This window comes from Manis javanica, chromosome 2 (assembly GCF_040802235.1).
Source record: "Manis javanica isolate MJ-LG chromosome 2, MJ_LKY, whole genome shotgun sequence".
Taxonomy (NCBI): domain Eukaryota; kingdom Metazoa; phylum Chordata; class Mammalia; order Pholidota; family Manidae; genus Manis; species Manis javanica.
In genome coordinates this window covers 185,452,374-185,524,462 of record NC_133157.1, presented here as the reverse complement: position 1 = coordinate 185,524,462, position 72,089 = coordinate 185,452,374, and the positions used below count along the sequence as shown (strand labels likewise).

Sequence of the window (72,089 nt, the reverse complement as noted above, 5' to 3'; positions counted from 1 at the left end):
GGCACTATCAGACATTTTACTCTCATCCTTAGACTTATTACCATATCCCTCCCTCAGCTTTTCAGTTTTACTCCTTTATTCTCCTACTGGTATCTTCCTATAGGCAAAAACTAGACCATTTATTCTTCTTCCATGCAAACTAGACCATTTATTTGAGCAAGCTTGAATTTTTTCCCAATTCTTTGTCTTTGATCTATTCTTTTTTCTACCTGGCATTCCCACCTGTCTGGGATGAAATCCTGCACATCTTTTAAGGTCCATCAGTGGTTGCTGGTAAATATTTAACAACCAGTTCTGCAGATGAAAAGAGACCTGATTTGTAGCGTTTGCTAAATTTTCAGAGTATAATTAATTACTCCCACCCTGGTCAATTTCAAGCTACCAACCTGACATCAACTGGCTCAAAAATTTCTGAAAACTTAGTTGTCGGTTTCAGAGGTCAGACTGAGCTGGCTCTGTAGCACACCACAGAGCCTACAGTGGCATCTTTCTTGATACCCCCAATCTGTAGTAGGCTTTCCTTCCAGTGAACTTTGTTAGTAATTTGTACTCTTTCACAAAAAAGTGTTCTCCCTTATATTATGATCATAATGAATCTCTGTTATTGTTCATTAACTTTGCAAGGACATGAACTGTGTCTTACTTGTCTGTGTATTCATAGTGGTTGCCTTGAACAATAATGGTATTCAATCTGCTGTATTAGACCAATGACGAAGATCGTCACTAGAGCTGACACACAGTTGTGGGAAGGACACAATGATATCATGTACGTAAAACATTTACCAGAGTGCCTACCCCAGGGAGTACTCACTTAGTAACAACTAATTTTACTATCAACTGTGGCTTGTGGAATTAAGGTAACTCCTATTTTAAATTCTAACACTGGTTCCCAACAACTACCCCCACCCCAAAATACCCACACTTTATAATTACCTGGGGAACTGTAAAAATTCCAATGCCCAAGGCAATGAACTGGACACAGTATTTTTAAATTTCCCCATATGATGCTGTTGTGCACCAAGTTTGAGAACCACTGTCCTATATGCGTCCAGTCCTCTCCCTGGCTGATGAATCAATAATAGCAAAAAGGAAATGGGACCAACTATTCCTTTAAAAAAATCCTCCTGTTCCCTAAACAGTTCCAGTAAATAGGAGGAAAACTCACTTGCAGGATTGCCTTATATGGTGATCGTGTTGGGTGGAGTCACCTGGGAAGGGAAAAGCTGAGAATGAGTAATGCAGCAGCAGCCTTCTGTAGTGGCAGGAGAGAAATACCTCTTCGTCAGCAAAACCCCTGTAAGAGAAATTTTCCCACTGGTTGATTTTAGAGGCATCTCATTTAAACTAGATGTGGTCCTTGTGATGACTGAGTGCACATTAAAGACAGTACATTTTATTTCAGTGAGCATCAGTGTATTTGTCCTAACTCTTTTGTACCATTAGAGTTTTGTTATATTAAAATAATTGAGTCTTAAGTCTCAAAATTATTCTTATTCTCACATTTGTGGAAATGAGGATGGACTTCCTTTAAGGCAAGACAATGATGCATTTCTGTCTTCATGAAGCAGTATTGCCTTCTCCCTTAGAGTTGGTGAAACTGAAACAGTGTGAAATCTGATTGGCCCAGAGTGACACAGCAGGATGCCAAATAGGAAGTAAAAGATTCCTGGCCTAACCATTTGACATTCATCTTTTATAGACATGTAGTATTTGTGGTTTTGTCATCTATGTCTCATCTTAAAGGTATTCACCAAAAAAATCCTTCAAAAAGATTTTATCTGAAAATCTCCATTTGTTTTTTGTACTAGGATGATAGCATGGCAGTTCATTTTAAAGGAGGGGGTAGGAGAAGAGAGAAAGGTTATGCGTGTGTATGTGTTATTACAAAGTCATATTTTGGAGGTCTGTTATTTCCTTGTGCCTCACTCTGAATGAGTCCTTATTAATGTATTTTTAAGGAACTAAAGAAAATGTATCCAGTTCTCTGAGTGCCTAAGTCAGGACCTTTGGAAGTTTTATTTTCTGTGACTACTAAGAAGGAAGCATTTAATATACCAAAAGAGCAATTTGCATGCAAATATGCCCCATTTTTACACCTGGGGAATAGCTAATTAGAAACTAGCCCAACATTTATGGGTGGTCATCTTTTATGAAAGATGTGAGGATGCAGAAATTCTAATTCAGAAGATCTGGCATCCTGTCAGGGTTACAGCAGATAAGGGTGGGACCTCCAACATCCATGGGTAAAAGAAAGATGCTGCTTATCAATTAAAATTGGCTTCAGCTCCGTAACAACAAAATAACATTGGCTTATCTAAGATGAAGTTTCTTTACTTCCTCATCTTATAAAAGAGCCACTCCAGGGCTCGTTGTAATGGCGTGGAAGCCGGGACCTGGGCTCTGCCATCCTCGGCGCATGGTTTCCACCACACGGTTCAGGGTGGCTGCTTGAGATCCACCCAGTAGGAAGGAGGAAGGGAAGAAGGAGGAGGTAGGGGAACTAAGGCATGTAGCTGTCAATTTGGCAAATTTCCCAGAAACTGCCTTCCATTCATATTACTTGAACATAACTGAGTCTGATTGACCATATATGACTGCAAAGGAGCCTGGGAAATAGGGTGTTTACAGCCGGTGACCATGGCCAGGTAAAAACTGAAAGTTCTGGTAGAAGCAAGAAGAATACAGGTACTGAGGTAGGACCCCAGCAGAGCCTGCTGCTACCCAAGCAATGTCGGTGTGGATATTCAGGGTTGAGCGGCTGCCATAGCTAAGTGGAAATGCTGGAGTTCAGGAGGCCTGGATCCTGTTCTCACTTCTAGCCAAGTATCCCAGTGACCTTAATAATCTCATCTGTAAAACAGGTATGTCATGGCTAAAAATTAAATGTGACACATGGTATTATAAACATATAAGATAACCAGTGTTTAAAGCATCTGCTGAATTAATTACCTGATCTGAAGCATGTAACTAGTGAAATTCAAATCCATGGGAGAAAATAGTATGATCAAGTCTTTGAGTGGACAAGGACATTCAAGGGTATCTAATTTGACTTCTCTCCCAATATAGGAATCTCTGCTACAGTAACCCTGACAGAGGGTCCCGTCTTACACTTAAGCACTCCTGGAGTGTGTTATTTTGAAGTTCCATTGATGGACAGCCCTCATTGTCAAATAGTTTATCTGGATAGTGATCTAAAAGCTCCCCCCATGAACCCCAGTCTCCTGAAACACAGAGAACAAAGTTATTCTCTCCTTTTCATGACCACCCTTCAACTATTGGAAGACAGCTCTGTCATCCCTTAGTTTTCTCCCCTTCAAGCTAAACATTCCCAATTGTTGCAATTGTTTCTCACCATGCCCATCTTTCTCACCATCTGGGTATCTTTTTCTAAATTGGTGTTCCTTGAATTTTTGAGCATGACCCACAGAAAAAGATCTATTTTACGTGTCATCAATATGCATATGCATGTAGCTGAAATGGAGGTTTCACAAAACAATACATACCCTAATCAGCTGCCACCATCTCATACATTTTCCAATCCAACTATTCTACTTGACTCAACTGTGTTCTATTCTATTTTTTAAAGGCTGGTTACTCTCCATTAAATGGGTTTCATACTCATGGTTGGCAACCATAGTTTGAAAATCACTACTTCCTGAGTCCAGAACTTGAAGTCTTTGTTTTAAGGTAATATAAACACACTGAATTTTAAAGTAAAATTGGTTGAAACTCTGAATCAGTTATAACTGACTTTCTCCATATGAGCACATCCAAGCCTGCTTTCCCCCAACCCGCTGCTTGTGCAACTGATTCTTTTTAACCTAAATGCAGTTAATCCTGTTGTACTTCCATTTTTTTTAGTTTCAACTTTTTTCAATGTTTCAAAAAATTTGGGGATGATTTTGTCATCAGTCTTTCCAACGTATGCATTTTTAATAAGTGCACTTTCCATAGAATAATAAGGTTTTATGGTTTAGCTCTCGAGCGATGACTTTACGTAAAATCTCTGCCTCTGTTACAGTTATTCATAAGCAGTTGAAAAAGAAGCACGAAGAGAAAGATCTATTGTACTGGATAAGAAAATAAAAGTTCTGCTAGACTGAATTTGAGATTATTATTTTTCATATGGGCTTTCTATTTAAAGTCAATTTAGATAGCATTTGCCCATAGTGGAAAAAGAAAATGCCAGCATCCTTCAACTTCATGGGCATTCAGTTTATGAAGATCAAATATATATGGACTATTCTACCAAGGCCCTGGGAAGCTCCCCCAGAAACCCAGAGAAACAGAGATCCTCTGATGGAGTACCATCTCTTGGCTAGGAGGTAAAATAAGGCAAGTATACGAGATTTTCATTCATTTATTTATTCACCTATATTCATTCTACAGATATTTGTTGTACTAGACTGTGGAACTAAAACAGGGAATCCTAAATTAGACTGTGGGGGTTTGCGGGGTAGAAGAAATGCAAAGCAGGTGGGTCAAAGACCACTCCTTAGAGAAGCAGCCACTAAGTCCCATTGAGCTCAAGAAATAAGGCCTTCAGCGTTGTTGGTAAGAGTTAGCTAGAGAAAGGGAGAGCCACAGGCTGGAAGGCTCAGAGGGGAGAAAAACTATTAAAGAATAGTAAAAGACAAGAACAGTTGCAGAGTAATTCAAGCAGGTATGGTTTTGAGCACATTGATTAAAATATATTTACTTGCCACATGTCCATGCTAAGGCTATAATAAGGAATCCAGAGGAAGTGGCCTCCATCTGTGTTCTGCAAAGGACACCCATCTGTTTACTGGGGATCCTGTGTAGTTTAGGAGCAGCTTGAGGATATTTAATGCATTTTCTACTTGTGGGTTTTAAGTTCTTATCAGATGAATAGAAGCTGAAAGCTGTTGGCCAGAGTGGAAAAAGGAATGGAGGAAGAGAGATGGAGTTAACAAGAGATTGGAGTTAACACTCCAAATGCCAGTCTCAAACCAACAGAGTATATTTTTCCCCTTTTTCCTTGATTTATCTCTTCTTTTCTTTTTTTAAACTGGCAGGTTTGTTTTTTGCTGTTTTAAATTAGTTCATTGTATTCTTCATGGTCCAAAAACTCCAAAGGTTCAAAAAAAGGTGGGTAGTCAAGTCTCCTTCCCTCCTTATCCCCTGCCACTCAATTTCTTCTCCCAGAGACAACCAGTGTTACCAGGTCTTTTTTATATTTCCAGAAAGAGTGTTTATACATAAAAGCAATATGTATACATAGATATACCCACACTTTTTTCTAATCAAATGGCAACATAATATACAAACAGAAAAAAGATAGTATTTTGATTTTCCTTTACAGGATTGACCAGATCAAAAGGGGGAAACATTTTTAAGTGGAAGAGAGATTCGTCCTCAAGGAATAAGAAAACTAATGAGTATCAAGAAAACAAACGAATTTAAAAATGCACAATGTGTCTATTTTTTCACCCACTTTCACCCATTTATATATCTCAACCTCTTAGGAAGAAACAGGAATTTGTAGGGAAAAAAGTACAAAGAGAAATATTGTTGGCTCTCCTTCAAGATGTTTACTAAAATCCTTGAATTATAAAATAAAGCTTGCAATCTTTTGCTGTCAAATAAAAGAAACAAGATACATAAAAAAAAAACAAGATAAAAGAACACTGAGTTATGATAAATGCTTAAGATGTTATACAAGCTTAAGAATTCAGAAAGTTATACATGACTCTGTATGCAACCTGCAGAAATATTAACAATCTGCACAGACAAACGGCCATCTAATTTCCTCTTTTGTGCTACCAGATTGATGTGGAAACAAGGGAAAGAACATTCAGGCTGAAATGAAGAGAAAGGACATTATAAGTGAGTAACAGGAGAATTAAAACATGAAACTTTCTGCATCTCAAGATAATAGTAATGGTAAGTGCAGTTTTAGCTAAGGAATTGGCTAAGAACAATTTGCCTCAGTGACTATCTTACATTTGAATATGTAATACTTTTTGTTTGCTAGAATTGGAGAATGGAATTATCATGAAACTTGTCAAACAAATAGCTTTTGGCCTCCAAAAGTGTAATTACATATCAGAAAACCCAGGGACAATTTTCCCCTCCACGCTGTAGAATTCGTTGAGATTCATAGAGAAAAGGTAAATCTCCCTTCCACTAAAACATTTCCTCTTCAAACCTTTTTACCTCATGAGAAAGTAAATTTCATTACATTTTGGACTCTGTTCTCAACTGAAAACAATATTCCTCATCTTGAGGGATCACACACCTTATTTATTGGGCCTGACCCCTGATAACTTGTGGCCGTTTCCAAGTATCAAACCCACCCTCAAAATGGGAGAAGTTGTCAATGTGGTAATGTTCAAAAGAAAGTGCCACAGACTCAGAAACCAATTCCACAGGAGGGATTCCAGAAATGTTGTCAGCAGCATGAAAATGATGTGTGCTGGTATTATGTCACTGTCTCCCAAGATAGCTTGAAGAGGACTTGCTTATTAGGTGGTTAGTTTCTGAGAGATAGGCTGTAAATCGGCATCACTGCCTCACAGTCAAACCTTACAGGCTTTTTTCAGAGGAAATCCTATCTTCCAGGCTTAGAGAAAGACAAGAAGCAAGTCCAGGAAATATCTTGTAACTTGAAATTGATCTTCAAATTAGTTAATTTTCTAATCAAGTCATAATTATGTATACAAATAATGCATAAGGACAAAAATGGAAGAAATATACCAGAACCTTAAAATGGATTAGATTATAGGGGATTTTATCCTCTATTCCTTTGAAGTATATTTCCTGCATTTTTCATAATGATTATGTACGCTTTGGTAATCAAGATCAAAGACAAAAGTTTAAAACTGAAAAAGAAATTTTTCTGTCTCTTCATATGTATTCCTCTTCCCCTATGTGGCGGGATGTCATCCTAAACATTTTGGGCTTGTCCAAGTTCCACTCTATTTTTCTCAATAACAATTTCCTAGGTAGACTAGGAACCAAAATGAGAAATAAAAGCTAACATAGAAACCACCTTTTTATAATATAGACTTCCCTCCGCCTCTACTGCCAAACAATCTAAATATATCTTTATGCTCAACCTTCCTAAGGGCAAAGACCCCAAGGGTCCTATTTAGTGTTTTCCCTTAGGGAAAATGTTGCGTGGCCCCATTGTCCCTTCAGTAAGCTCCTCTCTCCCTGCCTGTCTTCCCCAAAGAAGTTTGGCTTCCTTCTATCATATACTGGGTATTTGGAGCTCTTAATTGTGTCCCCTGTCTTCTACCTGGGGAAATAGCTGCATTTTTCTAACCAGTTCTGCCATCTAGTCAGGATAAACAATCTTGTTAGAGGTCTTCCCTCTGTCTCTTTGGCCCTCCCTCTGGGAGTCTTCTAGACTGCAGAGGGATGGGGCAACTTGGAAGAGCTGCAGCTCCAGCCAGCCTTGCCGTGTGTAGACACTGGAAGAGGAGGCAAAGGATGCCTCGGGAGAAGGATGCCAGTAGAAGGGCATCAGTGTTTGCATTAGGACACATCCTGACCTTCTCCCGAGGTTCTGTGGAAGAAAAGTGGTTCCCTGGATTCCTTTCTTGTTCTCCTCCAAATCCAGAAGACCTAGGGCTACGATATGATCCTGAGTAGCCTCTGTTCCTGTTCTTTGGAAAAAAGCTGAACTGGATGAACCCAATGCCTCAAGAAGACTGTGATTGCAATTCCAGTTTATCCTAATATACGTCAGGGTCTCATTTGTAAGAACACTTGTGCTTTTGCAGGCTGGTTTGCTTTTTATCTGGGAATTCTGAGTCTTGTAACAGTTCCCACCTCTTGCTAGGAGGCTTAGCAGCACATTTGTAGCCTCCTTGTAGCAAATACCTACAAGGGCTTTATGGCATATATTTTGTACACTCGTCTCACTCAAGTTCCCAACTTACTTTACTGCCTCTATTTTCCTTTTTCTCATGTTTCTTACTTGTTTTTACAACATCGTTCTTACTTGTTTTATCTTGTTATGTTGAATGTCCCTTTTAAACATTCTTGGCACCTTTTTGGAGTAAGTAGAATATAAGTAAAGTCAGATCAATTTTTAAAATATACATGTTATATATATTAATATATATATTAAGATGAGCTATTCATAGAATTTTCAGGTATATCTTCAAAACAAACAATTTTAAATTTGATTACAAGGTCCTTATAGTGAATAATATCCTATACCCATCAGTTTATTCCTTTCCACGTGTACTTGATCTAGAACTTCCACGGCTGCCCCTTTTTTTGTTCTTAAAGCATCATTGCGAGGAGCATCTAACCTTTAGTCTCAAGAAATCAAATATTTGAAGCTATTGAAGAGACATCCCTGGCTTATTGCTGATCATTTTTCTGCTTATTTCTGTCTTTTTATCACAGTTTCCCCCCTAAATCCAAAAGTGGATTCCAATTCCATCATTATGATTCTGCAAAAACCCTTAAACTACAAAAGTTGGTATAATTAAATTATAAATATTTAGTGAGCAAGTCTGATAAGGCAGAATACACCTGCAGAAGGAAAAAAGAACCCCGCCTGGGGGTTTCGTTTCCAGCTCCACCATGTACAAGATACTTGACCTGGGGCAGAGCCCTTCTTTCTGAATCTCAGTTTCCTTGTGGCTAAAATGAAGGTGTTGAATCTGGTCATCTTTAAAATCCCTTCCAGCTCTGAAATTCATTGACTTTCTGACCATTGTGGGCACTTAGTAAATAACAAGCACACTTCCAGAGAACCTCAAGGTTCTCTTGTGTTTGGACACGTTGGTCAACAAATATTAACTTGGCATTCACCGGGAGGAAATGTGGCTGTGATGAGCTCAGCGACAAATCACAGATGGTCCCCTGCGCATCCTGCGGAGGCCCAGGCCTAAAGGCTAGACTGAGACACTTGTTTGTCCCCACTGGTCTCCTGTGCATCCTGCAGAGGCCCAGGCCTAAACGCTAGACTTAAGACATTTGTTTGTCGCTACTCCCTGAGGGTTCCAAGTTTTTTACAAAATCACTAGAAGCTGAGATTCCTTGCCAACATAAAGAACCAAGGACACAGTGGGAAAAGTGGCACTCATGGGAAAGGGAGTTCATCTACTTTTAGAGAAATAAAATTATGTAGTCCTTTAGAATGAAGGGGGATAGAGAAGTTTTTTTAACTTAAAAAGGTCATTGTTTAATTTTAATAACTCTGTAAGTCAGAAGTAACCTATATAAGAATATGAAAGATATTATGTATAATTTAGTTTTGCCACAAAATTATCAGGCTTGGTATATTTTCCCTTTAAAATTAATCCTCCTTCATCATAAATGTGCTGGTTGATTTTTGTTCTAAATTGCCTGCACCTTTTAACACTGAGTTCTAAGCTGATAGCATCTTTTAGGGTTTGCCGGTCTATGAGGAATGGAGTCAAGTTGAGAATAAAACATCAACAGTACAAAAAGGCTGGTGTGTCCATTAAATGTCCTGTAATTACAGGAAGTAGTGACCTATTTTCAGAAGGAGGCTGAGAAAAAAGAAAAGGGAGAAAGCCTCATCAAATACAAATTTTGCTACATACAAGAAACTTTTTCCTATCTCTCATCTTTTTAAACTATTCCAGGAAGAGGCCTTAGACCTATTGTTTTTGATCATCTCAGAGGATTCAAAACAGTGAAGATGTCTCTTGGGATGCATGTCTTTACCTTAATAAAGGCCAAATTGTTGTGTCCTTCCTCACAGGTAAATCAACAGACAGAGGCAGATTCTTGCTCGTGTTTTTAGGGGGTAGATGTCTGAGGCATCAGAGGCAGAGCTGGGCCAACGACCTGCCATCCTTAGGTGGGAGGGATGTGGTTCACAGAATCTCAGACCAAATCCCAGAATCCCACACCATCTGGACAGAATACCTGAAAGTCTTTTCTTGTCTTGTAAAATGTAAAACTATATCCCTAACAGCCATGGCCAAGTGTGCTTTGTAATTCCAACAAATTCAGGAGCATCTTAACTTATGGTCATGCTTTCTAATCAAGAACTTTGCAGCACTCTATTCCTGCTCCCTAACAAGCATTTCTATTTGCTTCCTTCCATCCTTCTAAGTGGAAATGATCTTGAAGTCTTTTTTAAAAAATTATGTTTACCAAGGTCATTGCCTGAAAGATAGCTGGCAAAGGGGCACTTGGCTCAAGACAAGGCCTCCAAGAGATTTAAAAAGGCAGAACCACTTCCATTCTTTGAAGCTCCAGAAAAAAAGAAAAAAAAAATCTTTATTTTAATGGAGACAATTTGGATGCTTATTTTTAACAAGCTGAAACTCTTAATGTGCACATACACAAATATAACGCAATAAGTAATGATAATATAAGATGCAATAACAATAAAAAATGCAATAAAATGAGACTATATAATTGCAGGATTTGTTGAAATATTAATTCATAATACACAACTATTGGTGTGGCTTGCTGTGGGACTCAAGTCAAAAAATCATTTTTATTTAATCCCATCAGGCTTTTCTGTGACTGTATGTTTAACTTCATCTGAAAATAAAGGTGAAGCTCTTAAACATAACTTGAGGCCCCGGCCCAGTGCTTCCCCCTCCCAACCACTGGGTGTGGCATGAATTCTTGGGTTGTGGCTATGTTCAGGGCCACCTGCAGACAACGTCCTCTTGAAGCACAGTGATCCCTTAGATCCTGAGAAGCTAAAAAGTGGTCACTCATTTGTATTTTCTCAAATAGCTTCTGATCTTTTAGAAAACCCTAAGGTTAGGACTATACATTTTCCATCAGTTTTCTAGGGTTTTAAATGGCCTAGTTTTAGTCTCTGCATTATTTTCTTTTGAAGACAGCAGCTTCCCTCTGAATAGCTTTTTATATTCCTTATCCCTTTCTTGGATCTCCTGTAACTCTGGAGAGCACCCGGCGTGATGATGTCATGAGGAGGCAAGTCGAGGCCATGAAAAGAGCACCCTATTGTGGTGATCTGCACCGCCTTCTCCTCTCTGCTCTCCCCTGCTGTGCCCCTGTTTCCTGCCGAGTCAGCAAGCCAGAGTCACATCTCCCTGTCTTCTGTGGGGCCTCCACGTTGGTAACTGATATCTGCAATCTTCGCCTTGTCTTCCACGCTTCGTGAAACAAGCTAACCAAAAACACATTGCAGTATTGGTATCACATAAGCTGTGACTCCTCTATGCATTAATGTGTAAATATTTTTAAAGCTAATGCTCCACTGATTGCTATTAAGCAGATTCTCTTCCCAATCGCACTCTGACTCTGTAAGAGACTCTTCTCAGAGCCTATGTGCAGAGCAAACACTATGCTGGTCTTAATAATTAAAGCACTTCCTGCCAGGATGCATTTTCTGTAGTACACTGTAAGTGACCTAGAACATATAGATTGGTGTAGTCATTACCCCTCCCCCATCGCCTGGATCAGCAATAAGCCAGGGATGTCTCTTCAATAGCTTCAAATATTTGATTTCTTGAGACTAAAGGTTAGATGCTCCTCGCAATGATGCTTTAAGAACAAAAAAAGGGGCAGCCGTGGAAGTTCTAGATCAAGTACACGTGGAAAGGAATAAACTGATGGGTATAGGATATTATTCACTATAAGGACCTTGTAATCAAATTTAAAATTGTTTGTTTTGAAGATATACCTGAAAATTCTATGAATAGCTCATCTTAAATTGTATTTATTATTTTTTAAATATGCCAACACAAAACATTTTCCCTTTTTTATTTAGGAGGAGATCTTAAGAAAAATAATGGAACAAATAATCCTAAATGCCTCCCATTATATCCTCAGGTCTTCATCCTCTCAGTACTCTGCCATCCTGCGCACACACCCAGCAGCCAGGTGTAATGTGAAAGCACACAACAAAAAGTCAGAGCTAGGTTCAAATTGTTAGCAGTGAGACCAGAGTACGTTATGTAATCACTTTGTGCCTCCATTTACTCCTAGAACTACTGTGAGAATGAAAAGAAAGAAAACACATGTTTTTTCTGAAATAAGTTTATAGTAGACAGTGCTAATTCCTGTCCCTCTGCAGTGGTGAAGCTTCTAGAGAATGTGAGGAGCTTCTTTAAGGGCCCAGGTTGATGTGCTGTTTGAAGGAGAGGATGTAAGCACCATCCTGTGGAGGCCCATGTGGATTTTGCAGTGGGCAACGTGGAGCACGTCCTAGTGCTCAGCTGTACTCCCTTGCAGATTCCTCCACCCGGCTGCCAGCTGCCACTTACCTGCAGCCACCTGAGTTATAGTCGCTAGACATCTGCTTGCCTCTCCCTCTCTGCAGGATAATGAGAGGTCAGAAAGCCGGTGTGCATGGTGCCACCATGTAGAAATAGACAAGAACCCTCAACCTGAAAGACAGACATTAAATGCATTCAAATTATCATGAAGTAGTGTTCACAGAGACCTCTCACCCCCACATTTGGCTGTTTTTGAGAAGTATTTCTATGTGGAAGAAGCAAAGCTTTCCCTGTAGACCTAGTAAGATTTTACATTTGCCTACTTATGTTTTCCACTGCTAACGTTCACGAGGGAAGATTTATTTTAACCCTCTTCAAAACCCACTGTACCAAGCCCATGTTCACTGCACTTCCCGCTCCTTCTGTCTCATAAAAGGTTTGCCTGTGTGGTGTTCCTTTCTCAAGTCCATCCTGCTGATATGAAGGGCAGTGAAGATTAATTAGGATAGTTGTACTAGGAAAAGAGATATTAAGCTCTTCTAGACTTTCAAGGATAGTTACAGTCAGTCAAAAATAGAAATAATCGGGCTTCTCTGCCTTGGCTTGGCTACTGGATGCTTCCCGCCTGCCGGCTCCACAGTCCTTCCGGTTCTCTGAGCCACAGGAGAGTTAGGAGTTGTGGGTTTCTCCTCCCATGGTTCCGGCTTTTTCTACCAATTCATTCTCTTTTACATTTTTCTCTCATTGTTTCTTCCTTGTTCGATCTCATTGCTTTTTCTTGCCTCCTTTTCTGACACTGGGATTATTTCTTGCCTTCAAATTTCTCATCTTTCCGTAAAAGGAATAAGCTTCGTTGTTGCTGACCAAGCCTGTCTATTTTTTGTTCTCTGAGGGCTTATGCTGAAGCTCTGTTCAAAACTGCCAGTGTACACTTGGCCCTGATAAAACCATAGAAAGCAGAGAACCCACCCCAAAAATAAACAGTCACTTCCTTCTTGGAAGGGCCATTAGTCGTGCAACCACTCCTTTCATCAAAAGCTGTGAAAGGCACTCTGCTTCCGTACCAAATGAGCACCACGAAACCGGCCTCTTGTAATTCAATCAACAAATATTTTTTGAGCTTCACAGAGCCCAGCAGGTTGAAAGGTAATGAGTTCAAGACACCACGACTGGCTTGGTATCTGTCCTTGAAAAGGCACATGAGTAAACAAGTCATAAAGAGACCCATCAATGACACCCCTTCTCCCACCTCTCCTACCCTCCTCCTTGCATTATTATCTCCATATCCTTTTGGCGCCAACTAAAATGCCCTATATTTTTTCCATTTTATCATCAGTTTTCCCCCAATTAGAATGAGAATGGAGGCTCCATAAAGGAGGGAGTTTTGAGTGTTAATTCATGGCTGAATCCCTAGTACCTGAACATTGCCTGGCATATAAAGGCTCTAACATATGTGCTGAATGAATGAAATGAAGAAATGTGGATGAAGGGCTATGGAATTACAAGAATCCACATGAAACTAAGGGTCATTGTGTGTGTGTAAAAGATTCATAAAGAAATTTGATGCTTTTGCAGTGATGTAGGGGAAATATCAAGTTGTTCAGAGGAGGCTTTGGTAATCTGGTGCTGAGGTAGGGATCTGCAAGGGGGAAATGTGACATTTTCCACCTTTAAAGCTTACTAAAGGTCTTGTTCCTTCATTGAGATGTATTAGAAATGCTTATATTTCATTTGCAAGGAGAGGAAATGGGGAGTACTCCCAGTGCTTCCTCAGAACACAAAAGGAGACCCAGGTCAGAGTGGTCAGAGGGGCATAAGAACTCAGTTGTGTGGACTGTGGGTTTCTTTCTTATCTCTGTTGTTTGTCCTTGAGCACATTACCTTACCTCTCTGAGCTATACTTCCTCAGAATATAATAATACAAGACCTGGAAGAGACTTCCTAAATGAGAAAATGAATGTAGAGTGTTTAACCTACCTTTAACAGAATAATAAAACTGGCTATTCTAATAAGATCCCAATAGCAAAAAACAGCTCATAGCCTGGTACATCCACATTGCTACGGTTATATATGTAGTTTCAGGAAAAGTTAAAAACAATTTTCCCCCAGCTCTTTGTTCCTATACAAAGTGGCACTGAATACATCATAAATCAAGTGCCAATAATTATTAATATCCCCTTCCATTCCCAACCTTCCCCAGTAGGAAACTAAGAAGAGAGGGAAATCACATTCCTCTCCTTTTTCTTCTGCTGCTGAAGAGCCTAGATGATTTTCATCCACTCTGGATATGGTACCTGGGTGACAAAGCCATTGTCCTGTTTCTCCCTGCCACGCTTACACATTTCCCACCCCCCATTACTTCTGCTGAAAAAGTTTTTAGCAGAAAAACTTAACCCTCAATTTTATAAGCTGCTATTGCTATTTATTTAAAACATTTCTCTTTCCTGAATACATCAAACATATTTTTTTAATGAATTGAAGAACCTGTCTCTTCTGTAGGGCAGAGGAAGGGAATGAAAAGACACACAGTGAAAGAGAAAGGAGGGCACCAGGAAGCTGGAAAGCCAGCAGGAGGTACGTGACCCGGCTGGACTTCCTGGGGCTTGAGTTGCTGGGGGCTGAGCAGCTTTGTGTGTGGATAAATCCCCGGAATATATGGGGTCCCAAAACCCATCTTGGCCTCTGGGTCCTTAGTTTACGTGCTTGGCCAACTTGGTCCCTAGATGAAATTTTGGACCCCTAAGATAAACCTGAGTACTCTAACTAGGTTCTTAATGCCTGTTTCATTTGTCCCCTGAACCCAGTTGTTGCTGCGTTCAATAAGAATTAGGTATGTGCTTTGGGTTTGGGAACGTTTACGCATGGGCACAGCTCTACGCAACCAAGATCAAGGTAAAAAACATTGTCAATTCTTCAGAAAGTGTCCCCTTGGCCTTTGCAAATCAAAACACCCCACCCTACTCCAGGAAAGCATGGTTCTGAGTTCACCATCAGTTCGTTCTGCCTATCCTTTAACTTCTTGCAAATGGAATCTCACAGTAGGGACTCCTTTTGTCTGTCTTTTTTCATTCAACATTAATTATGTGAGATTCCTGTAAGCTGGTGCATATAGCAGTAGTTTGTTCTATTTGATTGGTGTGTGTGAATTCCATTGTGTGAATATGTCACAACTTATCTATACTCAGTCGTCAGCATTTGTCTTGTTTCCGGTTTGGGGGTATTATGAATAAAGCTGCTTTGAACATTCGTCTACATTTCTTTGGATGGACTTAGGCACTCATTTCTCTTGGGTGTTAGGAGTGGAATTCCTGGGTGATAAAGGAGACACACAAGCTTTTAGTAAACACTCCTAAACAAGTTTTCCAAGTTTTTGTCTCATTTTACACCCACATCACCACTCTATCCTACTTCTTGCCTTAAGTGGATAGAGATAACTTTTAGTTATGAAAAAAAAATTCTTTCTTTCAATTACTCTACATTCCCAGCCCTCATGCTCAAATCAAGGTTCTATCAGTTACTATTCATCTTGGCTTGTACCTGTTGTTCCCTGTACCTGGAACACTCTGCCATCATGGATTCCTGTGGCCAGTTTTTTCTTGTCATTCAGGTCCCAGCACAAAAGACACATCCCTGGCGGGCTTTTCCCTTACCACCCCACCTAAATGAGTGCTTCTGCCCCCTACCTAGTCACTCACTGCTGCATCACGCTGCTTTATTTCCTTTCTGATCCAGTCTTCAGATGACATCATTATAGCTGACGTCTGGACCTCAACCTCATGAGAGACCTTGAGCCAGAGCCACACACAAAATGGGACAGAAACTTTGAAAACAGTGGAATTAAACCACTTCCACATTCCTGACTCACAGAAACTGTGAAAACATTCACGTTTATTGTCATTTTACACTGCTAAGTCTCGGAATAATTTGTACGCAGGAATATTTAACCAGTACTAGCTCTTAGTAAATATTTGTTGAACAAATGAATCAACAAATGAATGAGTGAATTTGATTAAGAGCAGCTTAAGACATGGCTTCACACTGTCTGCTCTAACCTGATCGGTATGCCTGGGCCATGGACCCCTCCTCAGTTCTATAAGTTTTAGTTTAAGCTTATGATCCTAGAGCACCTCAGCACTATTAACAACATGTAACTTGCTTCCCCCCCAAAAATATAAGCAAATAATACATACTTAAGCAAAGTACACCTATACATAAAACAATCCTTTTAAGTAAATAGCCCAAGTAATATATATTGTTGTTAGATGTGGAAAAAAAAGATAACACCATGACCAATTAAAATTCAACCTCTGAATTTAAATAAAATATTGAGGTGATTACTCCCATGAGCCTCCCTTTGGAAGAGGAACAGAAATTACTCTTAACAGTAGAGCAGTCCAAGAAAAAGTCTTCCTAAAATACACCTTTGCATTTCCTGTTCCCTCTAGCCGGTAAGCTTTCTCGAGAGTCATTCGGCTTGCTTGCTTACCTAGTTCAGGTATCTCCTTAAATATCTCCTCATCAGAAAGGCCTTGTAAGACCAACCTTTAAAAATAGCACCTTCCGCAATCTGGCATTCCTTATCCTGGTTAGCATTTATCATGGTCACATGCACTGTGTATTTCATTTTTCCTTCTTGTCTGCATCTGCACAACTCAAATGTCAGTTCCAAAAGGGCAGGGATTTGGGTTTATTCGTTGCTGCATCCTTGGCCCTGTGCCTGCTGCCTACCACTAGATAGGTACTCAATAGTATGTGTGGAATTAGCAAATGAATGGAAGTGGTGGGTGATGGGCAGGAAGGTGTCAAATGCCAAGGAGGGCTCAGCATGTTCCCCGGGGACAGGTGGGGGAGAGAGACCTTTCACTGCAATTATATTGTACCTTTTGCATTTTGAATCCTGTGAAAGTAATAGTTGCTTAAAACAATTAAAATTTAAAAGAAAAACATAGTCAGTTCCCCTTGTTGACCAAATGGGACAAATAATGCCTGCTCTACTATCTCAGCATTATTTCACATGAGTGCCACACTCAGGTTTTTTCACCATGTCTCATTTACCCTTCGTGTAAAACTGGCTTGGGTTGTTGTTGTTTGCACAACATAAAATAACAGGTTGTTTGGGATCCTCATTCCTCATTTTGAGAGCCTCTGGGTCTCTCTTTGAATCATGTGTCAGTGTTTTTTCAAGTATTTTATATCATATAAAAGAAAAAAGACTAGCAAAACTATCACTGCGTCTTATCTGCAGTTATGAAAAATAATTATTTTAAGTATTTTATATCTATTAACTTGATAGCTACTTTCTGAGAAAAGTGAAGTGTAAATTCAAATTTTGTAAATCAAAGAGTTTAAAGGTATCATGGAGACATTCTAAGATGATTCTGTGGAGAATGTTTTTATTTGAAAAAAATGAAAAAGGATCCTTCTACAAAGCAAGTAGTATCCTTATGGTATTATTATTTATAATAAGAAACATGAATTTGGTCTTCTTTCTAGCACCCTGGTCCTAAAATCGTTGGAATTGCCTAAGTGGTGAGAGTGATAAAGGTGTCTTTTGTTGTGTTAGCTGACACCTTTGTCACTAACGAGTGAATTCTGGCCCTCACTTAAGGAACGGGGCTGGTCGTCAGGAGAACCAGCCCTGTGATTACAGGCTTGGGACTATAGGTTCCACTCCGCTCAAGAAAGAAGAGTGGCTGGAGGTTGAATATGTTGCCAGTGGCCAATGGTTTAATCAGTCATGCCTGTGCAGTAAAGCCTCCATAAAAACCTAAAGGATGGTTTTTGCACCTTTGCCCATACCTTAACCTATATGTCTCTTCCATCTGGCAGTTCTTGACTTAAATCCTTTTATAATAAACTGGTGATCTAGTAAATAAAATGTTTCTCTGAGTTCTGTGAGCCACTCTAGCAAATTAATTCAACCCAAAGAGTGGGTCTCTGATCTGTAGCGCATCATTCAGAAGCACAGATGACAACCTGGGCTTGAGACTATATAGAGTCTGAAATGGGAGAAGGGGGGCAGCTTTGTGGGACTGAGCCCTTAATCTATGAAAGCTGATGCTATCTCAGGTAGACAGTGTAAGAATTGAGTTGAATTGTAGAATATCCAGCTGGTACCCAAGAATTGCTTGGTGTAGCAGAAAAACCCAAACACACATTGGAATTGGGTGCACAATTATAATTCTTATTCTGTCTTGGCCTATCCTTATCCTATCCAAGCTACACACAAGCATCACAAATCTGGCTTCTTGAATGACATGATTAAAAGTACAAAGGGCAGAGTGGAATCAAAAAGTTCCTCAAATACATCTGTCCACTCACTGCATTTGAACTCTGGTGGGCAGAATACATGCAATGGGGAGTAAAAATGGGTAAACACATAAGTGAATGAGTGAAAGAACAGAGAGTAGGACTGCCTTATGGCAAAGCAAATGTAGAAGTTGACTGTACAACATCACATCTTTTTGGACCTTAGTGCAAAGGAGCAAAATGGTACAGAAAAATATTATGCAGAAAATAATCACTTTAGGTGACTTTGGGGTAGCTTGATAATTTTTTGGGATGCCATAAACATGCAGCAAAACAAATCAGCCTGACATTCAAAATTTAAAGATGTGACAGCTCCTCTTGTGAGAAAAATAACTATGGTTATAAGAGGAGGCAAACTGGATATGTTCAAGGTTTACAAAGGTTGCCCAAACCAAGAAGTAAGGGAGAGTTCAAGGACAATCCTCATCTTTTCATCTACTTCTACAAAGAAGAAATAACCAACAGAACTGTCATCTTGAAATTCAAAGGACATACTCTAAAGGAAGCCATATGCTTGGACCACCTGTGGTGATTGAGTAGCAAAGGACATCACACATCAGGGGACAAAGGGGCGTCTAGGTCCCATTGCTCCTTGGACAGTCCAGTGCAGCAGGGGAGAGCAACAGCTGTGTCCTTTAGCAGGTAGCCTGAGCACCTGCTTCAACCTCTCCATGCGCACTTAATGTTCGAGTCTTCCAAGACAAAAGTACTGAGTTGGTTTGTCCCCATTCAAAATGGGACAGTTTCACATTAAGCCACCTCCAGCCTGTGTAGGGCTGCCTTGTGTCGTGGGTCAATCCCCTGGCCAGTCTTATCAGTTGCAACTAAGGAGCATGGTTGGTCACTCAACATAGACGGCACAAGCCATGGCAACTTATACAGAAAATAATGAGGCTACTTTCAGCAAAAGGCAGCTGTGGGTAAGGTTATATTCCAACCAAACTGTGTCTATTGATGGCAGTGCTATGCTAGTTATCACGGTATCTTTAACCTCTCTTCTGTATATCTGACTAATCACCAACACTTGTCGAGACTTCTCTAAAATGTCTGTCAGATTCTTCCATTCCCCTCCTCTTACCCAGATAGGCCTGTGTTGCTCAGAGCCCTCTTCAAGGTACGACTTGCTGCCCCACTGCAGAGTGTGATTGTCCAGCCTCCAGCTGTCTGCTCCTTCAAAGTCAGCTTTCCAAGTCAAGGTCACAGGCTAAGGTGGTTCCCTAGCCAATGACTGAACGAATGGTGGTGGAAAGGCTTAGCCACTTTCCACCCACCCAAGGCTCCTCTACGGGCAATCCGGCAGAGCTCCTCATGGGCCTAGCAGACTGGCAGGTCAGATCACCTTCTGACTGCTCTGCCTGCCCAGTTCTGCTTCTTCCCCTTTTCTTTTATAGATCTTAACCACCCAATAAACGTTTTGTGCTCCCAGCTCCTTCACGGCATCTACTTCCTGGGGAACCTAACTGCAAACATTGCTCCATCCTCCTAACCCTGAGGGAACATTGGACTCCACTGCAAGATGTTTGTGTAGTTTGAAAACGTCTCCCAAGATCCTGTTCCCATCTCAGTGATCCTGACATTTCCCGTGGGGATCAGTGTAAAGTACCACGGCTTTTTCCTAAAGAGGAGAGGCGTGAAGGAAACACCAGTGGTGTGCTCAAAACATGAACAACTACCATGTGGAAAAAATGAAAAAAATGAAAACAAATCAACAGGTTTGCTTCAGTGTTGGAATTTTTTTTCTTTTCCCTTTTTTTTTTTTTAAACAATTAGTAGCATTGAGCAATAGAATTAGTTGCTGCCTAAGTTAGGAAACTCCTGTCATGGAGCTATTCAAAATGCTAGATTCACTGAATGAGTGATTGGGCCAAATGAGTTCTAAAGACCGGGTTCTATGATTCTAACACAAATTCAACATTCTTTGCAGCAGTGGCACGAAGAACTGTCTTTGACTGTAATAGTTGACTATCTACTTAGCAGGACACTGTCTTAAGCAGATGTTACTTAAAGTTATTCCAATATATCTGTTTACAATACTATCCATTCTATACCAAATCTGTGTACTCTCCCAATAGGTGAAGTCTTAAAAGCATACATAAAAGGATTGACCTACAAGCACACACACACACACACACACACACAACTTAGAAGCAGGGAGCTCTTGTTCCTGTAATTTCCTCTCCCTATCACAGGTTTGGAATTCTTTGATCTTCAGGTCATGGAAAATGAATTATCTATTTCCTTGAGCTTTTGCCCAGGTAGAAGCCAGACTAAAATGGAAAAAGGAAACCATTAAGAGGTTGTGTTGCAAGGAATTTTAATTTTGGAAACAGTAATCAGAATTATAGTTTGAAAATTAAAATTTTAAAGAGCTCGAAGGTGAGAAAAACTTATAAGGATAATACTCAAATTTGTTCATTACTTCTCAGTATGATAATAAAAATCAGAGTTACATTAACAAATAAACCAATATTAGTTTTCTGTACTAATCCTTGGGAACCTTTTGCTATTTTTTAATACAATGGAATAACTATTTGGAGTAAGTCAGCTTCTAGATCTTAGATCCTGTAGGGGAGAAAACCCCAATATGCTCAACAAGTCACATCGTGCTCAAGTGTGACATTCCAATAATTTAAATGAATAATATCTGCAATGATATCTGCAAACAAAACTGAAGGTAGGTTTAAGGCAAGGTGAGTTTTAGATAAGGTAAATCTCAGAACACAAAAAATATATAGCTGGGAGGCAGGAGACAATAGCAGTCAGACACCAGTATCAGACTCTGACTTTGGTTTGAGTTCAATCTCTGCCTCTTCCTAACTGAAGAATCTTCAGCAAGTTACTTCACCCTTGTATGTCTGTTTTCTGTAAAATAAGAATAAGGAAATCTACTGCATATTAATTTTGTGAGAATTCATATGTAAAGCACTTAGCACACAGCTTGGCATACAGTGTCTAATTAATGAAAACAATCTATAACAAAGTCCTTAAAATAAAAACCTGATCACAATTATCACTTCTAATTTTTTTTTGGTATCATTAATGTACAATTACATGAGCAACATTATGGTTACTAGATTCCCCCCATCACCAAGTCCCCACCACATACCCCATTATAGTCACTGTCCATCAGTATAGTAAGATGCTATAAAATCACTACTTGTCTTCCCTGTGTTGTACTGCCTTCCCTGTGCCACCCCCCCCACATTATGTCTGCTAATCGTAATTCCCCTTTTTCCCCCTTCTCCCTCCCTTCCCACCCATCCTCCCCAGTCCTTTTCCCTTTGGTAACTGTTAGTCCATTCTTGGGTTCTGTGAGTCTGCTGCTGTTTTGTTTCTTCAGTTTTTTCTTTGTTCTTATTCTCCACAGATGAGTGAAATCATTTGATACTTGTCTTTTTCTCCCTGGCTTATTTCACTGAGCATAATACCCTCTAGCTCCATCCATGTTGTTGCAAATGGTAGGATTTGTTTTCTTCTATGGCTGAATAATATTCCATTGTGTATATGTACCACATCTTCTTTATCCATTCATCTACTGATGGACACTTAGGTTGCTTCTATTTCTTGGCTATTGTAAATATATCACTTCTAATTTTTAAGTAACTAGCTTAAGTTGTAGACTAGAACAGGCTGAAATATGAGAATAATAGTTATTTTGATAACTATTATAAAATAGCCGTATGAATTATATAAATTATAAATTAATTATATATTAATAGATAATATTTATTGAATTTTTAAATTGTAATGAATGGATTATATTAATATAAATATTATTTATTGAACTCTTCTATAAGACAAACATAGTGGCAGATACTTCATTTACATATCACTAATATTCACATTATATCTGGTATTTTTATCTCTATTTTACAGATGAAGAAACTAAAGATCAGAGGGTCAGAGAGGTTGCAAGTGACTCTATAACTCAGTCTCTTCACTATACCATACTGCCTCTAAGAGTTGTGATGCAATCAAATTAATCTGTAAATTAAATATATTTTAAACAATGTAGTCAATTGTTGATTTCATAACATTCCTGTCAGATGTCATGCAACTTTTGTTGGAATATTTCCAGTGATGGGAAGTGTATTCTCTTTGAAGCAACACATTTCACTGCCAAAGAGCTTGATGGCTACAGAATTCTCCTTTCTTTTAGTAAAATGTGCTTTAATGGTTGATTTACAGCAGTGAAAGTAGAGGAATTGCCCTCTATTTCAGTATGTATTAGAGTCTTCCCTGGACCCTGGTCGCAAATCTGCTACTCGTCTTCAATCTTCATGAATAAAAGGAAAAGTGAGGTAGAAGAGTCCACAGCCCTCCAGGACCCTCTCTAGAACTGCTACCCTCCTGGATTTGTGGCACTTACTACCACAAACATAGCAGTCAAGTATAACGACCAAAATATCATGTTCACTTTAATTCACTGAAGTATGAGCAGTAAGCACTATGTTTCTTAGTTATTCCTTTGTATACCCTCCTTTAAACAATGTAGTGCTACACATGGAAATCCAAATATATACACCAGATACATTAGAAAAGTTGTTCTCATTTTTTTGTTTGCTTAAACTACTTTTGTTTCTTAAAGACCTAAGATCCTTTGAAGCTGGGAAGAACCACTTCAGGATCCCAGGGGGGGAAAGCTCCCCCAAAATACTTATTTGGTGTTTCTGAAACTCACAACCAAGAAAAAAAAAAACAAAAAAACTCCAACAATTAAAAATGAGGAAGAGATACAAAAATATACAAATGGCAAATAATCACATGAAAAAATGCTCAACATCATTAGTCATTAGGGAAATGCATTTTAAAACCACAATGAGATAGCACCACATACCCACTAGTGTTGCTATAATCAAAGACACTAACAATACTAAGTGTTGCAAAGGATGTAGAACAACTGGGAGAGAAAGCTTTGGCAGTTTCTTATAAGATTAAATATACACTTACCATGCAAAATCTCAGTCTCACTCTTAGATACTTAGCCAAGAGAAACACAAGTGTATGTCCACACAAAAGCTGGTATTTAAGTGTTCACAGCAGCTTTCTTCATTATAGCCACAAGTAAAAAATCCCACCAAATATCTGATGACAGGTGAATGGATAAAGATACAGTGGTATATCCATACAATGGAATGTTATTCAGTAATAGAAAGGAATGAAATAAATAGACCCACACAAATACACCCAACTGATTTTTTGGTAAAGGTGCAAAAGCAGTTCAATGGAGAAATGATGGCCTTTCCAAAAAATGGTGCTAGAGCAATTGGACATCTATAGGCAAAAAAAAAATGAACCTCAACCTAGAATCATAGGATCCATGACAGGTATACAGAATATATAACAATTTTAGGGCTATTTATACCAAAAAGAACTAAATGACAAAACCCCAAATTAGCAGGGCCTTCATTATATACATTTCTCCTTACGGACAACCACCACCATGCAAGTTAGGGTTAAGCACATCAGTTCCCAGAAGTTACAAGAGCCCCAAGCTCCTTCTGCATTGCTGCTCCACTTTCTTTGGTGTTCTAACTTGGTCCACATTGGCTGTCCACATTCTCACTATGCCTATATTTTGGCCAGTAGGAAGGGGAAGGGGCAAAAAAGCAGTGGGCATTCTTTCTTTCCCTTTGTGGACACTTCTCAGAAGTCTTACATGAACACCTCATATCCCTTGGCCATTACTTATTTATAAGTCCCACCCAGCTGGGTGGGCAATGAGAAATGTGGTCTTCATTCCAGGTAACATTATGTTTAATTGAATATCAAAAATTCTATTAATATTACTAAGAAGAAAGGAGAAGGTATATTGGAGAAGACTGCAGACTCTTCCACAGGCCACATGTATGTTTTCTTCTTCAGAGATTCTCAAGCCTCTATCTTTCTGAAAAGTCTGAGCAAGAAATATGACTTTTCTGTAAAAATCTAAAACACCCAACACTCGTTAACTGATTTATCATTCATTCAATAAACATAAATACTTTCAAGAGCTGTGCTAGGTTCTAAACTGTTAAGATAAAAATACACTGTTAAGGGGAAAAAAATCCCTCATTATTAGTAGCAATTAAAAAACATTATTATTAATCTGTAGTTTTTAAAGTATATCTGCTTTTTTAAAAAGATCTATAAAACTGATCTAAGCAACAGGGATTAAATATTGACATTTAAAAATATTAGATTTTGTTATTTGTTTTTTTATTTGGATATATTTTTAGAAATACACTTGAAGTTGATACTTTGATTTTAATAGCCCTTTTATCATTTGTGTATTAAGTTTGTCCCCTGAATCAAGTAAATATTTCAAAAATGATAATATCCCATTTATTTTCAGTAGTTATTCATAACTGGATTATCCAGGTCTGTTTTTCTTCTCCTGTTACTCCCTATCTCGTTTCATCACTAACTAAATCTATATCAGGGTCCTTTGCAGAGAAATGAACATAAAGAAAACTTACTCAGTTTTTCTAAATAAATACTGAGGATGTGTTTATCAGTGAATTTCATTTACTTATGTTATTTATTATTCATATTTAGCAGTAGTCAACGTAGGGTGAGGGCCTCCGGGAAAAACTAGGCAGGATATTTACAGTCAGAGCAATGTAACAATGTGCTAAGAAGTCTCTATCAAAACTCTGTGTTAGCATTATGCAAAGTCAAGGTCACACTAATTCTCTAGGGTAAAGATACCAGACTAGGAATATAGACATCTTCATTGAGATCAGTTAAAGCTCAAAAGGCCAGGAGCAACTTGGCCTGGAATGTTTGAGTCTTCTGCAAATAAAGAAGGGTATCTGGCATAACCCGGGACTTCACCGTAAACAGCCCTAGCAAACAGACAACAACTCAGCCCACCTTGGGGGCAGGGCAGGTGGTACAACTTTGCACCCCTAGCCCTTAGCCACATTCCTGAAAATCCTTAGTGGACTATAAATCCCCTAGACAACACACCATCACGGGCTCTCTTGTTGCCTCCTGGCATGAACCAGGAGCTCCGTCCTCTCACTGTCCTCTCACTGTATTTCTCAATAAAAGCCTCTCCCTCGCTCTTCTACCTTGGGTATTTGCTAAGTTCATTCTTTGACTCGTAAACAAGAACCCCGGCATCATTAGTTATCTCCAATAGTTCTCTTTTTTAAAAAAATCAATTTATTTGTTATTTTTCCATTCAACCAAACTTTACCAGTTACCTACAAAGAAGTGGGTAACATATTTCTTTCCCACCAAATGTGATTCTACTGTGGTCCAGAAGTGTTTGTTTCCATTTTTCCTCTCAGCACCTGTTACATCTGGTATTTAAATAGCTATTCAAAAAACATCTGTTCAAGAATAAATAAAGAATAAATGTGGTCTTTCCAGAACTCAGATCCACTGGTATTGTTCTGCTTTCCTAAAGATAATGAAAACCATCCATAGTGATGTTGAATGTTTCACTGACATTCCAGAATTCCCTGGTCCTGATAATATTTATTTGCCTTTCTAGAAAGGCCGAGATGTCTCAGCAAAGGAGAATAGTGGGATATGATATTCAAAGCCTCATCATAGAATGTGCTCTCCATTCTGTGATTTCATGCAGAAGACATTATGGTGTTTTCTCTGAATTTAGTGTTCCCTTTATTCTCAGTCAAGTCCAAAACCCATTTCTACCTGACTTCTCTCAACTTACTCTGATAAAATAATCAAACCTTTCTTTGTCAGCAGCTCAAGGTTAATTGTTCTTTCTAAAGCTTGACTTCTGTACTCTTTCTAATCCCTTCCCTCTCATATCTACAGATGCTGCCTAGCTGACATATTTTAACTTATTTATGCTTTTTGCATGCATAAACTATTGCTAGCTTTCACTGCTGTTCTAGGAAAGTCACAAAAGGAAGGTGACCTCATCTTATAAACTGCTTAAATACATCTTTTTACAAATGGTGGGTTAGAGAAAGAATTCGACACATGTATCCTTTCTTTCTACTGGTCACTTACTGATTAAATGGTATCTACAGTGTTACTTATTCATTTTTTAGTTGTTCAAGCCTGAAGCCTTCTATTATTAGCCCCACTGAAAAATCAATGTTTAACAAATAAGTGAGGCATTAACTATGAAAGCTAATCATGTCAAAAACACACATCTGACTTAGCCAGAATAACCACGTCATATCCTATTGTGTGGGTTTGGTTTGAATATCCTATTAAGTTGCTGAAATATTGAAATATTTCAGGGATTCCTGAGGATTTCATGGCTAAGAAAGTGTGTGAATGCCTCCTAAAAACAACTTAAGGTTGAGAGCAATTGCCCCAGAGGAAGGACCAGGGAAACTAGAATACAGAAATTCTGTCTGTAGGTCCAGGAAAAATTTTATATCAAGTCCCGGGAAAACTGCCAGAAATCCACATTGCCCTTGATTCCTTTTCCAGATGCCTATTTTGCTAGAGGGGGGACATTTTTCTTTTAATGTCTTCTTATATATATATACATTCTTACTGTATTTTAAACCTTTAATGAATTCCAAATGTTCCCTTTTGCTTATTCTTGGGTATTCAGAACTGAAATACAAGCCAGAAAGGAACAAATTCTTCTTCTGACCTTTCCACTCCCTGATTGCTGCTGATCACTTTCAAATTGTAATTAGACACTTCTGAAACTGTGAGCTCCAGGCTGCCTTTACCTTCCTCAAGCCATTGTCATGTGGTGGCTCGCTACACTGGATGATAGGACAAGATATTACCTGCACTTTTCTCATTTTTCTTTGTACATATGAGTATCTGTCATATGAAATGATTGCCTGATTCTGGTGTTGTAAAACTGTGCCTTCAATTCTGCACCACTAATCTCAATAACTTCCAAAAGTTCTTCTAATGCTTACCACCAAAATAAAGTCTTTACCTTTACTTACTAAATATAAAAATATAATACATTTAAAAATACCAAGAGAATGAGAAGACAAGGCAGACTCAGAGAAAATATTTGCAAAAGATACATCTGATAAAGGACTGTTATCCAAAACTACACAAACAACTCTTAAAACTCAAAAATGAGAAACAAATAACTGAATTAAAAAGTAGACCAAAGATTTTAACAGATACCTTACCAAGAAAGTTATGCAGATGGCAACTAAGCATATAAAAAGATGTCCACATCATATGTCATCAGGGAAATGCAAAAATCAAACAAAGAGATACCACTATACACCTATTACAATGACCAAAATCCAGAGCGCTGACAATACCAAATGTTGGTGAGGATGTAGAGAAACAGGAACTCTCTTTTTTTGTTGGTGGGAATGCAAAATGGTACAGACACTGTGGAAGACAGTTTGGCAATTTCTTACAAAACAAACATAGTTTTACCACACAACAATGGCATTCCCTACTATTTTCCCCAAGGAGATGAAAATTTATGTCCACACAAAAATCTAAACATGGATGTGTATAGCGGCATTATTCATAACTGCCAAAGCCTGGAAGCAACCAAGATGTTCTTCTGTAGGTAAATAGATAAATAAACTGAGGTACATTCAGACAATGGAATATTATTCAACACTAAAAAGAAATGAAAGCCATGGAGAAAAGCCATGAAAAACTGTCGCGACCCTTCAAGGACCGAAGCAACACGCCCAAGGTCTTGATTCTTCTCTAGGCTTTATTGTCTAATCTCTCACTGTGGTTACAGCAGTTGTCGGGAAGCTCTCCTCCCTCCCGGCGGGCTCCCTTATATTCAGTCACCCAACCAATCTGGGACAGTATCATGCGTGACCTTTAAGCGGATAGGTGTCACGCGCCACTCTAAGGGGCAGCACGAGCTGTGCACGGGTACGGAAGTCTGCTGGGCCAATCCCCAACAGGGAAGAGGGGAAAGGGTGGTGAGCAGGAAATGGGCGCCATCTTCTCCAGCTGGTGACGAGGCTAAAATACCAGGTCTTAGAACTACCACTGGGCAAGGGAGCTGCGGTGGATCAGCCCCGGAACCGAGCCCTGGCCAGGGGCCCGGCCCTCACATCACCCCCTTCTTTGTTTGATATAATGCGTGGCCTTTGGATCATGCCTGTCTTAGGTTGCCCAGAGTCTGCAGCATTCTTACCCGTCCTCAGGCGGCAGACAGCTCTGGTCTGTGCCCTGTCTTAGGTTGATATGCGCAGCTCCAGATCTTACCCGTCTCTGGCTACTGATCCATCATCTGAAGCCATATATTTGGGGAGACGCCTTCTTCCAGGGCAGCCATCGCTTGCAACAGCACTCGTCTATCCTGTAATTGCTGCCGCCACACAGAGCAAATTGCCCTGCCAAGAAGCAGCAGTCCAGCGATCACAATCACACCCATAACAAACTATGGAGGAAACTTTTTTTTAAAATTTTTTATAAAGGTATGATTGATATACACTCTTATGAAGGTTTCACATGAAAAAACAATGTGGTTACTACATTTACCCATATCATCAAGTCCCCATCCATACCCCAATGCAGTCACTGTCCATCAGTGCAGCAAGTTGCCAGAGATCCACTATGTCCCTTCTCTGTGATAACTGTTCTCCCTGTGATCCCCCACACCATGTGTACTAAACATAATACCCCTCAGTCCCCTTCTCCCTCCCTCCACACCCACCCTCCCACACCCCTCCCCTTTGGTAACCACTGGTTCATTCTTAAAGTCTCTTAGTCTGCTGCCATTTTGTTCCTTCAGTTTTGCTTCATTGTTATACTCCACAAATGAGGGAGATCATTTGGCATTTGTCTTTCTCCGCCTGGCTTATTGCATTGAGCATAATGTCCTCCAGCTCCATCTATGTTGTTGCAAATAGTAGGATTTGTTTCTTTCTTATGGCTGAATAGTATTCCATTATATATATGTACCACATCTTCTTTATCCATTCATCTACAGATGGACACTTAGGTTGTTTCCATATCTTGGCTATTATAAAAAGTGCTGTGATAAACATAGGGGTGCATATGTCTTTTTGAATCTGAGAAGTTGTATTCTTTGGATATATTCCAAGGAGTGGGATTCCAGGGTCAAATGGTAATTTTATTTTTAGTTTTTTGAGGAACCTCCTATGGAGGAAACTTAAATGCATATTACTAAGTGAAAGAAGCCAATGTGAAATGTGAAAGGCTACATACTGTATGATTCCAACTATATGTCATTCTGGAAAAGGCAAAACTATGGAGACAGTAGACAGATCAGTGGTCACCACAGGTTAAAGAGCACCAATGAGTAAGTAGAGCAGAGGTTTTTAGGGCAATAAAACTACTCAATATGATACTGTAATAGTGGATATGTGTCATTATATATTTGTCCAAACCATAGAATGTACAACTCCAAGAGTGAGCCCTAATGTAAACTTTGAGCTTTGGGTAATAATGATTTGTGAATGTATTTTAACAAAATATATCATTCAATTTTAACAAATCAATTTTAACAAGTATACCACTATGGTGGGAGATGTTACTAATAGGGAAGGTTATACATGAGTAGAGAGGCAGGGATTTTATGGAAATCTCTGTACCTCTCAATTTTTCTGTAAACCTAAAACTGCTGTAAAAACAATTCCTAATATATATATATTTATATATTATATACACATTATATTTATACACATTAAAAAACAAAATTCAACTGAGTTATTTTAAAGATTTTATTGGCTTTATTCAACAATTCATGAATCAGGCAGCATCCCACTTAGCAGATGGAAAGAAGCTCCAAAGAGCTGTGCAAAGTGAAAGACTTTTTTATAGGCAGAAGAGGGTGGGACAAGGAAGTTACTAGCAAAGGGTAGATTGTTTCAGGCAAGGTCCTCTTCTTCTGGGGGATGGCAGTAGTCTATCAGGCAGCTACCTCACTGGTTCTGACAAGGAAATTCCAGATTCCAGACTAACTGGTAAAGATTCTATTCCTGTGAGAGGCTGAAACTGAGATTAGGTTAAACATTAAGTCTTAATTTGATGATGTGAGCTTAGCACAAGTGATTCCATTTTGAGCCTGTTGTCTCTTTTTTAAATATATCTATGTTAATTATATATGTTTATATACATCATGACTGGAGACAAACACAATATGTATAAAATATAACACTACATATATATATATATAGTTAAATATGTGTGTCTGTATATATATACATATATAGTATATAAAATAAAATTGTCTGTAGATTTAAGGGTTAAGATGTTAAAATGGTGCCAAGCTAAAATTCTTGCTACAACCTTCTTCCCATTAAAATATCATGAAAGAGTTTTTGAAAAATAAGAGTTAACCATTTGCAGGAGGAATTTCCACTGGCTACAGTGCAGAAGAGGCTAAACCAAGAAACTTTATCATATGTAGTTTTTCCTCTGTAAAAGAAGAGCAAAGTTGGTAGGAAGAAGTTAAGCCTTCAAATTGTTATTCAATCCAAATCTGCAAATCCCAGGAGAAGGCACATCAGAATACAGAGCCAGGGCAGTGGGGGTGGCTGGTAACAAAATGTGACAGACCCCTGGAATAAGCAGCTGCAGATTAAGCAACATGTGGAAGCACACTGACAATTCTTGGTATTCAAGTTCGTAGTTTTCCCATTTATCACAGCTGATTAAAGAAGACCACAGGTAGCCTCTGTTTCTTGACAACATAAATTCTCTTTAATGGTTGACAATGGACAATAGGTCAGGGGAAGATCTTGTCATGGCAAATGCTCAACAGGTGATAAATGTGAATGTCTGCTGGATTCCAGAATTTAGCCAAGGAAGCATTTAGCCCAGTTTTGCATACAACTTTAGACTTAACCAGTTTTTCTCACGATGGTAGAGAAGCAGAGGAAATACATCTGTTGGCTGCCCAAGTCTGGGACTGGAAGGAACATCACTCATTGACGTGTAATAGGAAAACAATCACCGCCACAACATAAGATCTATCGAAAATTCTATAGTACAGGAAATAGAGCCCTATCTGAAGACTCCAAGGAAGAGCATATATCAAAAGATGATTTACTATTGGAAAAGAAAACTTTAAAAAATGGCCAGTTTTGTCCTTAATTGGATGTGAGGAGATACCATGTCTATTAAACAGTGACCTGTAAGTTAAGAATGCAGGGAAACTAAAACTTTCACTGTGGAATTAAAAATGCCATTGGAGGCAAAAAAAGCAATATTGATTCTACTTATCAGCAGTAATTTATAGGATGAACACAAATTTTTTCAGGCAAATCTCCTCATCTCTCCATGAATGGTGCTCACAGCTCAGGTTTTCCAAAATACAACTTGCTCACCTTTATTAGCGCTCATCTCACAGTGCTTCACTGTTATTACATTTGGTGTCTGTCTCTATCCCTAGACTGTGAGCTCCTTTGGAGAGGGACCATGATCTATACTCATGTTTATTCCTAGCAGCATAGTCTCTGACCAGTGGGCCCTCATTACTGGATGAGTGTATGAAATGAGAGCTCACAGTTAGCTTGGCTTTCTTGTTGGTTTATTTTTATTTTTTAAACTAGCATGCAAAAAACCCAGTCTGTGACCAAGTATCATAGAACATAGGATTAGAATCTGGAAGGTACGGATAGATGTATGGGCTGATCTTTTTTTTTTTTTTTAGGAAAGCAAGACTAAAGTAGTAAAGGAATGAGAAGGGCATCAAGTAAATAGTAAATTTAAAAAGGTAAGTAGTGAGACTGTCATATTGATTTAGAATTAAGTGAAGAAATGTAACTTTTCAAAGTCATTCTAGAAGTCAACAGAGTAGTTGAGAATACTAAAGCTGCTTTTATCACAAGATCAGGTTCCCTTTTCTTTTTCTCTCACTTCTTTTTCCTTCCCTTATTTTCTTTCCCATTTTCTTCTTGAAAAAAAAAATGCTTACTACTTTGGACTTGCCAATTACATCTATATACATTACAATGCTATCATAAGAGATAACCCCTAAATGTCAGTGGCTTAAAAATTGAAGTTATCCTTCAATAAAGTCCAAAATGATCGGGGACAGTGTTTATAGGCCTCAGGGCCGACTCCTTTCATTTCATGGTCCCACTCTCCTATAAAGCCTTGGAATCCTCTCCATTCAGCTGTAAGAGAGAGGTCCATTCAGCGACCAAACAGAGGTTCAAACAAGGAGGTGTTTATGAACTAGGGCCACAAGTCCAGCACATTACTTTGAGCTAGTTAGTACTCAGTCACATGGCTGCACCTAATTACAAGGGCCACTATGGCCATCTATCCAGCTGTGGCTCTGAAAGATAAAAATGGGTCTGGTATAAAAATGGAGAGGTTATTCCAACAATGGATAAGCATGATCTAAAGCATTATGTGTAGCTCCATTTTATCTTTATAACCCTTTGAACAGTAGATACAGTAGATATATAAACTTACAAATGAATAATAATAGCTAATATTACTTTTGCACAAAGGATGGTGCTAAGCATTTTATATATAATTATGTATTATTTGTATCTTAAAATTATATCTTTTAATATCTATGTATCTTATAATTATTTCTATCTTATATATCTTAACTTCATTTAATCCTCAACACCACTTGAGCTATTTTTATTACCAGTATTTTACTGATGTGGAAATCAAGGCACAGATTAGGCAACTAGACTGAGGCAACAAAGTCAAGCAATAAAGAAAATAAAACAAACAGTTCAGGCTATGAGTGAAAGTCTACCAGTAATTTTCCCAGAGTTCAAGTTCATATGTCCTATTTATTCTTTGTTTTGCTATTATCCTTGCTATATATTATTCCTATTCCTCAACATACTTATCATTTGGGGCTTTCATGACATTCTATATTCTTGCTCCCCTGCTACTCATTACAACTTTATTCCATGAACATGTTGATTTGAATATGTAAAACCTAATAGCTCTTATTGTTTCACATACAAAGAATGCCTTGCTATTTAAAGTGTAAGACAAAAAATGAAGTTAGTGGTTTCCTAAACTAAATCCAGTATTTACTTATGCAGAGAAATCCCTAAACTTCCTCTAAAACAAAAGGCATATATTCTACATAGTCATATATTTGAGATATAAAGAAACATCAATTTCCATTTTAAGTAAGACTTAACTTCATATCTGTCAAATTCTGGTGCCTCGCACAAAGCTGGAGACAACTTAAAAAAAAAACACTTGAAATATTAGTCATTTCAAGTGAGTCACTCCCTAAAATAATTCACTTGGGAGTCAAAGAAAGGTGGCTTTAATATCTCAGAAATAAAACCCTGACCAATTTGTTCATCCATTCAGCCTACTACGAATCTGTTCTGAGCCAGAAACTTTGGGGACAGTAAACACTGAAATTGAACTGGTCAGAGGAAAACTGTACCTGGTTTATACTGTACTACCTAAACACTAGCTGGAACTTCAGGCACAGACATCATACAAGACAAACTCCAAGAGTGAGGAAACATTCTGTGTGTTTGTTACTGATAAATCCAATTTTCAGCAGAACTTGAGGCTGACCTCTTCTGTGAGGGTCCTTTGTCAACTGTGCCTAAAGCGGGCTCCTATTAGGTGCTCAATAAAGATATGTTGGCAAAAAAATCGGTGAGGTCAAGACGTTTACACAGGGCAGTGGGAAGAGTTCTGAGTTCTCCCACTGACTGTAACTCTAGATGACTTTGCAACTGGTTTTACAGGCCATCCAAGCACTCATCTTTCCTTAGCTCTAACACATTCAAAGGCAGTGGGGGTGAGCATTTTACACTGTGAATGTATCTCTTTGAACTTCCTTACGTTGACTGGGCGTAGGTTGGCACGTCTGTGCGGCACTTGCAACTTCCGCCCTTCTCCTTCACCCTCTTCCCGGCGCCTGGTCCCTGCTCCTCGCCCTGCTTGCGGCCCACTCTCACCGCCAGCTGGGTCAGCCGGCGCCCTGGGAACTACCGGGTTCCTCAAACCTTGCTTCCAGAAAAAACAGGTAATCTTTATGTTTTAAAACACTGCAACGTGAGGTCTTCAAGTGAAAGCTTTATTTGGATAGAAAAATGTAACCTACGAGAAGCCAGTCAGCGTCAGATCTCTCTTCTTTGCCTCGCTTCATGTTAAGGCCCCACGATCACCTCAAACCCTCCATTTATGAAAGTAATCTTTTCCCTTGGGAGTTGCAAGCTTTCAGAAAGCTGCGACGTCTGCTTCCAGGCCTCATTCCCACCAGCTCCGCCTCTCCTGACCCACCTCACCCCGACTTCGCGCCCACCCTTTGTCTCCTGTCAGCTGTCATTGCGCGCAGATTCCGAGCTTCCGATTGGAACACCTTCCTGTCGCTCAGTCCACACTGGGGCCGGCCGCCTCACTAGTCCTAGCCTTAAAAGGTCTAAGGACGCTTCCAAGTCTGCAGGTAAAGCCGCGGAGGCAGCGGCGTAAGGGAGGAGCTGCGAGCCCAGGTCGGCCCCGCAGTGCGAAGGAGAGCGCGCCGCCCCGCCCCTCCCTCACTGCCTGGTCACGCCCTTCCCCTCTACCCCCAAGCCCTGTTCACAATGCCCGAGCGGCCGAGCCGCTCTCGTAAGCCAGCCCCCGGACGGTCCTGGGGGCAGTTACCACAGCGAAGCACGGAGGGCGGGGGAGGAATGTGAAAGGTCCCGGATGCTGCTGAACCGGGGAGGGAGTGACTGGCGCAAGCGCAGAAGGACAACACGAAAAGCTAAGGTGGGGGTGGGGATAGTTCCTTCTCGTTTTCTACGAGTGAGCTGGCGGAGCTGCAGGGGATCCGAGGGGAAGGCGAGGTAGTGGTGGGAAAGAGAAAAAAAGCTTCCTGCCCAGGTGCACTCTACAAAACTAGAGAAGTTGTTAGGTGAGCGGTGAGGAGGAGTGTAGGTAGTGGGAAAAGACACGCACCCCTCCGCTCGCCCTCTAGCGCGGGCGGGCAAGACGCGCGCGCAAGGGAGCGGCAATTGCACTGGGCCCCCAGAGCTGTGGGCACCAATCAACGGTTGCCATAGCAGCGTTTGACGTCATCGTGCGTGTGGTGCCCCTGCTGCCGGGGCTGGTGATTGGAGGAAACCCCGTGTCTGCGGAGCCGCTGTAGCCTGTGAGCAGCGAGATCGAGGGATAGTCTCAACCTCGCCGCTGCCGCCCAGAGACTACTGAGCCCCCGTCCGTCCGCCACCACCCATTCCGGACACAGGTAAGAGACCCAGCCCCGGCCGCCGCCTCCTCGCCTTTCTCCTTCCTTTCCCAGACCAACCTTCCAAAAGCGCGGGGGCCTCCCCGCTCCCCATCCCCTCGGCCCTGCTCGCCCCGCGGTAGCGGCGCTGGGCTGAGGCGGAGTCTTCTCAGGCGGAGACGGGTGGCGGCTTCTCTTCCGCTGGATTCGGGCGGGCGGCTCGCGGCTGCCTCGGGCTACTTGCTTCCGGATGGACGCCTTGGCCCGGATAAGCGCCCGTTCCCGGTTCCCGTCCCCTGGGGTGGAAGGGGCGCCCACACGCGAGATCCCCGGGGACACGCCCGGTCGCCGGCTCCCGGGGGTGGCCGAGGCACCGCTGGCCGCGATCCATTCCCACCCCGTCCCCTTACCCCCAAAGCCACATCCTCCCCGGGAAAATGACTCGGTGGCTGCGGGCATTGCAGTGGCGCAGGTGAGGCCGCCCCCTCCCCGCTGCCCTGTTCTCCCCTCCCCCTAACTGCCGTCCGCCTCGCCGCGCAGCCTCCGCGCCCGGCGCTGCGGCGGCGGCGGCGCCCAGCCACCCCCCCACCTCCCCACCTCCCCACCATCCGGGCGGCGGCGCGGCGGCGGGAGGGCCGGGCCTGGGGAGCGGGCCCGATCCGAAGCCGGCCCGGAGGCGCTCGCCAGGTAGACTAGGGCGAGGCCGCGCTTCTGGTGCAACGGGGAGCCGACTCCAGGGTGGGGCGAGGCCGTACCGAGAGCGAATTTCCTGGTTTTCATGGTGTGGGGGACGACTTGAATTTTCCCGGGTGGGGGATGGGGCAGGGGTTTACCCTCCTGGTGAATGAGGGCCCTGAGCGCAGGTAGGGAGAGCGAAAAAGAATGGGGACAACGGTGGGCTGTCGTGTCCCCCTCGTCTCTCGCGTGGGTGGGCTAGAACTGGAGAGTCCTGCGCCTGGTTTTTAGCCGCGTACCCCGCTCTGCGGGTGGGTGAGTAGGAGCTAACAGCCGGCGGCGGCCCCCCTCGCCTGGGTGTGGCTCTTGCCCCTCCCCCACCTGCTGCAGCTGTCGGACCCTTATAGACTAAATGAGCACCAGCGGTGTCCGGTGGCGGAGGAGACGCGGGTGGGAGAGTGGGGTGTGTCCGCGGCGGGCCCGGTGCAGGTTCCGCCTCTGCCCTCGGGGCGGGCGGCTCCCTCCCCGTGGCTCGGGCGGGGGCGCGCCACTCCTCCCTTCTGTTTTAGTGGGGAGAATTAACACTCGGCAGTAGGTTGGGCTCCTTGACACAGATCCGCCATGACAAAGAGGGAGAGTCGACGACTCGTGCGGAGGCACAAGCTTGGGCGGAGTCAAGGAGGGGTGGTAGCGGATAGCGTGCACGGAAGGATTTGCACTTTATAAAGTCACGTCTTGCCAGTTTTCGTTTCACCCACCTCGACGTCTTAACGTCGGTTAAGGGTTAAATGGGTGCGGCGAGGCCTTGAAGCACCAGTTATTTTGTGAGAAATCTAATCCACTTCCCCTGTACCCAAGGGGTGGGGAGAAAACCTTTGTGCTGATTTCGAATAGTTTTTAGCATTTTTTAGCGTTTTTGAGTTCTTAGGGGAGAAATTAGTAATTTCAAGAATGGGGTGAGAATATGTGATCAATTTTAAATAGTTTTCTGACCGAAACAGTATACCTCTCATCCAACCAAGCCACTTACTTGTTTAAATACTAAGGACTTATTCCAAAATTTTTTTTTATTTTAAATATTGTGGGAATGTAAAGGATATGATATTGGGGAGGGAGTTCCCATATTGACAGTGTCTTCTGTTCACTTTTTAACAGTGCCCTTGAGGCTCTGCATTTCTCTCTAAAATCGTTTATTCATTAATGTTTTAGCATCTGCTTTTTTAGCACCTCTCAAAGATATCTTTAAGGTAAAGTGTAATGGTAAATGAAAAGTCTAGGGAGTTAAAATTTGACAATTACGTGGGAAGTCATACTTAAGGGCAGCTTGACTAGGAACATACAATTAAATTTTGACTACTAGAACAATGCAGTGATTCTACATATAACTGGAACAAGGATCTCAGTATCACTGGAGCACTTACTATATACATTTCATAAGTGAGGATTGAAATTCCAGGACCCGTGGATGCGTTTTTTAAGTGTGTGCCCATATAACAAGGTATGGATAAATGAGGCCTTAGGGTCAGTTAAATGTAGATTCTTGGTGGTGGTTTTATACTCAGAATATCTTAAAACAAGCAATTTGGTCATTTCTCCCAGAAAATTGTGCTATGATCAGCTGGGAAGTGTTGGAAAGATAAGTGGATTTGGGATAGTGATAGCACCAACAATTTAAACAACCACTTCTGATGAGAATGGGTATTATGAAAGTAAGAACACATGTATGACATTAAATTGGCATGAATTATGATTCTGGAAGTAAATAGAAATTGTAATGTTCTTCATAGACAATGTTTTCACTAAAGAAAAACTGCTTAATTTTAGATTACTTAGTGATAATTGGAAACTGGAATTGATTTTGGCTAAGGTAAGCGTTAGTTTTTAAGGAGCCTCTTGACCAAAAGTGCTTTGACCTGGTGAAAATAGGATCCTCTGAACAAAGACAAGATAATTCAACCTTCGTTTTGATGAACTGATCTTAATGGCTTTAAATTTACCCTCTGCGTGCTTAGTATGCCCATTCACTCCCCACCCCTACTCTGATCATCCTTTTGTGAGGCTGCATTATATTCCTCATGTGAAGAATCTTCCCTGGACACTTAGGTTTGAGGTGTTAATATAGCTCATTTACAAAAGGTATAATTTTAAGTCTGTTTCAGTGAAAAAAAGAATCTAAATGCTACCTTTTTTTCCCCTGCAGAACATCCAGTCATGGATAAAAATGAGCTGGTGCAGAAGGCCAAACTGGCAGAGCAGGCTGAGCGGTATGATGACATGGCAGCCTGCATGAAGTCTGTAACTGAGCAAGGAGCTGAATTATCCAATGAGGAGAGGAATCTTCTCTCAGTTGCTTATAAAAATGTTGTAGGAGCCCGCAGGTCATCTTGGAGGGTCGTCTCAAGTATTGAGCAAAAGACAGAAGGTGCTGAGAAAAAACAGCAGATGGCTCGAGAATACAGAGAGAAAATTGAGACTGAGCTAAGAGATATCTGCAATGATGTACTGGTGAGAATCAAACATTCAGTCTAGCTTCCCTGTAATACAGGATTCCTATAATGAGTATCAGTTGTTTTCAACTTTCTTTTTTGGTTTTCCTTTCCCTTTTAAAAATTTAGTGTTCTAAAATTGGAAGTCTTCAGGGTGTCATTACTAGCATGTTAAAACAGCTGTAGTTAAAACATTGCATTTATTTTATACAAACTTATCAATCAGTACAAATAGACTAAAAAATAGTTTATGGTGTAGAGTATTTTGTACTAGTTGAAAAGATAAACAGTATTGCAGTCTCAGTTGTGGTTAGGATATTTGTAGTAGTTCCAAGCTAATTTTGTTAAATGCATACATAATACGAGTACAAGAATTTTACATATCTTGTTTTATGTAAGATGTAACAGGAGAGTCAGTCTAGACATTTTACCCTTGCCTGGATTAGCCCCTATGATGTTGATGTAATGAATCAGCCATGCAGAAAATTCTGGCTCCGCAATTGCTTTTGCCTCTTCCTGCATTTAAAGTGTTGGAAGTCACCTTTGAACCCTTGATAACCGTAGTAAAAGGTTATGAATAACTCAAGCTTGATTTTTTTTCCTGGTTTAGACAAGAAGTGTTTTTTAAGTGTTCAGTACATACTGTATTGAAGTACTACTTACCTGAAAAGCTTAAAAGAAGTGAACGTTACATTTTGGTTAATTTTATTAAGTGATGGCTTTCTGATTTAGAAAAGTTTAAGGATAAATTATTAGAAGATCCAACTATTTAGCATATAGCATAGGTACATTAATACTTTCCCTTTTTAATGAATCAGGTTTTGGAATATTTAAAGGAGTTTTACTAACTGTCACTCTGACATTGCAGGACTTGAGGTTATACAGTGGATCTCAGTATGGTAGGGCTCTGGTATATAATATAGTTAGGTGCAGTATCTACGTATTATGAGAATTATTATGGAAATCCAGGTGCACTACTCAATATTTGAACCTGTTATGGAAGAACTATAATGAGCAATATAGGATTATTTCTGATGTGGTTGTGAGTTTGGGGTTTTTGTTAAAGTTGTGATGGTATTACATTTCTTTTACACTAGTCATCAATTAATGGGATAGCTTCAGTTCCTAAATTATGAGTATTTTTCTCAAATGATATTTCCTTTAGGCTGCCTTTTTAAAGAATAATTTTTTTATCTTGATGTGGGCTCACAAAGTCTTGTGTGGTTATCTGTCTTGGGTGCTTTTTATTTATTTTTCTTCTTTTGAAATCTACACATTTATAGCTGTATTCTCAGATGAGAAAGGAATTCCATATTTTCATTGAGGTTCAATGACATTCTTGCGGTTTGCTAATAAGGTAGTGAGAATATTTAAATTTGAAAATACATTTTTCTATAATAAAAAATGTTAGTTTTTTTTCTCACTGCTCTCTTTACTAAGTAGTTAGTACCTGTGTATGTGCTGCTCAATTTGTTCACTCTGGTGTTTTACCCCCAGTTAATCCTCTTGATAGAGCAAATAGTTTTTATTTTGGTTCCAAAGGGTTTGCTACAACTTATAGTGTCCCTTAAGATGAAAGTCAATTTATGTGGTAACATGCCCTCTACTAACAAGCTTTATTTATGACTCCAGGTAGGTATTTGGATGTTTTCCATACACGAAATAGAAAAATTCGTGTCATTGTGAGGATTTTCCCAGGAAAAGACTAGCAGTTTTAACTTGGCTTCCCTTTTGTTTCCTTATCAAGAAAAAGAATTTAGTGCATAGGATCAGTGTGGATGAGAATAAGTAGATTAATCTCTAAATAGCTTCTCTCTGTTGATATTATTGGGGGGAGGAGTTGATTCTAGTTAGTACCCATGTTCTCCTTCAGAAAAACACTGGCTTCTCACCAAGTCTAAATGAAATGGCCATTTTGAAGGCATAGATAAATGAAAATTTAATTCCTTTGCCATATAAAAAACTCAGAATTCTAGTCTTGTTTCCAGCCTTAAGTCTTTTTAAGAGAAAGCTCTGCCCTATTAGTGATCTTTGCATGGCTCATGCCTCCTAACATATAGTGGATACTTAGGTATTTGTTAAGTAAATGAGCAAAAGGGCTTCTTTTAGAAAAGATGATAATAGAACTAGGTCAGCAGCACTGCTAATTTTCCAAGGCCTTTTCTGTTTCAGCTTGGGAAAATTTGATATTTACAGATCTGTGGTCTTTTCAAGCGGGCTTCTTTTCCCTATCATCTTTTTTCAAACAGGTCATGTTGGCTCTGGAAACATCTTGCATAAGATTCCCTTTCCTTTTTCTCATAGAGTAGAACTGCTATTTCTCCAAAAGAAAAAATTCTTTGAACTGATGTGTACTTGATTAGTGAAAGTATGCTTTAATTATATTTTAAGTTCTTATTTACATGATAAAAATATAATCAATTAAAATTTTTATTTTTTTTCTGAACTTTTTTTTTTTATTTCAGAAAAATAAGGCAGTTCTCTTTCAGAGTTAATGTTATTGGCTGGTGGCATCAGTGATGAATCAGACTTCACCATTACACTGAGCACCTGTATCATTCATTCTCCAGAGCTCAAAGCTTTTTTTGTTTTTTTTTAAGAGTTCTTTAGTCTTTTGTTAAATAGTTACTACCATTCTGGTTTTATGCATTTATCAAGTGTTTATATGCCATTTACTAAGAAGGAAAAAAGAGGAACCATGTTACCTTGTGTAAGAGTTATAGACAGCATTACTGTGGAAAGTGGTCTCTGTCATATTCTTCACAGTATGGACTTCTCTTTATGCAAAAGAAATTGGGGTTCTTCTCTTCCTTGCATTGTTAATTTGAAATTGTAGTATGTGAACTGATGTCATCTGGCTTTCCTGCCAGATTTTAGACCAAAAGCTCTCTTGATAATTGGGGAGTGGCTCGACACTAGTGATTCCTAACATCTCTTCTATATAAACCCACAAGAAGAAACCAAAAATTGGGTAGCTCTGTCTTGAACATGATGAAATGAAAAACAAAATGAGGAAATACATGCTAGAAGACCTAAGCCAAGCTTAAAGGAGAATGTAATATTCAAGGAACTCCAGGTTTTGAGTCAAACCAACATTTTACTGTTTAATAGCTTCACAGTCAAAGGAAATCCTTACCTCAGAGAAAACTGAGCTCAAGTAAATGGGAATAATAATCCCACCCCATAGGATGTTGAGGAAAATGCAAGTCAGATTAAGATTAAGCCCCTGACTACCTCCTGTACCCTGTTTATCTTAGCTTTTGGGTTCTGTTTTAAAAGCAGTGACATTTAAAGTACAGGGGTATATTAAAAGTCTAGGAATGAGATTTTTAAAATCCAAGATGCTTTAAAAACTATTTTTCTGGGGCAGAGGGTCCATATTAACCAGCAAATTTTTTTAAGTTTCATGAACATTTCTGAGTGGCTGGTATAAGGCAAAGAATGGCTTCCTTTACTTTTTGGAGGTGAGCCATTGAAAACCATGATCTAACAATTGGCGATAGTAATTGAGTAAATAGTGATAATGATTCAATTAACTTGAGTAATAGTAATAGTGATTCAAATAGTGATCCACTTTATTATGCTTTTCTACATTGACCAAGGCAGTTTTACAGTGTGGTTGCTGGGCAGTGCTTTATATTTCTAGCTTACAAAACTGCCATTAAACAGGAGCAAGCTAGGAAATTAGGCAGCTTTTGGGTCCTTACTCTAAATGTATTAATGTGCCTTGGGCTTTAAAATCTGCTAAAGAGAATTGGAAGCTGGCAATCACAGCTCTTCATTGGAATAGGGCTTCTCAAAAGAATTCTGCAATGTTATACCCATCATCACTACTTGTGATGTTTACATGTTTTTGTCAAATAGGGCTTTTGGTATGTTTAAAAGTATATGACAGTAGATACCTAGAGTCCCAGAAAGGAATACATTGATTCAGTATTTTTTGAAGAGTTTTCACACAAGTTTTGCCCCAATGAGGTATTTTTTGCAGTTGGGAAATCTTAGGTGTATGAAGTGGAAATGAAAGAAAATGAAGGAGTGATAATGGAAAGGCTGGTGTTCTCTATTTGGCAGAAAGGGGAAGAATAATCAACACTTTTATCCAAGTGGTTACCTGTCCCTCGTTCAGTATAGCAATAGTTAATAATAATAATAATAATAAAAATTAAAAGTCTCTCCTACTTGTTCTAGTGAGAGGTGCAGATGACCTGGAGGTGTTCTGTGATTAAATGAGCTGTGAAGATAGTTAAAGTGAACTAAGAGGATATGGTGAAAATAGTTGAAATTAGAATCTGAAAAACCTGAAATCTGAAAGTATAGTTAACCCTTCAACAGTGAGTTAATTAGGGGTGCCAAACCGCTGGGCAGTCAAATATACTAACACATTTCATATGTTCCATGTATTATATACTGTATTCTTACAGTGAAGTAAGATAGAGAAAAAATGTTTTTCTAAGTGTTGCATATCCAAAAATTTTTCTAGTATATTTGTTAAAAATAAAAATCCACATTTAAGTGGACCTGCACAGAACATGCATATTTATGAAGTAATGATCCAACTCTTAACGTATCCAAGAAAGAGGAAATTATATTCAGCCCTAGTAGAGGCATCTGAATTAGAAAGGGGGAAGATAAGCTACCTTAGAGTAGTTAATAGTTTGCCAAGATTAATTTTGCTGCTCATTTTTTCTTTTAAGAGCACCCAACTTTATCAGTGAAGAGATCCTACTGGTAATAGTGGTGTAATAGAAGTATTCTAGTTAAGTTGGTTAATTGAAAAGTAGTTCAAGTATATTCATATTGTTTTAAACATTTTATTTTAAAGTAAATGTGTATGTATGTTTGCCTGTATTTAATGTGAGACTTAGACTTTATCTTTAAATATTTATAGACTCACAATTTGGAAATTGCTAACCACTCCTATAAATACATTCTTCATATGAGAAATGCATTGCAGAGTGAGGACTTAGGTGCTTGGTAATCAGTTTAGAATTTTTACAGAAATGTACAGGTTTTTAAAAAAAAATTTAGTGGTTTGTCCAACCCACAAGTGAATTTTTTGTGTGTGTATGCCACTCTCCTTTAAAAACTAGTTCCAAAAGCATTCAACTTAACTTTTCATAGTAACACATATTTTCATAGTTGCATTTTATAACATTTAAGTGACATAATTTAAGTTATTATAGCCACTTTAATGGCATAGTTTTGGAAACAAATGTCAGGCTCATTTATTTAAGGATGTAACTGCAGATAGAAGATGAAGGGTATTCCAGAGAGTAGCCAACAACCAACTTTCTTTAAGCATTTAGCCCAGGTCATGGGCATCATGATCATTTACCTCGGAATGAAGAACCTAGTGTAAGGCAGGCCATCAACTAAGTGGAATTTGGTTAATCAGCAAATGAAAGTTCCTTAAAAGTGTTGTTGCATTCTAGATCATTCTATCAGGACATTAGGTTGGGGTGGGGCATTGTTCATTTTGAAAAAAGCCTTTTTCAATAATTTTGCAAGTTCTGTGCTGCATATAGTTCTAACTCTTTAATTTTGGTAAACTGCTGCTTTTCTTTCTGTCCTCTGCTCAATTTGCCCAAAATCTCTACACAAAGCCTTTGGTTCTAGTGGTTTTCTCACTGTCCCTGATGAAAACCATTGCTAATTCCTGTCTTTATGGCCTGAGGGTTTCTGCTTAAGTTTTCAACAACTTGAGAGTATTGGCTTTATTCTCCTTGAAAACAGACTGTTGAAGTTATTTAACCTGTAAAGTGCATTGAAGGAATATGATAATGCTTAGTATTTTTTAGGTGGCACAAATTTGAACTTGGCTTGGGAAGAGTGGTGTGCTTACCCATCATATCTCAGAAGTTCCCATTGTATTAGGAACTTTGCTGAGCAGCAGGTCATTCTTTGTTCTCTCATGAGTAATTCCATGCAATTATAAAAATTTTTTTGTGAAAGTTCCTATGCAGTAGCAGTTGTCACTTGTCATTGGTTTAACTTAGCATTTTCTGTCCAGATACAATGTGACATTATATTATTACTATGTGGTATAGAATAGTCATATCTTGGCAGGTTTCACTAATTTTTTTCTGTTGACCTTTTTGGACCCACAGGGTGGGTCTTGGGAGACAAAACGTGGATAATGTAGCTGAGTTGTTACCAGTATGATCCTGTTGTATAGCATGTGCACATTTGTTTACATTGGAATAGCTTTCAAAAAGATTTCAGCATATAGTCTTTTGTGAGTTTCTTTTGACAGAATTTGCTGTGAGCTTTCTTCCTTCTCCCCAATTGATATGTTTACAGTGGTAAATATTAGCCACTTGTAGGTTGGCAGGGTGAAAATGCAAGGTCAGGCAGCTAGATGTTAGTCTATAGAGTTAAGGAGACCAGAATAGGATGTCCAGTTCATTGACCTGTATGCATGCATATTCATTATTTTAAAATCTAGGGAGTATCCTGTAGTATTTATTGCAAGGAGTGCCCAATTTTTGTTGTATTTGAATTTCATTTAATTATTTAACGAGTTGTACAGCATTAAGGAGTTAGAAACATTTCCCGGTGGAGGTTAATTTGCATCTTGAAAACAAATTTTCTGACCTAGTTTTTTTTAATTAGCAATATTAGTAAGGAACCCAACCCAATGGTGAGTTGAATGCTTCTAAGTGATTGGTTACAAAATGCTTTTCTGAGAAAGACCTCTTGTTGATCCAAGACTAATAAACTGTCAGCTCTTTTTCCTCTTAAAACGTGTAATATAAGCACCATTGCCCAGAGTTTAGAAGGACATAAACTTGGACCACATTCAACCAGGACCCAGGGACATGTAATAAAAATTGTGCCCAAAACAATTACTTGCCAATTTTGTGGAATCAACAGTTGAGGACAGTGTTACATAATAGCCAGACTGTAGTACTTAGAACAAGCAAGTTCTTAATTCAGTAATTTGATGAGTATTTTACTATTAGGCTCTGAAACATGACAACCCAAAGTGATCATGCTCTTTGTTATCTTAAGGAGCTACATTTTGAAAATGAGGCAAAAACATCAAATCTCCTGGGATTATTTTGCTAGTGTAAGGATCCAGAGGCTCACGATTATTTTGAATCTGATTTAATTCAGTTTCCAGTCCCACTCATTGTTAGCCCTTTCACCCAGTTTTTCAAAAAACATACAGAACATTTGAGAACTTTCCAGACTATCAGCATGGTTTTGTGCAAATATTTTTGTTTCATTTTGGGCAAAAATCAGAGGAACTGTTCTAGCTTTAAACAGGAAAACAGGAATTATAAATGACATTTTAGGCTGGCTTTAACATTTCTTAAATATGGAGGACAACAATATCTTGGCTTTCTCAAATTCCTTGCTGACTTCTCTTTTTTTCCCTTGTTCCCGCCAGAAACCCCACTCCTTGCTGACTTTTAAAAAGCGAAATAGCATAGATTTGCCACCTATGCTTGGGAAGTGGCATTTCTTCAATGGTTGGTCAGATTTCTGTTTCTATCCTTAAAGTTAAGCAGCTCTGTCTCTCATATTCATAGAACACTGACAATTCTGCTCTCTTAGGCCAACTTTGCACAGAAAGGTGAGTTTAAAGTTGGAATGTCTGCAAATACCTACTAAATTATTAGTTCTTGACAACTACTTGATCATTAGCATTTTTAGTGGAGCATTTCTGAGTTTGGAGACAACTGATGTGATTGCAATTGAAAGAAAGGAAGCCGTTCCAGCCACAAGGGGGAGTAAGAGACTAATTTCCAAACTGATGGGCCTTTTTTTGCAAGAAAAATAGCTTGTTGGTTTTATTTGTTTTATTTTTTAATTTTAAAGATCTAGGAATGATAAAAGACTAGTGGCTATATAGAATAAAGGGAAAATTCTCTCTGCATAAAGGAATTGTGCAAGACTAGAAATTTGAAGTTCTACATGTCTACAAAATTGGAATTAAGTTTCTTACTGAGGATATTATTAAAAATGACATTTGTGGGGCATTTTGACTTTTTAATTGAATAAATTGGAAGTAAATAAATTGAATGAATGTTTAACTTTATAGAACAATTGAATTTTCGGCTTGAAGGATCATCTAGCCTGTCTTTCATTTTCAGACACCCTGAAGCTCAGAGGCTCATTGACTTAACATTAATACTCTTTTATGGTAGTATCACCTTGGTTGTAGACTGAAACTTGATGTTTGCTCCAAGATGTATGGATTTTAGGAGGAATGGAGAAATGACAGAACACCAAGAAGAATTACCACTTGGTTTAATATAACTTAAAATGATGGTTTTGGTTTTAAACTGTTTTAGGGTTCTATATTTAAGTGAAGAATAATGAGAATCACACTTGAGGGTCCTTGTGCCTCAAATTTCTTGCCACTTTTCCCCTTTTAACCACTGGCATTTTTCATGTATGATATGTATGAAAGCAGAGTATTTTCTCTCCATTTGTTGTGTTCATGGAAAAGGGCCATGATAATACAGTGTAAAATAGAGTGGGTGTGTAGGCTTGGTCCTTCCCACTCAATTATTTGGGGGATCAAGTCAAAGAAGACTGTTAACCTCAGCTATATTTTCAGAGGCTATATACTAATGATATTTTGTGTACATTTATCTTTATGCAAATTAAATTTAACACTGTGACCAATTGATGAAATACTTTCTAAGACAAAGTAGGAACTTCCTCTTTATCCTTCATATTTTTCTTAACAAATGCATCACTTCCTTCTGTGTAATTTTTGTCCAAAATGCAAGTTTTACCAGCCCAGTAAGGAAATTTGAAAATAAGTGAGCACAAAAGGGTATGAAGTTGGAGAGCAAACTTAACTGGTTAATACCATCTTCCAGAAGTGATATTAAAAGAGATTTTTCTTTAAAACTTACTTTTATAAAATAATTGTAATATTAAATAACCAAAAGGGAAGACAGCCTTTTCTACATGGTAAATGGTCATCCTAGTCAGTTATATATTTATTTTTTAAGTTGTCATTTTGAATTTAGGAAAAAATATTTGGGAAAATAGTATGAAGAATTTTTCATATATCCTTACCTGATTCCTCAGATGATGAAAATGTTACATAAATTCAATATAATTATCAAAATCCACACAATATTAAAATAATTATAAGCTATTATATGACTTTATAGAACTTACTTACAAATTATGTATTATAATCTCCTTTAATCTGGACCACTTTTTCAGTCTTTGTCCTTTATGATTTTGTCACTTTCTTTGAACAACTGGCCATTTATTTTGAATAATGTCCCTTGATTTAGATTTGTCTAGTGATTCCTCATGATTCCTTTAATTCAGATTGTGCGTTTGTGGGAAGAATTCCTGGAAGTGGTACTGTGCCTTTGGTGCATCATAATGGGAGACACATGGATGTTGTCTTGTTGTCTTGTTAACTTGTCCTATTTATAGATAGGACATTATATTTTTTTAATTTAAACAGCACTGAAGACTTCTAAAAACACCCTATGGCACAAAAGTATTGATAGGATTTTTTTTTAGATAGATGCCACATAATTATGATTACTGTCAGAGATTATGAACTCAGTGTATTTTGCCGAAGTGCTTTCTAAATGGGTTATGTTACTTTGTAGTGAATGGATTACTCTTTGAAAAGGGAGATAGTCCAGCTCTGTAACTTGTAATTTTCCTTTCAAGTATATTTTTCCTTAGTTGGCTTCACTTACTCTAATTGGCAGGGCCAAATTACAGCACATAGCCCAATGATTTGAGTGCATAGAGGCGCATAGCCATTATTTAGGCTGAAATAAATATATAATGAGTAGTTGTTAATTTTTTAAAGATGAGTCTAAGGATCCTTAGTCTAAAAATTCTAATTCCTATTTGAGAAAGGGAAAAAAAGTGACTTTGAACTTAAAATCTGAGGAAGGTAGTGGTGGGGTGTGAAGTGTTCAGTGTAGTAGAGAAGCTTTCCTGGGATAAAATTGGAAGGGGGGTTTTGAACTTAATGCTATAATGAAGCACAAGAAGACAGAATGAGGGAGCGGTTCATGAGTTTGTATTTGAAACTTCATCACTTCTCTTGGTGGCAGAGTTAGTACCAAAATCCTCCTGGCTTCCAAACATGTATACTTTTCCTTGTCTCAAACATCGTCCCACCCTATCTGGTGATTTTTTTTTAAATTGTCTTTCTTAGCCTCATTCAGGGTCATTAAATTGAAACCTCCATGAACTGTCTAAGGGTCCTAGAAGCATATGAGGATATGCTTAGCCATACTCCAAACACTTGCTGGTTTTAAACAGTTTCTTGGGTCTTCAGAGAAGCAGATCTGGCGTTGGTTGGTTTTGTTTTGTTTTTTTCTCTTTGAGCAAAATAATTCATCATCATTACAGTATTGACCTCAGTAATTTCTATCATGTTTTGTCAAAACTAAACCAGAACTTTGGTAAGACAGTGAACTCTTGATAGTCTTCAGGATGCTGAGCTAAAATTTCCTCGTGTCTCAAGATTATTCTAAGTTGCCTCTTTTATTTTAAATGAAGCTGTTCAAATTATTTGTATATTATAATTCAGCCTGGGGATTTAATATTTAAAAAGGGCTTAATATATACAAAATGTGTTAGAGGAGCCAATAAGTAGGTTAAGAATGCATATGCTTGTGAAAAGGAGCAAAGTCATAGTTAAATTTTATTTTAAATTATACTTACTCTGGATAATTTAGATGTTATAGAGCATAGGATATTAAGTAAAAAAAAAATTTTTGACATCATTCCACCTCCACAGAGGTGATCTCTATTAATTCTTTTTGTATTCTTCTGGGAATTTGTCATGACTATGCAAACAATCCTATCTTTAAGCAAACAGTTTTATCTTTGAAGAAGACACACAAGTAGGATCATATACAAACTATTCTGTAAGTTGTACCTGCATACTTGGATGTATATCTTACACTTCATGACATACTGGCATATACCGCATTCTTTTAAATGTCTGTATCATGCTGCGTGAGTATGACATAATTTATTTCGCTAGTCCATTCTTGACAAAGATCAGTTTATTTCCTTTTGTTTTTCCTTCAAATAAAAGCTCTTAACCAGACATTAAAGGTCCAGGAAAGGTAGGCTAAACTGAATAGTTTGGAGAATTAGATTTTAAAAATAATATAGGATTAGAGCTAGTGGATGGTAGTTAGCACAGATTTAAGTCAACTTTAAATCAAAGTTCTTTAAAGTGATCTGTGGACCCCTAGCAGTCAGTCCTTTTAGGTTCATGAGGTCATAACTATTTTCATGACAATGCTGTCAGGATTAGTTAGCTATTTTTACTCTGTGGACATCAGCATTGATATGAAAGCAGTGGGGGCTAAAACTGCTGGTTCCTTAACATTAACAAAGGCAGTTAACACCATACAGTACTAATAGTTAAATTCTCATTATGCACTCAGTTAAAAAAAAAAGACTGACTTTACTTAATGTTCTTGAAGCTATAAAATTTAATAGCCCTTATGTAGATATCTTTTTAATATTTTGTGAAGCAAAATGGTAAGTATAGGAGTTATTTCTAGGAGAAGTTTTTGTGATTATTTGAGTTTTGAGCCCAACTAGTTTTTTGGGTTTTTTTTATATTTACACACCCCTCCCCCAGTGGAACACTCTTCAAAGAATGACAGACAATGGTTATTGTTATGGTTATGGTTACTTTAAGGAAAAACATATTTGTGGTGATTGCTAAGATAGAAGCTTTGAAGCAAAAGTGAGAATTTTGGGAAACTTAGGTCAGCCTCTGTGATCTTGACAGCTTTCCATAAGTTTTTTTATGCATATGAAACAGTCTTAAGACCAAAGAATTCTAAGCCATAAATGTAGAGCATTCATTGTTACTACTTAGGTTTTTTTTCTGGAAAGTGTCCCAGTTTAGAGAGAAATAGTAAGTACCGTGGTTGGGAGGAGTTAGTTAGCATTTTTTAAACATAAAGAAGTCAGTTCACATAGAGGGGAGTCCAGAAATAAGGTGGGTTTCTGGAAGGGGGGTGGTGGGTTGGTTGGTTAAGGTGTCCTTTTAAAGTTACTATCTACAGTGCAAATACCTTCTGTGTTAATTTCCTTAATTAGTTTAGACAGTCCTTGAAGGAGAAAATAGTTGGCATGAGAATATGGTTCAGATTAGACTATTTGACCCTCCCAAGGATAATACTTGTTCTGCTCTAAATGCATTCTGTACAATAACTCATTTATTCCTCACAACAACGTGTATATTTTATCTCCTACTAATATTCCCCCTTTACAAATGACAAACCTGAGGTCCGGGGAGATTTCAGAACTTTGTCAGGATGATGGCAACGAGTAAGCAGTGAACTGGGTTTTGAATTTAAGTAGTAGGCAGTCTGTCTCCTTAGTTTGTACCCTTTACAAGTCTGCTGTTTAAAGAGTAAGTACTAAAGGAAAGTACTTCTTTATCTTTGGTCCTTTGATAGACTTAATCCTGTATTTTTAAATGAAAACTTTTTGCACATTTATTTTACTATCCTTTTGAGTTTCACAAATTTTAGATTAGTGAAACCAAAGTAAAGTGCTAAAATTGGAGTACACGAGTGCCAAAGCAGATTTTTAGATGCCATATCTTATGTTTACATCTAACTGAGTGGGGTGCCTACTCTGTCAGAGGCTGTGATTTGTGCTTTCTTTGTTTATACTCTGAGCAGCCTTTTGGAGTAGATTTTCATTTTAATCATTTCATAGACGAGAAAATTAAGGCTTTGAGAGATTAAACTTGCCTGGGATTTTGAAATTAATGATGCAAGTACGATTCAAAGTCATCCTGGTTTTGGAGTTTATACTATTTCTATTAACACCAAACTGTTGCTCCAAGAAGTGCTTGGAAGCCCAAAGATATGGTCTTGCTGCCAGTTCATGCAGCAGTTTTGATGTTTTAGGTCATTTCTAATCTAATTGTAGCCTAAAGGTTTGATGTGTACTCAATTTCAGGCTAAAATCCTACTAAAGAACCAATGAGAGGTCTATAACTAGAATATATAGACATGGATTTTCAGTTTATAACCCTTTCATTAGAAATATTTTATCAGTCAGGATTGAGTATCTATTTAAATTCCTTTTAGTTGGGGGCAGGTTGAGCCTACCCTAGGAAGGGCAGTCCAGGACCAGATGACCTGTCCGTTTTGTGGTTCCATAATTTTAATACACTCCAAAGCCAAAGCGTTGATGTTGAATAGACCATCCTTGGATCAGGCATGTGTTAGAAATTATTGTTAATATATTCTGCCCTGAATAAATTGACTGACTGAGGGGGGGAATCATTATTTGACCCTATATATCTTGTTTTCATAACTTGAGACATTAGTTGTTGTACCATGATGCTGTAGAGAGGTAAAAAAATCTTTGATTTCTAAGACCTTAAGCTCTGCGTAATTTACCCACTGATAAAAGTTCAGTGCCCTTTTTTTGGAACCACATCATGTACTTAGTTCTGGATTATGAGCCATTTACAGAGATACTGGACATGTGCTTCTAGTGGCATCATTATTTCAGTATCCCTGTAGAAAGTTGGAATATACATCTCCTCTAATTCAGCAAGTCTTAGGTATTTTTGAGAATGTTGGCCTTGATATCTTCAAAAGATAGTGGCTGTCATCAAAAACAGTTTTTTTAAATGCTTGAGGAAATAACTGAATTTCTAAGTCAAATTCTATTTTAGCAAGATCCATATGTATTAATACTGTAGCCTCAGTGCTTGAGTGTAAGCTGTGCTTAAATTTTGTGTTTGGCTGAAAATCCTTTTCACTTGTAAATTACATTTGGATTAGAAAGTTAATGTCCTATGTCATGAAGAATTTTATAGGTGGAAGGTACCTCAGTAGTAAGCCCACTCTATTTTTGTTGTGATGCCTATTTCCCTTACATAATGATGTCTTCCCTTTTAAATTCAGATTCTTAACAATGTCCCAAAGTCATCAGTCACTTTGATTGTACTGCTGTAGATGAATGAAGTACAGGAGGTTGCACTGTATATTTAGCAGGATGTTCTCTAAAGGTTTTGTATGTTATGAAAATAGCTGTTAGTCCTTTCTCCCTTTCTGTTTTCTAATTTGCTTGCCTCCAGTTTTTTCTTTGTTATTGCTGCTGCTTTTTTTCTCTCTTTGTTCTCATTCTTTCTGATATGGTCTTCCTTCTATATTTGCCACCTTCCAGATGTCTGGCTTCCAGATCTGGAAAATTGAGCTTTTATTTCTCTGGTAGGTTTGACAAATTAACATAATTAATCACATCTTTAGTGTTACAGTTAATTTAATTAAGTGAGCTCTGTATCTTCCACCTTTTGAAGTTGAATGAGACTACATGTGATCTATGAATCTCCTCTGCAAAAATATCTAAGTTTCCCTTTCATTTCTCCTTAAAATCTTTGTAAGAAGAGTGGAACTCACTTTGAGTAGGTGGCCTAGCCCAAATTCGGACTACTCATGAAAGTTTTCTTATTGAGCAGAAATCTGCCTCTTGTTAAATTTAACTAGTCTTGTTTTCTGGAGCCATTCAATGTCATGCTCTTTGAATCATCATGACAGTTTCATCTAGTTTCCTCACCCTGTTCTTGTTTTCCTGTGTACTCCGTTTGTCAATGTCTGTCTTTTTTAAAGAAACAGTATATTCTTGATTTGGTCTTCTTAGTGTAGTGTAAACCTCTGAACCATGTTCCTTGACTTTGATTCCTAATTATGTTAATATCTTGGAATCACATCTTTTTTATTTAGTGGACATATCACCCTCTTGAGGCAGAGGAAATGTAGCATGACATTAGTAGTGCAGGTTATATTACCTGGAGTTGTAACTTCACAAGTTAGCTATAGTTTTGAGCATATTACATTGCTTGGTCCCATTGTCTTCTGTATGATGGGGATAGCTGTAGTTTGTATCTCATGGATAGGGTTGTGGAAGGTTCAGATAATCCATATAAAGTGCTTAACTTAAATGTCAAAAATGGCATGTTTATTTTTGAAATAATTTTTCCCAGTTGTCTGTTGCTGTACAACAAACCAGTCAAAACTCAAGTGACTCAAAACAATCATTTGTTCCATTTTTCTATTCTATTTAATTTATTCCATTCTTTATTATATAGCTTGTCTGGACTCTCCTCGGCATTACTCCACATGGTATTGGCTGGGGTCACTCATTGTGTTCTGGCAGGGCTGAAATGCCCAAATTGAACATGTCTTATTACTGGGTCTGGCTGGCTTTTCTCTCCAGCAGGGTAGTTTGGCCTTTTACGTTCTGACTCGGGCTCCAAGGGAGCAAAAGGGGAAGCTGCCATTTCTCTTAAGGGTTAGTCGAACAGCAGTTAGTTGCACTGCATTCTGTTAGTCAAAGCAAGTCAACAAAGTTAACTAGGACTCCCCTTCTTGACAGGAGGAGGGATAGCAGGGGAATAGGTAGAGGCCATCTTTGGAGATAGTCATAGTTAACTTTTTGAAGCAGTGTTAGCTCCTTTAAGTTTACTGTTTAATCCAGTCTTTCTTGCTTTTTGTTTTTTAAATCTTAGTGGTTCTTAGCTTTATGTCATTGAAAGATTTGGTAGACAAATGAATGCCATTTATCCTATTCTTGGCTACATTTAATAGTTTTATTGAAATGTGATTGGACACACAAAAAATGCACATATTTAATGTACACAATTTGGTGAGTTGATTTTCTCAACTTAGAGTGAACATTTCATCAAAAGCATCTTGCCACTGTTGATACTTGGACCTTTTGGTTTATCATTAGGCCAATAAGCAGCCTGAGTACTGTTTACTTCCCTTCCTGTTTTACTTACAGGCTTTGGTCAATAGCTTTAAAGTTGTTTTTGTTTATGTTGTTTTAATCAGATGTTACAACTAATTCAGTGTTCATCTTGGAGGAAGAGGTACTTAACTGCTATTTTGAAAATTCTCAGTATGAGTTAAACCAGTGTAAAATGTGTTTTAAGGATACAGAAGTTACTACTCATAAAAGATATGAATCCTCATAACATTTATTGACATCTTGACTAAGTAATTTCTACAGGTTTTCTGATGTACACTTTTAAAGTTTTATATCTTAAATGATTCCCCCTTTACTACATGTTTGTGGTCTTCCATCTTTACATATATAGAGTAGGTTAGACAGTCACTGAGAAGTGAAGGGTGGGTATGACTAGGCAGTGTTATTCTTAATTTCATTGTCTTCCTTGCTAGACCACTTATCCACAAATTTAGAGATTGTCTTGCTCACCATTATAGTCTCGGTGCTTAGCCACAGTGGCATTTATTTGGAGAATGAGTGAATGTAAAAGAGTATGCTGTAACACTAAAATGTGAAATAGGATTGCCTTGGTAGAAAATTGACCTTGTGGCTGGGTTTAGCTATTGTCACTTATTTTATTTGAAAACATTCTTAGTATAATCTTAAATATATGTAAATGAGCCAGAGAGCAGCTCACAGTTTAACTGCATTTGGAACCTTCTTTATATATTTTCTCCCACTATTCTAATTTGAAGTTATTTGTGTATTGTGTTTCATCACATTATACTTTTTCTTTAGACTTCATAGTCTAACCTTTAGCCAGTCAAAAATAAAACTTACCTTAAAATTGTGGAGTGCCACGGTTTAAACCTAGACTGACTCCAGAGTCACTAGTCATTACCATTTCCCAATGAATTTTGTATTAAGATATAAAACTTGAAAAGGCCCAGTCATTTGTTTAAGTGAAAAAAAAATCCACTTACTGTTATTAAGTGGACCTATCTTCTGTTTGAGGCAAATCCCTAGAGAGCAGCTGTAGTGTTCAAAGATTGTCCATGCCCCCAAGGAGCCTGATGTTCAAAGGACAAAGTAGTTTTGTAGCTTAGAGATCTTTGAATATGAAGGTACACGTATGGTGTAATAAAGATCTTGTTACCCTAACCAAACTGCTCTTCTCTGATTTCAGGGGAGTAATTTAAAATACCGTTTCATAATCAAAGGAAACATCAACTCACTTTTAACTCCCTTCTCTAATGCAGTGCAGCTTGGCCCTCCTGCCAACTTGGTGGCTACCCACTTCATCTGGATATCTGTAGCTTCAGTTGTAGAAGAAGGGGGAGAGGCTGGGTTAAAGTTTTCACCTACCCACCATTGGAACATAATAATGGGGTAAACATACAAAGTTATTATTTAAATGCATTTTTCAAACTATTTTGCATATAAGAAGGTACTGTATAAACTGAGGTGACTGCTGTGTGACTGCCTGGAGAATAGGAACCAGTCATTTAGGTACCTTTTGCCTTGTAAAATTGATTTGGGACTAAGCCTGGTTGAAATTGACTTCCACCTTGAATTCCTAGGGTGTATTTAGTAGGAAATGGGGGCGGAGGTGAGAGTGGTTTTGTTTTTTTATTTGCCTAATGATACTACTGGAATTACCCTCTCTTAACAAAAAGATCACTAGTTTATTGTGCCTTCTCCACCTGATAAAATAATCTTTTATTTGCTTTAAATCAGTACTAGACTAAAACTATTAACAGGATTTAAATTAGTTTAGATATTACAGTTTTAAACAATTATAAAGGATGAAGTTTTATCTGTTGGGTTGATGTGTGAACATGTGTTTTATTAGCTAAAAATCACTTTAATGGGATTAGGGTTTGCTCTTCAGATCTGTAGTTCTCATAATCCTACCACTGTCTTAATTTAGTTAGGAAAAATAAAGTCTGCTTTGAACAGCTTGTTACCTGTTGTGAGGTACTACTTGAATTGCGTTTTTATAAATGAAGTAGTGTTGTTCTGTTTCCTCTGTCATGAACTCTAGGGTCAGTTACATTTTTGGGTTTCTGCTTAAGTCATTTTTCTCCAGAAACCCAAAAGGTTCTTCTCTTACATTATTTCCATTAAAATGTCATGACTACCTTGAAAATGGAAAATGTTATGCACTATCATGCTTTTACCTTCATTAAAATGTAGTCTTTATTAGAATGTAAGTAAGACTATGGTGGGTGGAGGGAGGCAAAATTTAAGTGTATCATTCTCTTTTTACACTAACTTCAGATTTTAAGTATTGCTGTCCAAAGCATTTGCTTTTAAACCACAAATTCATGAGCCTATTGCATTCATCAGTTGTATTTTTGGCAGTGACTGGGTATTAAAATTTTATAATTTAGGCTATAATATGGTCTTAAGAAACACAGGTTCTTTCAGTTTTGTAAATATTTTATTATTATTATAACACTTTATTTTCTTCCCAAGTCTCTCTTGGAAAAGTTTTTGATCCCCAATGCTTCACAAGCAGAAAGCAAAGTCTTCTATTTGAAAATGAAAGGAGACTACTACCGTTACTTGGCTGAGGTTGCTGCTGGTGATGACAAGAAAGGTATGCTGTGTTTTTCGATTTGTTTGTTGAAGTTACTTAAAATAACTGTGAAAGTCTCTCTATAAAATAACAGTATGGAAGTCATCTCTTTCTGAATTGTAGGGTTTTTTTGTTTTTAATTGCTTAGAGTTCTAAATGAAGAGCAGTGGTATATACTTCCTTCTCCTTCTTTTCAGTCCTGAGAACATGTATTTCCTGCCTACTACTGGTGTCCTGAAATATGTGCTTGCAAAAAAGCTGATTTGCAGGGATGTTTTCTCACAATTTTAAGAAATAGTGGTACAAACTATTTATTAAATGCAATATTGAAGTGATTACAAAGTTGTTTTTTTGTTCTTGACATTAACCAGTGGCTACTGGTGTGCCAGGAGATACTTTTTTTTTTTAAGATCCTCATTCAAGTAAGGTTGCTATAGCTTATTATTTCAGAGGGTATCATTTGAAATGAAAAGTTTGGTTTGAGACTTAAAGTAAAAGGTTTGTTTGGTTTGAGACATAAAGGGAAAGTACATTCAAACTTTATCAATACATTTTAGTATGTTTTATTATCCAGGGATTGTGGATCAGTCACAACAAGCATACCAAGAAGCTTTTGAAATCAGCAAAAAGGAAATGCAGCCAACACATCCTATCAGATTGGGTCTGGCCCTTAACTTCTCTGTGTTCTATTATGAGATTCTGAACTCCCCGGAGAAAGCCTGCTCTCTTGCAAAGACAGTATGTATTTTTATCTGTTCTGTGGAAATTTAGTAACCCTTATCATATTTAAGCACTGATATGTCCTTTTTTTTTAATCAAAAGGCTTTTGATGAAGCCATTGCTGAACTTGATACATTAAGTGAAGAGTCATACAAAGACAGCACGCTAATAATGCAATTACTGAGAGACAACTTGACAGTAAGTACATAACATCATTAATAGTTAATGTGGTTGAAGAAATTACATTGTTTTACAGAGTACCACAAAGAATTCTTAATGGTCTTTTTTTATTCAGTTGGTACTATCTGCTGTTGAGCCATGAAGAAAACCACCTTACAGAGACTGAAATATTAATCCAAGAACTAAAAATGTACTTTTATTCATATGTACTATTAAAATTTTAGTTTTTAAAATTTGTCATCCAAGATTTCGGACTTGTAGTCACATAGGGCATTTTATTATTCATTACAATCTGTGATACCTTCCCCCACCCCCCATGTTAGTCACAGAGAAGTTTAATTTTTAAAAATATCAGAAGTTACACAGAAGTTCTCTTTGTTTTTAAATTCCATTAAAACTGTTTTCATGATCATAAAGTTGCCTCCATGTTTATATAGCTATGGTAAGGTGTCAATAACTTGAGTTAACAAAAGTTTTCAGATAATCTTCAGAATGCAAATAACTTCAGTATGGAAGGTCAGAATTGTCATTCTTGGTATACTCCAGACTAAAAGAACCACAATGCCATTATCACACTGATAAAATTGACTGTAATGCCTTTAAAATGTTGAATATCTAAATAGTGTACAAATTCTAGTTGTCTTTTTGTGTTACATATATTTTAAAACAGTTTATTTTAATTGGAATTCAAATTAAGTCTACACATTGTAGTTGGTTGATATGTCTGTTTGGCCTCAGGTTTCCCCATTGTTCTCTCCTTCAGATAAATAGTAAATTTGAAATTTTGAGGCTTAGGTGAAAAAATTACCAAATATCTGCTGTGTGCCAGGTAAAGAGCTAGGAATAAAGATTATAATCTTAGTGGTACTAGGTATTTGTTCATTTGTTTTTTGTTTTTTTAGCTTTAGGGCCATTTCTCTTTGTGGACTCTGTTATTTTATACATTTCACTTCTAGCTGTTCTAGACTACTGCCGGTTTTCCGAACCAGTTTTGTATATTCTCGTGTTAAATAGTCTCAGCAAAGAGTTTTTGACTAGTATTTTGTGTACTTAGCTTTATTATTATTAAATCTTAAAATTATTTTAGAAAGTATAATTGGGGGCTACCTACAAAATTGTGAGATTTTAATTTTAGTCACTAGAGTAAGCTATAATTTCTTATAGAGTGAATTCTTTATATCAAATGGAACAAGCACTTTGGTTTGTTATTTAATATTAAGAATTTTTTATTTTTCTGGTTTGAAGTGGTAAGGTAGTTGTCATTCCTAAAAGGTGGAACCTGAAACCTAGTTACTGTGTTGTATTGGCAACACTTTCTAAGAGGGCATGATGTGAAATACATACTTCAGTTGAATTTTGGTACCAGCATAGCATGAAGAGTGCACTGCAACAACTGAGTAAGAAAACCAAGGTTTGGAATTCCAATTCTGTAACTAATACTATGTGTCTTCTCTGAGCCTCAGTAGTGTCATCTGTTATTACAGGTTGAATTGAGCATTTATCTGTCAAGTAGAAATTTTACCAAAACTAGTACTTGAATCTGGATCTGGTTGACCATTTCTAGGAAGAAAAATATATTCTATCACATTTTATCATTTTTATATGGAAAATTCAAGGATCCTTGAAGGTTAGAACTGGAAAGATGTTAGAAGACAATTTCATCTTGTCTTAAAAACCCCCCTGGTTAGGAGCACACAGGCTTCCAGAGGTCATTTAGCTAACTCTGTGTGACAAGTCCTTCCAGGCCAGAGATATATTTGGTTAATAAATTAATGGATGATTTAGGAGATGGAAAAGTATTATTGAGATTTTTTCCTTTCATTTTTCAGTGTATAAGCAATATAAAATTTAACATCATCTTGAATCAGTCCTTTATAATACATCTAAAAATCATCGTGGGGGAAAAAAATCACCGTGGAGTTGTAAGACTTGTGAAAAAAAATGTTAAATATTTGAAGCAGCTGAAATTTTCAAAAATTTTTTAACCTGCTGAGAAACTAACATTAGTGAATTTGTATTTTAGTTAAGATTTGATCATGGCCCTTGAATTTCGTGGAATGTGGGATTCTCTTTGGAGTGGGAGTCTTAAGTATTAACCAAGGCGTAGTAGCGTGAGCTCCTTGAACATGGGCTGAATTAGATGATTCTGGTCTAGCTACACTAATAAACATCTCTTCTCAGGGCAATTCAGGCTCCTCTGTGATTTGTTCTTTCTCCTTACTTTCTGTGAATAACTAAGAGTTTCTTGTATCTGATATTTTTATTTGAAGAAGACTGTACTTTGCTTAAAAAATGACTAGAGAGAAAATAAATTATATTGGGGTATTTTAAATCTTAAAGCTATCTTCATTGCTGCTGCTGTTTAAGGAAAGAATTTCAACAAAAACCATGCTTATGTTTTTCTACTTTGACATACATATTAACACTTTTTTCAAATTGAAAAATGCTGAAAATTTTTTCCTTCTTTTACCAGTTGTGGACATCGGATACCCAAGGAGACGAAGCTGAAGCAGGAGAAGGAGGGGAAAATTAACCAGCCTTCCAACTTTTGTCTGCCTCATTCTAAAATTTACACAGTAGACCATTTGTCATCCATGCTGTCCCACAAATAGTTTTTTGTTTACGATTTATGACAGGTTTATGTTACTTCTATTTGAATTTCTATATTTCCCATGTGGTTTTTATGTTTAATATTAGGGGAGTAGAGCCAGTTAACATTTAGGGAGTTATCTGTTTTCATCTTGAGGTGGCCAATATGGGGATGTGGAATTTTTTATACAAGTTATAAATGTTTGGCATAGTACTTTTGGTACATTGTGGCTTCACAAGGGCCAGTGTTAAAACTGCTTCCATGTCTAAGCAAAGAAAACTGCCTACACATATTGGTTTGTCCCAGTGGGGAATAAAAGGGATACTTGGTTCCAGTCACAGGTGTAGTTACTGTGGGTACTTAAGGTTTGGAGCACTTAGAAGGCTGTAGTAGAAATGGATTATCCCATGGATATTACATGTTGAACCATATATATCTGTGGAATACTCAGTCACAGTGTGCACACCTTTGACTGCAGCTGCAGAAGGGTTCCTTTAGTTGTGACCCAGTTTACTCTGGATAAGGGCAGAAACGGTTCACATTCCATTATTTGTAAAGTTACCTGCTGTTTGCTTTCATTACTTTTTTTTGCTACACTCAGTTTATTTGTATTTAAATGTTTTAGGCAACCTAAGAACAAATGTACAAGTAAAGATGCAGTAAAAATGAATTGCTTGATATCAGTTAATTTAACTTCATGTATATCAAGCACAGCAGCAAAACAAAAAACCCATGTATTTAAACTTTTTTTTAGGTTTTTTTTGGCTTTTGTGACTTTTTTTGATACTTGCCTAACATGCATGTGCTGTATAAAAATAGTTAACAGGGAAATAACTTGATGATGGCTAGCTTTGTTTAATGTCTTATGAAATTTTCATGAACAATCCAAGCATAATTGTTAAGAACGTGTATTAAGTTCATGTAAGTGGAATAAAAGTTTTATGAATGGACTTTTCAACTACTTTATCTACAGCTTTTCATGTAAATTAGTCCTTTGGTTCTGAAAGTTCTCGAAATTGTACATTTTTGGAAATTTATTCCTTATTCCCTCTTGGCAGCTAATGGGCTTTTACCAAGTTTAAATACAAAGTTTATCATAACAAAATACTACTAATATAACTACTACTGTTCCCAACCATGTCCCATACTCCCCCTACGCCTGGAAAAAAAAATGCACTTTTTTTTTTTTAAAGGTGGGGGGATTGATTGGAAAAAAGTAATGTGTTCCATTTAAAATTTTATTTCTAACTTAGGAAGCCACAATGTTCTTGGCCTATCATAACATTGGGTAGCATTAACTGTAAGTTTTGTGCTTCCAAATCACTTTTGTTTTTAAGAATTTCTTGATACTCTTATACTCTGCCTTCAGTTTTGATGTTTGTTCTTCCTGTTGTCAGATGTACAGGATTATCTTTTTTAGCCTTGTGTCTTGTCACCAACCATTCCTATTTGGTGGCCATGTGCTTGGAAAAAAAGGCCGCATGATCATTCTGGCTCCACTCACTGTCTAAGGATACCCTGCTTCCTTTGCTTGCATCCCACAAACTATTCCCCTCATCCTATTTACTGCAGCAAATCTCTCCTTAGTTGATGAGATTGTGTTTATCTCCCTCTAAACCTTAACCTATCTTGAATGGTCTGTCATTGTCTGCCTTCCTCTTCCTCTCTCTAAATAATGATGGGGCTAAGTTACACCCAAAGCTCGTCCTACAGACTATTTCCTCTGTATCTTGCAGAAAACACCAAACAAATACCATTTTAAAAGAGGTGTATTTTTTTTTTTCTTTTAGAATGTAAGCTCCTCAAGAGCAGGGACAATGTTTTCTGTATGTTCTATTGTGCCTAGTACACTGTAAATGCTCAATAAATATTGATGATGGGAGGCAGTGAGTCTTAATGGTAAAGGTGAAAAACTGAAACCCCGAATACTGTTTTGTTGCTTGTTTTATTATGACCTCAGATTAAATTGGGAATTATCAGCCCTTTAGGACAACTGTCCCAAATACTACGTTCAAATAAAAGTGCAATGGAGGCTTTGGGGTCATTCTTTCAAAGGAGAAAAGATCTCTTGTGCATTTGGGACAACATAATAATGCATCTTCACTCACAGCTTGCTTTTTCTATTGATTTCTCTTGACCCCAAGGCCAAGGACATGAAATCAGCTAAGGAAAACTAAGCTACACTGAAGAGATGGGTCTCATTTTAAAAGTTATTTAAAACTATGAAGCTTATATTTGCCTATTCATGTGTATCAGTCATCTGCTTATACTAGCTAAATTCTGAGATAAATTGTGATAATTTCATTAACATTAGCTGTTAATTTGTTTCTACACAGTGCCCAATAGATGAAGGAAGATTCCAACAAGATATTTTGCCTTGGGCTTTGAATAAGTTTTTTGTAAGTCTTTAAAGTCATTTAATTAATTTAATTGTCCCAAATTCAGGCTTCATGTCTGTTTTTGTCAATATAATGTGATAGTTCCAGGGGGAAAAAATTTTTTTGAGAATTTAATGTATTTTTTTTTTTTGAGAATCTAACGTATTTAGTATGTCGTTTTGGAAGTTAATATATGTATATACATACATGGACATACAGAGAGATAAATATGTCTCCTTTAATGTTGACCTTTGAGAGTGAAGCATCAGTGTGACCAGTAAAAAGGATGGACTTTGCTGTGACTTTGGCCTGTGGTCCTTTACATTGGTGTAAAGGTCTTGGGAGTGGCGGAGGGAATAAAAGGACTGAAAGACTGTAAAGTGGTTTAATTCTAGGAGCTCAGTTTTCTTTTTTCTGTCTTCCCCACAAGATAGTCATCAGTCCTTCCATGGCCCAAAGGATGTATTTTAAAGCTAGGTAAGGCCAGTTTGGAATTGACGGTTTTATTTGTGGTTAGACCTCAGTTTGAGAATGCAATCTTGATAAAATAATTTGTGAACTCAATAGATGTTTAAAACGATCTTGCATAGACTCTGGATACAGATCCAGGAATTCTGGAGACTCCAGCAGTGGCAGCATCTAAATGGTTTTATATCCTCTATACTAGAAGGAAAATAGCATTTGGTTTACATGCAAGTACATTTTGTGAGAGCCTACAATGTGTTAGGAACTTTCTAAGTTGTGCAGTGTGCTCATAGTCTTTAAGTATGCCTGTAGGGATCGGTCAAGAAATCTTAGATTGCTTTGTATTTTGTCACCATATGGGAAATTAGTGAATTTTAATTTTATTATCTCTAGTCTTAAGGTGGTGGCTGAAACTGGTCAAATTGGAAAGTGGCTAGACTTGGATCCTTTCTTAATTATCAGTAAAATACTTACTAGTGGACAGCTGTCACAGTCACATTGGTTAATTCTATCTAGTACTCCATTTAAAAGACTATAGAGACCTAAAAACAAGGTAGTGCTAGGCATTTTGTAAGGAACTTCACAGTAGACCTCTAAAGAAGTAGTATGCTTGAATGACAAAATTGTGTTCAAGTAGCCACAGTAGTAGCTCTGCTTTAAAAACCAAAAACTAACCTTAAAAATGTTGCTTGTGTACATCCAAATCTGATCATGCTACTTTGTCTATGACTGTCAACCCCCAACTACTACAGACCTTCAAAGTTCCTGGAATAGCAGAACTATTAATGGTAGACCAACTATTTGGAAGATGTACCTGTCATGTATTAACTTGCCATAATTTTGAAGTATGAACATGCTGGGCTGTACAAGCAACTCTGTCTTGGATGCAGAAATGAGAATGCATATGTTAAGGTAGCTATAGTCAACCCTAGGTAATTAGTGTTTTTCACAGTTGACTGCATTCTATGTAATTTTTGAAAGACCAAACTTAAGCTAATGTTAATCAGATTTGTTGGTATTAATTTGCAATTTCAGACATTAGAAACCCGTGTGTTTAGTAGGGCATTTTTTAATGCTATTGGATGTGGTTTGGCAGCCACAGCTGGAGAGTGTTTAGGGAAGCTCAGAGACCAGTCAAAACTGAATGGGATCCAGGTAGACGTTATATAGCATGTACAAAGGCAGCAAGATTTTGACAGCTTTCATGCATTTGCAACTGTAAAGGGTCCTGTGATTGTAGAAGAAACAGATTATTATGCTTTTTAAATCATGTAGGTCTGTTATTTTTACTTTTAAATAGTTTTGATCACCTGAGGGGAACTTTCTTCAGTACCAGTCTCATGAATTTAGGTTGGAGCCTCAGATGATGTATTTTTAGCAAGACTGCCATGGGCTGAAATGATTAATTGTTTGCTGCTGAAGTTTTAAGGGGGTCACACATAATAAATATTTGGGGGGGGGAAAGGCTGTGTAAGACTACATTTAAAGGCTATCACGAAGAGAAGGATGGTCTGCTGAGAAGAAAGTACATGACCAATACGTTGTCTGAGAAGAAAATGCATGACCAGTAAGTATGTGGAGAGAGGCTTAACCAAGGAAATGCAAAAGCAAGACCATAAGTAGGCATCACCATTTTTCCCCCATTTGGTGAGTGTAACCTGAAAGTCTGGCCAAAACTAAATGTTGGGAGATGTGAATTGAAGTCTCAACATATTGCTAATGGGAGTTTAGTACATCTCTTTAGAAAAATGATTTGACATCTTGTAAAGCTGACCATATGTCTACAATTGAGCAATTCTGTCCTGAGTGTATCTCCTATAAAGTGTATGTGTGCATCAAAAAGTGATAAGAGTAATCACAGCTGCATTGTTTGAATTAGCAAAAAGCCAGAGAGAACCCAAATGTCCATTGAAAAGGGAATGCATAGAGTTGTTTACCCAGTTGATATAATCTAAATGAAAATGAGTCAACTACAGCCCAGTTGGTAACATGGTTTTTAGTAATACTGAGTGAAAAAACACCCCAGTAGATTACATGGCACAGTATGGCATACCTAAGATTCAAAAATGAACACAACTTTTGCTTAGGTGTGCATATATGTGGTAAAACCTCTCTACCAGAGATTATGGATAGCAAGTAATAACATTCAGAATAGAGGTTACCTATGGAGAAGAAGCAGAGGGAATATTATTAGTAATGTTATTACTGGGTTCACACTTTAATTAGATTTCCATTTGAGAACAGGGTTGACACAAGGATTGTGGTTAATCCAGTTGTGGGATTAGAGGTCACAGAAAGGAAAGGAAGTAAATGGAAACAAAGACAGTAGCCAAAGCATTGCCTGATGGGAAAAATAAGATTGGCAGAGAACATGAAGAACAGGTACCACATTTGTTTAATAACAGCACACAAAGCTCTCAATAGAGACTTAAAAATTGCTAATCTAATCATTGCACCCTACAATTGTCCTACCATCCTTCCTTTTAAGTGGTGGAGCAGGAAGAACATGATTCAGTTAAATGACTGAGCTGGGAAGGCTATATTGTGAAACACTGAAAACGTGAAAAGTATGAGTCTCTAAGATGAAGAAAGAGGAAAGTCTTGAACTTTTGGTAGAACATAGTCTGTCCTTTTAGGGCCTGAACAATTTTGTCAAATCAGCCAAACCACTTAATTGAATTCAGCCTGTTTTGAGGCTCCTCACTTCTTAACCTTCAGAGGAAATGCACTGCATTCAGTCCTAAATCACTGAAGTATGTACCACACCCCATAAACAGCCAAGTCTTACATTTCCCGTATTCTTTCTCATATTCCTCTGGGATTTTTCAGTTCAATTTAATTGGTTTCTGTAGGAAAATACAACAGGAGTTGAAAGTGCAGAATCTATTTATGATCCTTCAACAGTACTAGATCAAATAGAAATATGGTTGTTGGTCCTCTATTTTTTTTTTCTTTCTCAGGATTTGCAAGACGTGCCCAGAAAGTCATTTTTGGAGACCATAGTCCATCCTTGAAGGGCTTTATAAAGGGTCACAGTTGAAGAGCCAAAAATACTGGAAATGGATTTTTTTGGAGAAAGCTTTAGAGTGCTGGACATTTCTCCCTACTACTGCCTGCCTGCCTGCTCAGTGGAGGAGAGGGGTGCCCCAAAGGCACGCTTCACAAACTTCTGGAATCTAATCTGTGTGGCAGAGTGATGCCAGGCTCATTGGAAATTCTCCGAGATGATGCCTAACTGGCTATGTTGATGGCAGAGTGAGAAATAACATCATTAGAAAAGGCCTGCTCTGAGAGTTTGTGAAGGCAAAGCATGAGGGCATGTTTCCCGTAGGCCAGGATCAAGACCAGGAACTTGGCTTCAAAGAGCTGCCTGGATGGTGTCACCACAGCGAAGTCCAAGGGGCAGTCAAGCAACAACTGGCAGAGAAAACACTCAAGAGAATGCCAATAACTGGTCTCTGAAGGATTAGTGAGTGATGAAGAAAGTTGCCTTGATATCATCTGTCATAATCAGCAGTTTCCCTTGTGCCCAATTTTCTTAAGTTCCAGTCAAGTAAGACCTTTCTTGCCCCCACCCAATGCTACCCTGGTAGAAACAGTGCAGCCAGCAGCTGAGAGAGGAGTGGGCTAGGTGAGACCATGGAGAATGAAGCTGACCACAGGCGCTCCAGCCATTGGACCACAAAGGGAAGGAGAGAAGCTTTAATAGGAAGTGCAGTGAGATTTTCATCACCACTTGTGAAACAGTATCAGTTTGCAGTGAAAAATGACAAGGGTGAGCTGAAGGATTAGCACAGGAAGAACTTGTGTGGAAGAGCCATCCAAAAGAAACTGCAGAACAAATGGGTTGAAGATGAAGATGAAAGAATAGAAGCCAAAATGAAAAAACTAGACACTGAAAAAAGTAAGTGAGGCTAGGTCACTGAGTAATCTGGCAGTTAATTTAGAACTAAAACTCAGCTCAATAAACTAAGAAAACGTATTCCTACTCCCTACTTGATTTTTTTAACTTTTTTTTCTTTCAAGGGACTTTAAAGCAAAACACTAACCATGAGGAATAGTACTTTTCCCAGGAAATAAAATCTTACCTGCCTAATGACATAAACAGCAATATATTTTTTCCTGAGAAGTCTTTAATTACTCCTGTATTAAGAAAAAGTTTATTCATAAATTAAGATATTAACATACCCTGTGTATCTTATTTTAAATACCTTATTTGTATCATTTATCAAATATTTGAGAGTGGCTCCTCAGCTTAAAAGAAGTATGTTCAACATTGTAGAATTTTAGGTGATTTGGAGTTGAAAGGCCATTTTTTGATTGTATATTCTTAACTAAGGTAGCAAATGTTATATATTTTTTATTTTTAAGAATTTCAGATTTATAGAAAAGTTGCAAAAATAATACAAAGCACGTATATATACCCTTTCACCCAGATTTTCCAAGTCAGCATATGACCATTTTTTTCCTATGTATATATTTTTATCTGAATCATTTGAGAGTAAAGGGCAGATATGATGCCTCTTTACCTGTGTATTTCAGTGTCTATTTCTTAAAAACAAACAGTATCATGAAACTGTAATTATCAAAACCAGAAAAATTTCACTGATGCAATATTAGTATCTAATCTACAGATTTATTCAGATCTGCAAGTTGTCCTACTAATGTCCTTTGTGGCAGAAGAAAGAAAATGTTTTGTGGGTCTAAGGCCCAATCCAGGATTTTTAGTTGCATGCAGTTATTATTTTTCTTTAGTCTCCTATAATCTGGAATAATTTCTTGGTTTTGTCTTTCATGACATTTTTGAAGAGTATAGGTCAGTTAATTTGTGGAATGTCTTTTGTTTTGTTTTTTCCTGATATTTTCTTATTAACTACAGGTTAGACTTTTTTTTTTCAGGAATCCCACTGAAGTGATGTTGGGTCCTTAGGGCTTTGTGACAAGAAGCACATTGTATCTCTTGTGCCATTACTGATGCTGTTAAAGAAAAATAACTTCTCAAGTTAAGAAAGGGGAGGACATACTAATCATTCAACATTTTCATTGGTTTACAATTATATAAATAAAACAGTGCTAAGCCACCACACTCTTCTTGCTAACAGGAGAGCATTACTCTACCAGCAGCAATTACCTTGACCATGAGCAGAAACTATCCTCAGCTAGAACTTGCATGTGCAAGAGGATAGACACTAGGGCAAAGTCTGCCCTGCCTACTCAGGGCAAACATTCTGGAGATGCTCCAGCCAAGTGCTGTACCCAGCAGAGAATGCAATTTAAGCTTCTAGAGAGCAGCAACTATGTCCTGTTGATCATTCTTTTATCAGCACTCAGCATAGAACCTGGCACAGAATACTTTGCAAACATTTGTGAATAAACTTTAAACCCCCTTGGCATCTGTGTTAATTAACAAAAAGATTTCCCTTTTTTCACTTTGCAAACACTTAACATAGTGACTTACTTAGGTGTTCAAAAAATGTTGAGTTGGAGAGAATGAATCTCATTTGCTCTGAGACCTTATTTCCAGAATAAAGTTGGTTTGTATATAACAGCTGCTTGTTTTTTAATAAAAAAAATAATGTCTCCGGGGATATTGATAATGGTAGTATCACTTTGAGTTACTGGTTAATTTGGAAGAGACTTTAAAGATAAATATACTGGCTCCTATATCAAGGCTGGCTTTAATGTTAGATGTCCGTCCTGAGGATTGTGAAGCCTGCCCTTGTTCATGCACATCAGCACTGGTCATGGCCTTTTCTATTCCCTGACCTCCATGACGATCTGTTTTTCAGCCAACAACCAAAGTGTTCTGCATTCACTTACTAGAAATCATGTTTGTGGTCCCAGGATTCTGTTGTCACTTACCTTTTTTGAGAATGTAAAGCTCATCTTTTTGATTTTTAGGTATGATCTGTCAGGCTGGGACTAGAGCCACATTGGCCTGGTAACATGAAGCAATACAATAAAACTTCTAGGGTCCAAGTGTGTAGGTCAGTGGGTGGGAGGGAAGGGGAGGAATTAAATCCAGGGCAAGTTGGCCAGTTCCAATTTGGAAAGAGCAGCTCCTGAAAAAAAAACAGCATACAATTGCTCCCACACTGATCATGAGATCAAAAATAAAAACTCTAGAGCAGTGGCTCTGAAACTCAGCTGCCCGTTAGAATCACCAGGGAGAGTGTCAGACTCCTGACACCACAGCAGCACCCAGACCTACTATGTATTAGTATCTAGGGACCCAGGCATCATCTTTAAGATTCCATGTTTATAAGTTATGAATACAACTGGGTGATCAGTCTTGGAGAAGAATCTGTTACCTGGTGTTCAGCAGTCATCGTGGGCCGCTGGAAAGGTCAGGCCTCAGTCTCATCTACTAATTTCTTGCAAGTTTGCACAAGTGGTAACTTCCTAGCTCCTGAGCTCACTTTCTGCGTCTGTTGAAAGGATTCTACTAATGGAATTAGACTTCCTAGGAAAGGAGATTTGTAAGGAACTGAAATTCCAAAGAGAGCTGGAGGGCTCAGGCAAGTAATGACTTGCTATTGCTTTTTGCTGTTGTTCTTTGGGTGTAGAAGTTGAAGTTGTGAATAAAAAGAGAAAAAAAGTCATTACTCGTGGCAAAATCTCTAGGACTTCAGAATCCAATGTCTTCCACATCAAAGTCTCTTAGCCTGGAAGAAAGAAAAAAATTCACTGCGGATTTATAAAGTTTAAAGGGACTATTACCAGATTTTCATGATAAAAATGGAACAGGGAAGTACCAAAGACTATTCCTCCCCTTCTCACATTTAACACACCTACCTCAGGAGAAAGCATGTGACACTTGCAGACCACACTTTTCCACAGAATTAGCAATCCCATGAATCAAATTTCCTTCTAAAGCATCATGAAGACAGACTAAAAATCCAAGTTCCCCTTATGAGTCTGTTTGCTGGTCCTTTAGGATCACTTTTATGGTAATTTGTGATTGGTTAAGGTAAAACTTAAACCATTTTCATAATCAGAAACTTCTCACAACTACCACGTGATTTAATGAAGCTGTGAAGAAACTGTTTGGACAAGTTAACTAGCTTACCCCGAATCACGCATCCAGTCTGGCCAAGCAGAGCTGGGCCCTGGATTTGTAGGGAGAGGGAGGGAAGAGCATGAGCAGTTGGGCAGTGCAATGTGGAAACATGTCTGGAGAAATCCAAGGTTTGTGCATGCAAGCAGGGGGTAATGGGCATGGAGAGGCAGGCTGGGAAAAGACCCCTGGAGTTGTGCAGGGTGCCGGATGTTCCAAGAGAGGAGTGACAAATATCTTCAAGCTCCATGGAGGGAAGAGCCCAAAGCATTAGAGAAAGACAAGTTTATTTCAAGCACCTCTTGCTGTGGTTCCTTCCTACAGGGCCATTAGGCATGAGCTGCTTCCACGCACACACTGAGACAGCTGAGGATGCCTGCTCCCCCAGATTTATGTGTACTGTAATAAAGAACTAAAATTATACAGTCATCTGAGATGCAAAGGAATGGTTAATGCACCCCAAAAGGTGGGATTTCAGGCTGTGGGGGGAGAGACATTTTGTGCCCTTCCCAGCACCTCACCAGTCATGCTGTGGAGTGGTTCCCTATGATCCTAGTTATATAAGACACCATATTGTGGCTTGATGTGACCCATGGAACTGGCCTGAATGGAAAAGGTCTGACAGGACAAAGGTCTCGGCCCCTGCTTCTCTCCCAACTTTTTCTTTCTGGAGAAGGCTCCAGTAAGTCACCACCCAGGAGGAGAGGGAGCCCCACTTCAGGGACTCCTGGCTGTTGTGCTCAGAGGAAATGTCAGAAGAAAGGACTGTCACTTGCCAGGACTCAGCACTTGAGAAGGAGTGAGTGTGTCTCCTATCTGTTACTAGTTTATTGACCTGTCCAGCCTCAGGGTTGGAGAACACAGCCTAGTCCAAGTACGCATCTGGTAGAAGCAGCACATATTCATTAACTCTCATTCATTCATTCAACATCTAATGAGAGGCTGCTCTGAGTCAAATAATGTGCTCATCACTGGAGAAACTGAAATAAAAAGCACAGGAACCTCAAAGTCTGATTAGGATCAAGCACAACTATTACTGAGCAATACAGTAAATAATTTAAATGGGAGCACAGAGGAGGGGTTCTAAGCCTCCACATGTCACATTTCTTCTAGGTGATTACTTGGTCTTTGCTTGGACCTTTGAGACAGGGACCATGGGTGTAGTCAGAGTATGGTGAGGGCCTCTAGAAAAAGACCCCTACCAAAACTCCATATTAAACAATTAAACAGAGCCATGTTAATTCTCTAAAGTAAAATATCAAACTGGGAATACAAGCATTCTTCAATGAAGATTAGTTAAAACTAAAAAGCCAGGAATAACTTAGCCTAGAATGTTTGAACATCTCCCAGATAAGAAAATACCTCAGCATAGTCCATGTCTTGTTTGTATCAATTAAATAAAGCTATTGTAAAATTTACTTTAGCCTGCTAAAAAACCCAGTTTATCTTTACCCAGATGCTGCTTTTCCTCCTCCAACTCTAATCAAGTCAATAACTCAGCTCACCTTGAAAGCAAGACAAGCAGCCTTGACTGATATACTCCCAAACCAAAAGACTGTTACTCTGAGAAAGAAACAAAGCAGTAAATTTCTTATGTTAACTCTACAAAATAGTCCAGAAAACTGATAAAAACCCTAGTGCCTCTTTAAAGATAAACATTTAGAGACCATCTGGTAGATCTACATCCCCAGCCCTTTGTCCC

General features: G+C 38.3%; 1 protein-coding gene across 2 annotated transcripts; it reads left to right on the top strand.

Moving 5' to 3' along the window:
* The first annotated feature begins 35,219 nt into the window (after window positions 1–35,219).
* On the top strand, window positions 35,220–62,519 carry YWHAZ (tyrosine 3-monooxygenase/tryptophan 5-monooxygenase activation protein zeta). 2 transcript variants are annotated; one of them, XM_017650154.3, is made up of 6 exons: window positions 35,220–35,544; window positions 38,399–38,703; window positions 56,895–57,018; window positions 57,572–57,735; window positions 57,820–57,915; window positions 60,371–62,519. In XM_017650154.3, exons 2-6 carry the CDS (start codon window positions 38,410–38,412, stop codon window positions 60,428–60,430), a joined length of 738 nt encoding a protein of 245 aa, XP_017505643.1. In that variant the 5' UTR covers window positions 35,220–35,544; window positions 38,399–38,409; the 3' UTR covers window positions 60,431–62,519. The 2 variants fall into 2 exon arrangements, with proteins under 2 accessions (XP_017505643.1, XP_036851163.1); XM_036995268.2 differs by lacking the exon at window positions 35,220–35,544 and adding an exon at window positions 36,189–36,210.
* The last annotated feature ends 9,570 nt before the right edge of the window (window positions 62,520–72,089 follow it).

Excerpts from the sequence above, each read along its gene's own strand:
- YWHAZ (XM_017650154.3), top strand. The coding sequence starts at position 38,410 with ATGGATAAAAATGAGCTGGTGCAGAAGGCCAAACTGGCAGAGCAGGCT. Across the intron at positions 38,704-56,894 it reads ATATCTGCAATGATGTACTG|TCTCTCTTGGAAAAGTTTTT; the intron begins GTGAGAATCAAA and ends TTTCTTCCCAAG. Across the intron at positions 57,019-57,571 it reads TGCTGGTGATGACAAGAAAG|GGATTGTGGATCAGTCACAA; the intron begins GTATGCTGTGTT and ends TTTATTATCCAG.